Consider the following 72,089-nt stretch of genomic DNA (forward strand, 5'->3'; position numbering starts at 1 on the left):
TTTACATTCCTTGTAATAGGAATAAAAGTGATCAAAACATTTATTTTTGGGAAAAAACGTATCAAACTAAAATAAATAAAGTGAAATGAACAATAAAAATATTTTTTTTTAAAGCAGCCCCTGTTCCTGCGTGCTCGTATACAGAAGCGAACCGCACACGTAAGGCCCCGCCCACATATGAAAACGGTGTTCAAACCACACATGTGAGGTTATCGCTGGCGAACGTTGGAGCAAGAGCAATACTTTTGGCCCTAGAGCTCTTCTCCAACTAAAAAGATGTAACCAGTAAAATATTTAAAGCGTCGCCTAAGGGGATTTTTAAGTAGCGAAGTTTGCGCCATTCCACAAGCGTGTGCAATATTGAAGGGTGACATGTTGGGTATCTATTGACTCGGCGTTAATCTTCATCTTTCATATTATGCAAAAACATTGGGCTAACTTTAATGGGTTTTTTTTTTAAATGCACAAAACCGTTTTATTTCCAAAAAAAACCATTCGAACAATTGCTGCGAAAATAACGTGCACGATAAAAAGTTGCAACGACCGCCATTGTATTCTCTAGGGTTTTTTGCTAAAAAAGCATATATAATGTTTTGGGGTTCTATGCAATTTTCTAGCAAATAAATGATGATTTTTCCATGTAGGAGAGAAATGTCAGAATTGGTCTGGGTGCTCCAGAACGCCTGATGGTGCTGCCTGCATGTTGGGCCTCTGTATGTGGCCACGCTGTGTAAAAGTCTCACACATTTGGTATCGGCATACTCGGGAGGAATAGCAGAATGTGTTTTGGGGTGTAATTAGTGTTATGCATATGCTGTGTGTGAGAAATAACCGGCGAATATGAACATTTTGTGAAAAAAAAAAAAATTTTTGATTTTGCAAAGAATTGTGGGAAAAAATTACAACTTCTAAAAACTCACCATGCCTCTTTCTAAATACCTTGGAATGTCTTCTTTCCAAAAAGGGGTCATTTGGGGGGTATTTGTACTTTTCTGGCATGTTAGGGTCTCAAGAAATGAGAGAGGCTGTCAGTACATCGGGTGTGATCAATTGATCAATTTTCAGTAATTGGTACCATAGCTTGTAGACCCTATAACTTTCACCCAGACTAAATAATATCCAAATTTTTTTTTTTTTTTACCAAAGATATGTAGCAGTATACATTTTAGGCCAAATTTATGAAGAAAAATTCATTTTTGTGCAAAATTTTATAATAGAAATGAAAAAAAAATCATTTTTTTTACAAAATTTTCGTTCTTTTTTCATTATTAGCGGAAAAATAAAAACCGCAGAGGTGATCAAATACCACCAAAAGAAAGCTCTATTTGTGGGAAAAAAAGGACAAAAATTTCATTTGGTTACAGTGTTGTATGACTGAGTTATTGTCATTTCAAAATGTGAGAGCACCGAAAGCTGAAATTGGTCTGGTTATTAAGGGTGTTTAAGTGCCCAGTTGTCAAGTGGTTAAATTAGATTCATGCTCATTTGTCAAGGGGGAATCGGTAGTTTTTTTAAAAACGAAGCAGTACTTACCCGTTTTAGAGAGCGATCTTCTCCGCCGCTTCCGGGTATGGTCTTCGGGACTGGGCGTTCCTTCTTGATTGACAGTCTTCCGACAGGCTCTGACGGTCGCATCTATCGCGTCACGAGTAGCCGAAAGAAGCCGAACGTCGGTGCAGCTCTATACGGCGCCTGCGCACCGACGTTCGGCTACTTTCGGAAAATCGTGACTGCAATAGATGCGGGACGTCCGGAAGCCTGTCGGAAGAGTGTCATCAAACTAGGAACGCCCAGTCCCGCAGCCCATACCCGGAAGCGGCGGAGAAGATGTATCTCTAAAACGGTAAGTACGGCTTTGATTTTTAAAAAACTACCCGATTCCCCTTGACAAAATGAGCATGAATCTAAAAATTGTCATTTCCGGGTGAACCTCCACTTTAAATAGGCCCCTAAGTTCCAGCTAGAGGCCGAACAAATGTCTGTGGCCTGTGAAATGGCACTAGGTGTCGGTGTTAAACCGAGAGTCTGAAATCGAGCAAATGCTCTCTCACCCGACAGGCCGATCCGCCTGAGTTCTCCTCAGAAAGGGCGCGCTGACAGGCACTGCTCCACGGCACACAGGATCCCGGACGGAAGTACTCCACTGTTTCAGTGTCAGCTGGGCGGTCTCCTCAATCTTCAGGAACACGGGCCGGAGGCTGGAGTCTTGCTTCCATCTGGATGGCTGGTCTCTCAGTGGATAGGCCCAGGCTTCTGGCCTAACAACACGGCTGTGCTCTGTTAGCAGCTCCACAGAGGAGAGAAGTCCAGGTCCCGAGAGAGCAAAAAACAGCCACCCCCTTTCCTTAAGTAGCCTCCCCCATAAGTCTGTGCGGAGGTGTCACATGTTCCAATAGCACAGAGCATTGTGGGAAGTGTAGTTTGTTTCTCTACGAGTCAATGGAGTCCATATCTCCTGCTATTTGCATTCCCACAATGCATAATTTTCTTAAAGGTATCCTAAGTATTTACAAAAAATGGATAAAGTTCCAGCGGGGATGACCTGTCATAAGACTTTGACAGGATGACCCCGCTACACACTCCCCCCACTTCAAATCTTTGGTCCCCAAAGAGGACAAAGTATGGAGCCTAGTACATGCTTTCTGTTATACCTGAAGGGTTCCACATGTACTGCCACTTAAGGCTGGCTCCACCCAGCAGTGATGACAAGGGTCAAGGGGTATAGTAGCCATCTTAGAGAGAGCACATGTAGGAAGCAGAGATATGTACTGTCCTGAGATGCATGTTTCAGTGTACAGCCTGTACTGAAATAAACATCCATTGTTCCAGACCAGAGTCTTGTGTCTCTAACAACACACAGGACACAACAGTGGCAACGAGGATGGGATTTATAAAGTGTCTATCAGTCTGAGAGAGAGAGAGAGACAAAGACATTGTGGATTGTCACCTGGATAAAAACAATCACAGATCCCAGCAGGAAAATGTCATTAATTGGGACATTAAGTGAGTTTGATGGAGAACAAACATCCTGGAGTTCCTGGGTTGAGAGACTGGAACAGTATTTCAGTGCAAATGACATCACAGACAACAGGCAAGTAGCAGTATTTCTGACAGTGGTTTGGGCCAAAACATATGACACTCTTAGGGATCTACTTTCCCCTGTAAAACCAGCAGCTAAGACATTGGCAGAGCTGCTGACACTGCTAGAGGATAACTTCCAGCCGAAACCACTAGAAATTGCATAAAGATTTTGCTTCTATCAGAGGCAGCAGCAGACAGGTGAAGAGATTAAAGTTTATGTGCTCGCCCTTTCGCAGACTAGCCTCTATCTGTTCTTTTGGGGACTACCTACTAGGGATGAGCTGGTCGTTCTACTCGAACGTATGTTCGACTCGAATATCGTTTGTTCGTAAGTTCGACGAATTTCGAACAAAACGGATCGTTCGTTCCAAAGTCGAGTGACGCGCGTCGGCCCATAATTTACTGCGGCGTTGGGCGCTGATGATTGGTCAAGCATGCACCATGACCCTGCATGCTTGGCCAATCACAAGGCGCAAAAAACGAAGAACAATAATTGGCCAAAGCCAGGGTGGCTTTGGCCAATTATGGCTCAGGGGGTTTAGTACACGCCCCACACTATATAAGGCTGCCTGCAAGGCGGCCTCGTGTAGTGTGTTCCGGCTTTGTTAAAGACAAGTCAGACAGACAGTCAGTTAGAGAGAGAGAGATAGATAGAGACACAGGGCCAGATTCACGTAGAGCAGCACATATTTAGATCGGCGTAACGCATCTCTGTTACGTTACTCCGGCTCAATTTTGTGACGTAAGTACCATATCCACAGAGTATTTGCGCCCAAATTTGCGCCAGCGTAACGTAAATTCCAAGGCGTAAGGCAGGGTAATTGAAAGTGGGAAGGAAGTGGGCGTGCGTCATTGAAATGAGCCGTGACCCCATGCAAATGAAGGGCCGGCTGGCATGCGCAATGGTGCTGACTCTGTTCATAGCCTCTCTGCGCATGCGCAGAACTCGGCCCAGCGCAATCAGTGAGATAGGAACTAGGCCAAGCATACTTAGTGAGATACGCCCTGTGCTTAAATTGGCCCAGACAAACGCCCTTCCATTGCAAAAGTACATCCCTGTGTTTCCCTTCCTGAAGCGAGGTGCTTTTGTTCTGTTGTCTGTGGCTGTTTGTTGGTTTGTGTAGGAGTGTTGTAGCAAAGATTTTTTGGAGAGTGAGATAGGAGATTGTATTAGCTGTCTGCTTGTTCTGTTTGGTTTTGGTGTTTGTTTTTTCTTTTTTTTTTTTGGTGTCTGTATTAGCTGTCTGTTTGTTCTGTTTGATTTTGGTGTTTGTTTTTTGCTGTGTGTTTTTGTGTCTGTGTGTGCTGTGTGTTTTTGTGTCTGTGTGTGCTGTGTGTTTTTGTGTCTGTGTGTGCTGTTTGTTTTTGTGTCTGTTTGGTGCTGACTGTTTGGTGGTGATATGGGACCAAAAAAGAGAAAGCTAAACTTCTCTGTCCGGGAGAAGCAAACCCTTGCTAGGGCCATCACCCGACATGGGCAATATTTGCATGGCCCTGAGAGCCGGGACATCACCCCGGCCAGGAAGAAGCAGATCCTCCAGGAGATTACTGATGAGATCAATGCGTTGGGGGGGGGGGAGACGAGGACCGTCAGTGGGATCTCAAAAAAGATCAATGACCTCCGCCGCGTGGTCCGTGATAAGCTAGCCAAGCTTACAGGCCATTCCAGGGGCACTGGCGGGGGACCACCTTGCACCATCAGGCTGACTGAGGAGGAGTGGGCAGTGGCCCGGTGCTTCAACAGGCAGCAAGTGGTGGGCCTGCCTGGCTTTGACTCCGAGGAGGCCGTGAGGACAGGTACGTTTTTTTTTCCATCTGGCGAGTAGCATGTGTGGGTGGGGGAGGGAATATGTGCCAAGTGTGTGGATCCTCCAACCTGTGTATGTTTTGTGTCATCCACAGATGGCCAGGAGGGTGCTGGGCCATCAGGCCAGTCTGCACCAACCCCCGGACATCAGGCTGCTGAACTTCCCCAGGCAAGACTGGAATCCTCAGGGGAGGAGAGTGGCCACAACTCACCTCATGAGGAGGATGAGGGGGAGGAGTTTGAGGAGGATCAGGTTGACATAGCCAGTGAGATACTTCTCCTTTTGGAGGAGTCTCCCCCAGGGGCTGGCAGCAGTCAGGCCACCATCAGGGGTAGCCCCTCCCACTCCTCCCCCAACAGGGCTCCCCTCCTTGGGGGCTCCCCTCCTCCCAGGCCACAAGCCTCAACTGGAGGCAGTCAGGCCACCATCAGGGGTAGCCCCTCCCACTCCTCCCCCAACAGGGCTCCCCCCAGGGGCCTCCCCTCCTCCCAGGCCACAAGCCTCAACTGGAGGCAGGAAGGCCACCCAGAAGACCAGGGGGGTGGCCGACTTTCTGACGGCCAATCTGCGGAGGGACCAGGCCCTTCAGACCCGCCATCTGGGTGAGGTCAGCCAGACTTTGGCACAGATGGAGGACAGCCTGTCCTCTATTAAGGACTCAGTGACTGAAATGAGCTGCAACTCCTTGGCGTTCATCAACTGTTTTAATGAACTGCAGACTGCAACAGCAGGCGTGGGTCAGGAGGTGCATGCCCTGACCCAGGCTGTCCAGGACAATACCCAGGCTGTCCAGGCCAATACGGCAGCCCTCATTGTGGGCCTGAACAGGATAGCCATGGCCTTGGAGGGCAGGCCAGCAGGTGGGCCGAGCCCAGGGGAGGCTCCTCCTTCCCCTGATTCCCCCCCCATGAGTCTCCCCTGAGGGGCCGTGGCCGTGGCCGGCCCAGGTGTGGGTCACGCCGTCGTTAATTTTTTGTGTATTTTTTTTTCAGTGCTTTTTTTGGTTTTGTTTTTACTGTGTTTATGATTTGTTTTATGTTTGTGAATGATGTATGAATGTGGGGGTGACATTCCTGCTGAAAAAGGGGTGTCACCCTCATTTGTGGTGGAGTAGGGATCCCCAGGACCAGGGAGAAGTAATCCCAGGTCCATGTGAATGGTGTATGAACGTACAGTGACATAATTGGAGCCTTGGCTGGGCGTTGCTGTTCCCTAGTACCGTGCGGTGTACTTTGGTCTAATCCAATTCGATGTGGATGTGGGGTGTGTGTGCTAGGGACCACAGTGGTGTGCATGCATGCATTCTCATTGTGCCATGATTATTGTGTGTGTTTACTGTGCAAAGATGCCTTCTGCGAGGCGTCTCCTGGCTGCTCTTCCCTCAGAAGACGGGGTACCCTCGGTTAGGGGGGAATGTCTGGTTCGGGGGTCAGGTCATCACGTAGGTCAATCTCCAGGCGCCTTCTCATGTTGTGCAGAATGCAACATGCACCGATGATCTGGCACACAAAGTTTGGGGAATACAACAGGGTACCCCCAGACTTTTCCAGGCATCGGAAACGGGACTTCAGGAGGCCAAAGGTGCGTTCCACCACTCCATGGGTACGTATGTGTGCTTCATTGTATCTTTCCTCTCCTGGGGTTTGGGGGTTCCGGAATGGAGTCATGAGATGGGGTCCAAGTGCATATGCAGAGTCACCTGGAAGGGAAAAGACAGGAGGATGTTAGTCATGCATGTGCCCCTCGTGATGTCTGCATCATGGGGGGGGACAGTCATGCCTGACACCCATGTCACTCACCAACCAGCCAGCTGTCCCCATACACGTTCTGTTTAAATTCTCTTGGGATGTGGCTTTGACAGTATATGTAGCTGTCATGGCTGGACCCTGGGTGTTTGGCACGGACGTGCCATATGAGGTATTGGGCATCGGCTATCACCTGTACGTTGATGGAATGCCAATGCTTCCGATTGCGGTATATGTGCTCTGTCTCACGGGGGGGCTGTAGTGCCACATGTGTGCAATCAATGGCCCCCACGGTGCGTGGGAATCTGGCAATTCTGTACAAATCTGTCATTGTCTTCATCCGCAGGTCCTCCTGGGTGGGTTTGATGATTTGGTTGGCCATGCGTCTGAGGATTGCAGGGACAACCTGGTGCACACATCTGCTAATGGAGGATTGTGCCATCCCTGCCACCACTCCACTTGTGCGCTGAAAAGAGCCAGTGGCAAGGAAATGGAGTGTTGCTATGACATTGACCAGTGGCTCCAGTGCATGTGAGCGGTGTGTTGGGCTGGTGATGTCATCTTTCAGGGTTCTGGTTAATTCCATGATGGCTTCAGGGCTGAATCTGAAGGTGCGATACACCACAGAAGCAGGCATGCCAAAGACATCTAGGCGTGTGCGGTATATCCTCTCCTGTGCCCTCCTCTCCTGTGCCCTCCTCCGTTCCCTCCTCCTTCTGCGTGCCTCTAAAGTCACTAGTATAGCTATGAGCATGGATGCCCCTGGCATGTTGGCATACAGATTGTTGTCCTGCAAGTGTGTGTGCTCAGCTCGTCCCTAATGGTGTTGCTTTAGCTGACGTGCACACGTCTGGTGCAAAGTTAAGTCTTCTTTTATAAGGTGTAACTTTCCGCCGGCAAAACAGCTGATGCGCACAGGGCGTAGCCTGCGCCGCACAAACATACTTTTGTGGATCGCCGTAATTCCCTCATTTGCATATTTGAATAGCAAAACAATGGTGCGTCTAGCGTATTTTGCGCCCCAAGATGCGCCGGTGTAATCGTTTTACGTCGGTCGGAAAAAAATGGTTTTCAGGCGTATCTCGTTTTGAGGATACAACGCAGAGATACGCACGTCGCATTTTTACAAGCACGCCGCACATCTCTAGATACGCCGGCGTAAGTGCTTTGTGAATCCGGCCCACATTGTCTTTTCTACCAGATAGATAGATAGATAGATAGATAGATAGATAGATAGATAGATAGATAGAGCAGGAAGGCTAGTCAGTATAGTTAAATTTGCAGTGTGTAGAGAATATATATACATCCCTAGGAGTTGTACATATTTATACACTGTATAGCTTAGCTAAATCAGCTATTCCTATTGTTAGGCAATTTCTTTGTGCTAGCTGCAGTGCTCTAACGTGTTGAATTGCTTGCAAGCATTTTAGTTTTAAATGAAACATAGTACTCAGTGTTAGTGGACGTGTGCTATTTAAACGCTTCCATACCAGGCTGTTATACACACATCCCTACCAGGCCTATTCTGGCACTTCTCTCCTACATGTACAAATCATAATTTTTTTGCTAGAAAATTACGCAGAACCCCCAAACATTATATATGTTTTTTTAGCAGACACCCTAGGAAATAAAAAGACGGTCATTGAAACGTTTTATCTTGCACGGTATTTACACAATCATTTTTCAAACGCCTTTTTTTTGGAAAAAAATTGTTTCATGAATTAAAAAAATAACAAAAGAGTAAAGTTAGCCCAATTTTTTTGTAAAATATGAAAGATGATGTTACACCAAGTAAATAGATACCTAACATGTCACGCTTTAAAATTGCGCACACTCATGGAATGGCGCCAAACTTCAGTACTTAAAAATCTCCATAGGCAACGCTTTGAAATTTTTTACAGGTTACCAGTTTAGATTTACAGAGGAGATCTAGTGCTAGAATTGTTGCTGGCACTCTAACGCACGAGGCGATACCTCACATATGTGGTTTAAACAGCGTGTACATATGTCGGCGGGACTTGCGTGTGCGTTCGCTTCTGCGTGAGAGCTACTGGGGACAGGGGCGTTAAAAAATGTTTTTTATTTATTTATTTTTACATATTTATTTATTTTTTTACACTTTTTTTTTATTTTATTTTTTTTATTATCATTTTTATTCCTATTACAAGGAATGTAAACATCCCTTGTAATAGGAATGTGTGTGACAGGTACTCTTTATGGAGAGATGCAGGGTCAATAAGACCCCACATCTCTCCTCCAGGCTGGAAAGCATGAAATCAGTGAAAAAAAATTCACCGATCTCATGCTTACTGTTGCTTAGCAGCCGCAATTGCGGCTTTGTTTACTTACGGGGACCCGGGCGTGACGTCATCACATCGCGCCCGGGTCCTCCGACGGTCATAGAGATGACTGGTCACCATCTGGTCACCAGTCATCTCTATGCTTCCTGCCAGCGCCGGACGATTCGTTCTCCGGGCCCCCGATGGCACGGGAGAGCCCGGAGAAGCACCGGATGGCGGCGGGAGGGGGGGATGTCCCCTCCCGCCGCCTGTAAGAACGATCTAGCGGCGGAACCGCCGCTATGATCATTCTTACGTTGTGCAGAATCGCCGGCACAAGAGAAGGATATCTGAATGATGCCTCTAGTTGCAGGCATCATTCAGATATCCACCCGCAAAGCCCAAGACGTCATATGACGTCCACCCGGATCGTTAGAGGTCCGTTGTGGACGTCATTTTACAATGGGCCGGGCAGGAATTGGTTAATTGCACACATACACGCAGTTGCTGTTACTGCATGACATGTGTGCTATATAATTTCACATACACGCATTAGCTGTTACTGCACATGTGTTATTTATTTGCACATAAACGCAGTTGCTGTTAAAGCATGTGTGCTGTGTTTTTGGCCATAAACTCAGTCGATCGTACTATACGTTTGCTGTGTTTTTGCCCATAAACGCAGTCGATCATACTGCACGTTGCATGTTTGCTGTGTTTTTGCCCATAAACTCAGTCGATCATACTATACGTTTGCTGTGTTTTTGCCCATAAACGCAGTTGATCATACTGCACATTTGCTGTGTTTTTGCCCACAAACTCAGTCGATTTTACTAAAAGTTTGCTGTGTTTTTGCCCATAAACGCAGTCGATCATACTGCACGTTGCACGTTTGCTGTGTTTTTGCCCATAAACTTAGTCAATCATACTATACGTTTGCTGTGTTTTTGCCCATAAACTCAGTCGATCATACTGCAGGTGTGCTGTAATTTTGCCCATAAACTCAGTCGATATTACTATACGTTTGCTGTGTTTTTGCCCATAAACTCAGTCGATCATACGGCACGTGTGCTGTGTTTTTGCCCATAAACTCAGTCGATCATACTGCACGTGTGCTGTGATTTAGCCCATAAACTCAGTCGATATTACTATAAGTTTGCTGTGTTTTTGCCCATAAACTTAGTCGATCATACTATACGTTTGCTGTGTTTTTGCCCATAAACGCAGTCGATCATACTGCACATTTGCTGTGTTTTTGCCCACAAACTCAGTCGATATTACTAAAAGTTTGCTGTGTTTTTGCCCATAAACGCACTTGCTCTTACTGAACAGGTGCTGTTTATTTCTGTTTTTGTCCTGTGCAGGCTATTAAAATGTCTGGAAGGAAAACAAAGAAAGGCAGAGAGTCACGAGGGCAAGCAGGCTCTGCATCTAGAGGCAACGCTGGTGGTGGACACGGTGCATCCTCTTCAGGACGTGGCCGTCTGACACGCTCGTCATTGTTTTCGGCAGCTGGCCGTGTTGAGCCTCAACATGCAGAGAAATTAGTAGAGTGGATGACCAAGCCGTCCTCATTCTCCTCATCCTCTCTCACCCAGGCTGAGCTTAGTTTATCTGGCAAAGCAGCTGCCAAGGCGTCCTCTTCCTTATGCACAATGGCATCACACAATCCTTTCCTAGTCCCACCATGTCCTCCTGAGGAGTCCCCCCGAATTGTTTCAACACAGTGTTGGGTACATGCTACATGAAGATGCGCAGCATTTTGAAGGCTCCGATGACAGAACACAGATAGAGGAAGGCATTGATGTGAGCCCAGAGAGAGCGGGTGCCCGAGAGGGACAGCAATCTGGCAGTTATGTTCGCCCAGCTGCAGCATACTGCCAGGTTTTCGACAGTGATCAGGAGGGAGGGGATGATGAGGTCACTGACTCTATCTGGGTGCCTTATAGGAGAGAGAAGGAGGAATAGGAGAAGGAGGAGGAGGAGGAAGAGGCACAGGCACATCTCCAAAGAGGCAGGATGCTCTCCAGGGGACAGCTTAAGGGCAGCACACCAACTGCATTACATCGCAGAGCTACGCCTGTGCAGGGCGCTGCTGCGTCTCAACGGTACTGCAAAAGTTCTTTGGTGTGGGCCTTTTTTGAGACATGTGCATCAGATAACACGGTTGCTATTTGCAACATATGTCTCAAGCGTATCTCGCGTGGCCAAAACCTAACCCGCTTGGGTACCACATGCTTGACCAGACATATGTCGACCTGCCATTCAGTTCGTTGGCAAGCATACCAGAAAGACCCACACCAAAGAACAAAGCGGACCTCCCCTTGCCCCTCATCAGCTGGGAGCTCCAACCCCACAAGACCCTCAGTCCTCTCTGAAGCCTGCACTGATAGGACTGAAGGTGTAGAAATAGGTGTGTCACAACCTAGTAGTACATGCGGAAAATCTACTGATGGTAGCAGACAAATTTCCCTGCCCCAGCTGCTGCAGCGGCGAAAGAAGTACTCTCCCAGCCATCCACATGCCCAGCGGTTGAATGCTAGCTTAGTGAAATTGCTAGCACTTCAACTGCTACCTTTTCAGTTGGTAAATTTTCCCCCTTCCGTGAGGTTTGTGCAATGTGCGGTACCTCAGTGGCAAGTACCCAAACTCCACTTTTTCTCACGGAAGGCGATTCCCGCTCTCTACCGGCATGTGGAAGGCAATGGTCCATGCCTCGCTGGACAGGGCGGTCAGTGCAGGCATGGACAGGGATGTTACCTCTCTTTCAACAGCGCATTGGGTGACTTTGCTGGCAGCTGGAAAGACGCAGGGCAAGGTACAGTAGTGTTGGAGGTTGTTCCGCCACCACGCCTCCAAAACACTACTACTAGTTGTGACACACCTCTCTCCTCCACTCCCTCCTCTACTTATTCCTCTGTGGCCCCTTCCTGTGCTAATGGTTTCTCTGAACCAGCCGTGGTCCGTAGGGCGTACAAGGGGCTATGCAGGAATGCAGGCCAAGATGCCATGCGGTGCTAGAGCTGGTGTGCTTGGGAGACAGGAGCCACACTGGGGCAGAGGTTCTGTCAGCTCTACAGGGGCAGGCTCAGAGGTGGTTGACGCCATGCCAGCTTAAGCCAGGAATGGTGGTTAGCGACAATGGCACCAACCTCCTCTCTGCCCTGCGACAGGGAAAACTGACCCATGTGCCCTGTTTTGCTCATGTTCTCAATTTGGTGGTGCAGTGGTTCTTGGGCAGGCTTACAGGATGTCCTGAAGCAGGCCAGGAAAGTCTGTGTGCATTTCCGAAGGTCATACAATGCTACTGCTCGGATGACAGACCTCCAAAGGGAATACAACCTGCCCAAGAACCGCCTAATCTGTGACATGCCCACCAGATGGAACTCTACGTTTGCCATGCTGCAGCGGCTGCACATGCAGCAGAGGGCCATCAATGAGTACCTGTGCCAATATGGCAGCAGAACTGGGTCAGGGGAGCTTGATTTTTTTTCCCCACGCCAGTGGGCCATGATCAGGGATGCATGCACTGTCCTGTCACCATTTGAGGAGGCCACGAGGATGGTGAGCAGTGACAGTGCATGCATCAGTGAGACAGTCCTTCTTATTCACCTGTTGGAGCACACTCTACGTGGAATAATGGACAGGGCCCTTGAGGCAGAACAGAGGGAGGAAGAGGAGGACTTCCTTACCTCTCAAGGCCCCCTTTATCCAGACAGTGGACCTGCATGACCGCCTACCACACAGCAAGAGGATGAGAAGGATGAGGATGAGGTGGAGGAGGAGGAGGAGGATTGTATCAGCAGCATGGAGGTGGAGCCTAGCACTCAGCAGCAGCAGTCTTCAAGGGATCACTTACAGTCTCAAGGAACCCGTGGACTTTTACGTGGCTGGGATGAGGTGGCTGCAGATCCTGACGTGCTCAGTGACCCAGAGGACTGTGCCCCGAATGCCTCAGCAAACCTAAGCTGCATGGCCTCCCTGATCCTGCAAAGCCTGCGTAAGAATCCTTGTGTTCGTGGTATCAAGGAGAGGGATCATTACTGGCTGGCAACTCTCCTTGATCCACATTACAAGAGTAAGGTTGCGGATGAAACATCTTCGGGAGGCCTTGCAGAAGGCTCTGTGCAACGTGTTACCAGAACCTGGGGGATTACCAAATCCAGGTCCTGGACAACGTGTTGCTGAGGCTTCGGTGAGTCACAGAAGAAGGTGGCCGTCTGACCGATGCGTTCAGACAATTTTTTAGTCCGCAGCCCCAAGGTATGACCGGTTCCAGCAACCATCACCAGCGTTTGATTAACATGGTGCGTGAATACCTAGGTGCAAGATCAGATTTGGACACCTTCCCCACTGAAAATCCTCTGGCATACTGGGTCTTGAGGATGGATCACTGGCCAGAGCTTGCACAGTACGCTATTGAGCTACTGGCTTGCCCTGCATCCAGCGTTCTTTCAGAACGCACATTCAGTGCTGCTGGAGGCTTTGTGACCGATCACAGGGTGCGCCTCTCCACCGACTCCGTTGATCGACTGACCTTTATAAAAATTAATCAGGCTTGGATCAACACCAGCTACCAAGCACCTGATGCTGATGTAACAGAATATTTTTTTTTAAATGACAGATCCATTGAAGACTGCCTATGCTGATGCTGAGTGACTGTCCTGTTATGCTGCTGATTAAATATCCTTTTCCTCCTCACTGATCTTGCTGATAGCTATTAAGACAATTATTGGTTGGCCTGAGGCACAATGTTTCTGCCCCTGTTTAACAGGGGCGTCTAATAATTTTTTTTTAATGAAATACTTTGCATGTGTCTCTTTTCTGCGCTCCAATTACAGTATCTGAGGGCTTGCAGTGTTTTGATGTGCCTAAGGCCCAATGTTTCTGCCCCTGTTTAACAGGGGCGTCTAATAACAATTTATAATGCAATACTTTGCACGTGTCTCTTTGCTGAGCTCCAATTACAGTATCTGTGAGGGGTTGCAGTGTTGTGACACCGCCACCAGTGCCTAAGGCCCAATTTTTCTGCCCCTGTTCTAGTAATTTTCTTGGTTTGCTTCTTTTCTAATTTGAGTTCATTCTAGCTTTCTCCTACGTTCTCATAGTGTCATGTTTATTTTCCTTTACTAAATACTCATCATTGTCAATGGAAACACCACAAATCTAGATTTGTTCTTTTAGGCAGCATTGATATAATAAGAAGCCAGACATTGTTGAGTATCCAAAAATATTTATTATGCAGATAAGGAAATGGACGGACAGCCGCACTCCAAATAGGTCTTTAAAAGAAGACGTGCTCTTTATTTAAAAAGGAAAAATGCACAGCATACAATCAGCATACAGTGGGGAAAACAGCTGACGCATTTCGCATTAGGAACTAATGCTTAGTCATAGCTACAAATGAAATAAAAGATTTCCAGATATATATACATATAGTGGTGCACACCTTGTCAGTCCCGCCCAATATCTGATTGGCTCCAGTGATTAGCTGAAATGCCAAACACATGTGGGGGGGGGGGGGAGACCCAATAGAAAAAACACAAAACATGTGAAATAACGTGAAAAAGTGTGAAAGAATGTGAAAAAACATCCATAAGAATGCCGACAGTGTGTTAATGGACACACGATATATATATGCACATTAAAGAGAAAAAAATATATTTATAAAGGAGAATAGGAGCGTGTAACATGTGAAAAATTGGTCAAAAAGTGTGAATAGGTTCAATGCATGTCAATCTAAGAATAAAGATGATAATAATAAACATGAAAGTGATATGAAGATGGGGCATTGAAGTCTATCATAGTGAAAGGAAGAATATTTAAGTGCGATAACGGCAAGAATGGAAGAATAAAATATATATATATAAAAAAGAAAGTGTCTTAATGGCAGAAAGTAATGCCTCGTGCAGAAGATTCTCAGCACGAGACATACAAATAAGTGCTAGTAAAAAGATTTATATATATATATAATATAATGTATATGTGTGATATGTTTTGTTCAAAGGGCAAAAGCAAAGTTATTTAATGTAATAAACGAAGTCGCTTAATAAAAACTAGTGAATGAAGTAAATGCAAATATAATAGCATGGTAGTGAATGGAAAAATTAAAAGTAAAAATAGGCGTGAAGAGATTAACCAGTGGTGGTATATGTATATTATTGTGTATATAGTGGTAAAAAGAATGTAAAATGAGAAAAAGTAACAGGATTTCAAAAGGGGTACATCACTAAAGGGATATGACATCCTACATATATGTATATATAAATGCAAATAAGAATAAACATTTGACTCTGTGTGCTGTAAAAGAAAGCCGGTAAGGCAATGACAATACAGCACAGAGAATGTGTGGTATACATAAAAATTACCTGGAAACCCTGAAACTAATGGAATTGCCATAAGTATTCAAAATTTTAAAATCTTTTTTTCATCATTTTATATTTATAAGTAAAACAACGTAAAAGAGTAAAGTAGAGCCCTCAAACTCCAGGGGACAATGTTGAGTCTCAAAGACTGTCCATAGAAAAAACCAAAGGTCATGTACAATGAACTATGTAGACATATAGAGATCGATGTTAAATGATGAAAATATGCATGTAGACAGCATGCACATGGAAAACAGTGCATGCATGCGGTATAATGCAAAGCATGTCAGAAAATGGAGGAACTCAGTGAGCATATTTTGGGAATGTCAAACAATGTATATATAAAACCCAGTGCCTACAATAGTCACATGGTCACTGATGGGTGTCATGCATGAAATGTCATATGCATATACTGTAGATGTGTGCGTGCATGCACACAAAAGCATTTATATTTATGGTGTGTAAAAGACAGACATATATGTCATGCAAGATGAAAGTGTGTGTCTGCACACAGAGAGAGACCAAACCCCAAAAAAGCTGGTAAATGGATATCATGCATATAATGACATGTACCTACTTCATGCACACACACATGCACTTGTGATGCGTAAAGGAGACATGTATAGCATGCAAAACAAAAGTGTGTGTGTGCACATAGGGGGACGTCAAGCCAAAAAAGGCCGGTACATGAGTCGAAATAAGAGAAAGGGATACAGCCCACCCAGACCAAGGCATGGATCAATCATAATAGTGGGATACATCCCACTCAAAGTTAAGTCCCCTGGGAATCCTCGTGTGGAGCTAGAATATCCAGAATACCTCTCTTTTGCAAAGAATTTTGAACCTGTCTCCCCCTCTGATGGGCGTGATGATTTTCTATACACCCTGGACAGTGAGGGTAGACAGGTCCTTGAAGTGTACAGTATTCCAGTGCCTAGCCACATTAGTGTCATGATCTTTTGAGATGTCATATAGGTGGTCGCGCAGCCTATCCTTCAGCCTGCGGGTAGTTCGACCCACATACTGAAGTTTGCATGTGCTGCAAGCAAGCACATATATGACAAATTTGGTATTACAGTTAATAAAGTGTTTAATGGGAAAACTTTTTTCACTGGAATGGGAATGGACATGCTGTCCTGTTTTAATCAATTTACAATACCTGCACCCATTTACCCCACATTTAAAAGTGCCCTGAAACTGTAGCCAATTGGTGCCGGTATTCTGACTTAAAAAGAGGCTAGGGGACAATTTACTACCCAGGGTGGGAGCTCTGCGGGAGACTGTTTTGACACCCCTTTCAAAGATGTGTTGGTAGGCGGTGTCCCCGTACAGTATAGGTAAATATTTGTTTACAATGGATTTAATTTTATTAAACTCAGAGCTGTACGGTGTGGAAAAAAACAGGGGACATCATTATAGAGAGTACCTGGCGCTTTCATGGTGTGGACGTTACCTAAAAGGGAATCCCTTGGTATAGCACTGGCTCTAGCCAGAGCCCTTGTTACAGTCTTGATGGGATATCCCCTATCTAAAAATCCCATATGGGGCCGCATTAATGGTGTGACCAGGATGTGCAGAATCAGCCCGTAACAGGGCGTTTCCTGCGTTTTTTTTTACGATACAGGTTGGTGGTGATCCTACCGTCAGTACCTGAGAGTCTCACATCCAAGTATTCAATGGAGGTGACCAGTAGATCTCCCGTGAATTTTAAATTCAAACAGTTATCATTTAAATAGGTCAACCAGCCATGTAGATCGACACTGCTGTCATTAATAATGAACAGCAGGTCGTCTATATAGCGACAGTAAAAAGTGGTGTCCAAACAACGGGGACTACCACATCCAAAGATGCGGGATGTTTCAAGAGGTATTCCAACGGTTGACATATGAATTCCTGTAGGACCAAGGAGAACTTACCTGAGTCCCTTAGGAAAGTCTAGACCGCTTTAATGCCCAAATGATGGGGAATGCATGAATAAAGACTTGTGACATCACAGCTGATCCACCTGTGATTGGCTGTCCATGTGAAATTGTGGAGTTTGTTGAGAAGGTCCTTGGTATCTCGAAGGATACCCTGGAAAGACCCAAGACCAGGGCTTGCAATTGGCTGTCAACCCAATCACCAAGCCGTTCGTTTAATGAGCCAATACCTGCCACAATGGGTCTGCCAACAAGTGGATAGAGACCCTTGTGGATCTTCGGTAGATGGTGAAAAATGGGCATGATTGGGTTGGCAGGAATAAACAAATCCTGTTCTTTAGTGGTAAAAATACCTGCCTGTACAGCACGATCTAAAAGTGTGTTAAGCTCTTTGCTGAAAGGAATAGTGGGGTCTGACTTTAAGGAGGAGTATGTATCAACGTCGGATAGTTGTCTCAATGCCTCATTGCTGTAAGTGCAGGAGTCTAAAATGACCACAGTACCTCCTTTATCAGAATTACGTATGGTAATGTTTCTATCATCACTAAGGATCTTCAAAGCATCAATATTTCTTCAAAGTGAGAGCTCGAGACAACCTATTCACATCCAATATAGTCCCGAAGAGATTAAAATGAGTAGTAGGACAAAAGTTACATAGTTACATAGTTAGTCAGGTTGAAAAAAGACACAAGTCCATCCAGTTCAACCACAAAAAACAAAAAAACAAAATAAAAAACACAAAATCCTATACACCCAACTCCATACCCACAGTTGATCCAGAGGAAGGCAAAAAACCCCAGCGGAGCATGATCCAATTTGCTACAGCAGGGGAAAAAATTCCTTCCTGATCCCCCGAGAGGCATCGGATTTACCCTGGATCAACTATACCTACAAATCTTAGTACTCAGTTATATTCTGTACATTTAGGAAAGAATCCAGACCTTTCTTAAAGCAATCTACTGAGCTGGCCAGAACCACCTCTGGAGGGAGTCTGTTCCACATTTTCACAGCTCTTACTGTGAAAAAACCTTTCCGTATTTGGAGGTGAAATCTCTTTTCCTCTAGACGTAAAGAGTGCCCCCTTGTCCTCAGTGATGACCGCAAAGTGAATAACTCAACACCAAGTTCACTGTATGGACCTCTTATAGAATTTGTACATGTTGATCATATCCCCCCTTATTCTCCTCTTCTCAAGAGTGAATAAATGTAGTTCCTCTAATCTTTCCTCATAGCTGAGCTCCTCCATGCCTATTATCAGTTTGGTTGCTCTTCTCTGCACTTTCTCCAGTTCTCCTATATCCTTTTTGAGAACTGGTGCCCAAAACTGAACTGCATATTCCAGATGAGGTCTTACTAATGATTTGTACAGGGGCAAAATTATATCTCTGTCTCTGGAGTCCATACCTCTCTTAATACAAGAAAGGACTTTGCTCGCTTTGGAAACCGCAGCTTGGCATTGCATGCCATTATTGAGCTTATGATCAACTAAAACCCCCAGATCCTTCTCCACTACAGATCCCCCCAGTTGTACTCCCCCTAGTATGTATGATGCATGCATATTCTTAGCCCCCAAGTGCATAACTTTACATTTATCTACATTAAACCTCATCTGCCACTTAGTCGCCCAATCAGACAGAGCATTGAGGTCGGCTTGTAAATTGGAGACATCCTGTAAGGACGTTATTCCACTGCATAGCTTGGTGTCATCTGCAAAGACAGAAATGTTACTTTTGATCTCAGACCCAATATCATTTATAAATATATTGAAAAGTAAGGGTCCCAGCACTGAACCTTGGGGTACACCACCAGAAGTACCTTGGACCATTCAGAGTAAGAATCATTAACCACGACTCTCTGAATTCTGTCTTTCAGCCAGTTTTCTATCCATTTACAAACTGATATATCCAATCCTGTAGACCTTACCTTACACATGAGCCGTGTGTGCGGAACTGTATCGAACGCTTTTGCAAAATCCAAATATATCACGACCACAGCCACTCCTCTGTCCAGGGTTTTACTTACCTCTTCATAAAAGGAAATCAGGTTTGTCTGACAACTTCTGTCTTTCATGAATCCATGTTGTCTGCTGCTTAAATAGTTTTTTTCCTGCAAGAACTCATCCATGTGGTCTTTTATTAAACGTTCCAGTATCTTCCCAACTATAGAAGTTAAACTAACAGGTCTATAGTTACTTGGTAAAGACTTTGTTCCCTTTTTAAATATGGGCACCACATTGGCCCTGCGCCAATCCAGTGGTACTATTCCTGTCTTTAATGAGTCCCTAAATATTAGATACAGTGGCTTTGAAATGACAGAGCTCAACTCACCTAGGATCCGTGGATGGATGCCATCAGGTCCAGGTGCTTTATCCACCTTTATTCTGTCTAAATATTTCTGGACCATATCACTTTTGAGCCATTGTGGATTTGGGGGCTGTGTCACTCCCACCCCCATTTTGGACATGAGCTCCCCCATGCTCCATTGTATACACAGAGCTGAAGAAAACATTAATAAATTTGCCTTCTCTTTGTCCCCAGTCACCCACTCTAGATTATTTTGTAAGGGGCATACATGCTCAGACTTCACCTTTTTACTATTAATATATTTAAAGAATTTTTTGGGGTTTGTCCTACTATCTTTTGCAATCTGTCGTTCGTTTTGAATTTTTGCATCCTTGATTTCCTTTTTGCATATCCTGTTATATTCTTTGTAACATTTAAAACAACACTAGTGTTCCTTCATTTTTATATTTTTTAAAAGCTACTTTCTTATTGTTTATAGCTTTTTTAACTTTGACCGTGAGCCACATAGGTTTTATTTTTAGCCTTTTAAACTTATTGCCCATGGGAACATACTTTGCAGTGAGGTTCCACACAGTCTTTTTGAAGAATTCCCATTTTTGTTCTGTGTTCATCTGTGCCAATAGTCCCTCCCAGTCCAAGTCCTGGAGAGCAGCCCTCATCCTTGGAAAATTTGCTCTCTTAAAATTTAGTGTTTTAATATTCCCTGTATGTATTTCTTGCTTATAGTTAACATTAAATGAAATCATGTTATGATCACTGCTACCCAGGTGTCCCTTTATCTGAACATTAGTAATAAGCTCTGCATGGTTTGAGATTATCAGGTCCAACAGGGCATCATTCCTAGTTGGGGCCTCAATAAACTGCACCATAAAATTGTCCTGCAATAGGTTTTTACATTTTTGTCCTTTAACTGTCCCAGAAGTGCCATTAATCCAGTCAATTTCTGGGTAGTTAAAATCCCCCATTATTATCACCGTCCCAGACCTTGCAGCCCTTTCCATCTGTGCAAGGAGCTGAGTCTCCACCTCCTCAGTCCCTTTGAAAGTAGAGTAGTTTCTGCAGGAGTAAAAGTTCTGCTAGATATATTCAGGACATTAGAGACTATTGCTTCAGTCGACCTCGAAGGGTGTAGTGGGGTTTTGGTGCTTTTGTTTCGCTTCCCCCCCTTAAAGACCTATTTGGAGTGTGGCTGTCCATCCATTTCCTTATCTGCATAATCCTATGCATTGCCAGCACCCGTGTGGTTCCTGAGTGGACATTGATCACCTGTATGTGCTCACCTGGAGCGGCGGTCTTTTTACCTGTTCGTTGTTTTTTGGACTTTGCATCCACTTGACTGCCAGCTCGGTTTGCACTCATCGGTTTGTTCCCCTTCTTCTCCGGTCACCCTCCGGATTTACATCTTGGAACCACAGCTCATTCATGGAAGACAACATGCCTGCAACAACAGCAACAGAACCGGGCTACAGTAGAACCCTCAAATCCCCTTTGGACAACCCATTGAGATTACAGCCACCGATATCCACTTCCACTATCGGTGAGGATAATAATATTCCCCTGTTATCCATTTTTATGAAGTTGGAATCCCTTATGGCTAAAGAGATCAAATCCTATTGGGACACTCATTTTCTGTCTGAATACATCACTTTGGCTCAAATCCCTCGGGGGTTTAAGAATTAAAAAATTCCCCTCATCTGAATTATTTGATGACATCCTGAAAAAGGAATGGACCGACACGTTAAGTACCTGTTCCTTGAAGTTAATGGACATTCTTATGAGATCCAACCAGAAACTAATTGATAAACTTCAGATGGATATGGCCTCTTTACAGAAGGAGCTTACACCACTCCAAACCCACACAGACTTCTCCTCACTTGATGGACACCTCAACAAAAGGCTTGACAGGTTGGAAAAATCAGTGATTGATACAAAGAGAGACAAAATGAACAGAGACAACAGAGATTATGAGAGCGGCAGAATATATGTGTGGAAGAAACCACTATTTCAGACCAATCGTCCCCGAAGGAATCGCACAAAAACGGTTGGTTTTTCTGATCCTGAATCTGAGTTTGCCTATGACACCATGGGCACTACAGGATCAGACTCATCACCTGAGCGTACCACCGTGTCGGCCATACGATCTTCCCAGACAGACACTCACAACCATCCACACCCTCACGCATCCGACAAATCGGCAAAGAAGAAAACGTTCCTTTCAAGAAAACGCGAAGGGGGGGGAAGCGACACAAAAGCACCAAAACCCCACTACACCCTTCGAGGTCGACTGAAGCAATAGTCTCTAATGTCCTGAATATATCTAGCAGAACTTTTACTCCTGCAGAAACTACTCTACTTTCAAAGGGACTGAACTTTTTTCCTACTACTCATTTTAATCTCTTCGGGACTATATTGGATGTGAATAGGTTGTCTCGAGCTCTCACTTTGAAGAAATATTTTCACACATCCGCATCAGAGGACTTCCCTGTTTCCGTTTCCCCTGGCAACCCGATCATTGGTGAGTCTGTATCTCTCCCTGTTTTATTTCCAGAGGTCTGTGCTTTACAGGACCCAACGGACTTGGCCTCTGAGTCTGATCCTTTCTCCATCGATCCCACCGATGATGTTAGTTATATTCCGTTTAAATTACGTTCTGAGTTTTATCCGGTGGGGTCGAGGGGAAAGGATCTAGATCTCTTTCAAAAGCTTGTGGAAAGAGATCTTACTCACCTTTCCCGGACGTGTCATAGGAAACATGTTGATTGTAACCTGTCTAGAGAGGAATTTGATGCTTTGAAGATCCTTAGTGATGATAGAAACATTACCATATGTCAGGGCTCAAAATTTCAAGTCCTGAGCTACTAGCCAGGCCTCAAGAGTTACTCGCCACCAGTTGCCCCACCTAATTCATACACTGCCCTGCGCCTAATTGCACCTGTAAACACGCCCTCATAGATTATCTCATAGAATGACACTGTTAAATGTTTTATGCAGAATCAAGTTACACAATTAAATATTACCAGCAACAAATTTAACAAAATGGAACAGGGCACTGGGGGCAGACCAGAGGGACAGGGCACTAGAACTGGGTCTCTTCCCCATTCTCTTGCTGTCTCCTCTGCAACTCCCATCCATTCTCTCTCTCTCTCTCTCTCTCTCTCTCTCTCTCTCTCTCTCCCTCTCCTATTCATCTCATCATCAGAGCCTGTGTCTGCGGCTCCACACTTGCATGTCCCCACTTCCCCCTTTTATTCAGGCTGGCAGTGAGGAGAGGAGCTGCAGCACAGCGGGAGGGAGTACAATCCAGTGCTGAGATCCACACAACTGCACAGCCATTAACACCATAGCACAGCGCACACTGACACTGCACAGCACACATTGAGACCAGTCTGTTCACAGTGCTCAGGCTTAACTGGTGGACACTTACATGGAGCACAAGGAGAAGAAAACTGCACAAACTGGAAGGCTGCCGCTCTCATGTCAGGGCAACTTTCAGTGAGCGCTGCACCGGAGTGGTAATTTTTGCAATCCTCCACCTCACTCATTACTTCCTGCTCTCTGCTGTCCAGCTACATTGGTCGGGGGGAGGGGGCAGGCTCAGAGAGGTCATACTGTTAGGTCCCATGGCTTAATGAGGATTGTAAGGAGAGCACCTGTGTACTGCTCTGCCTGTGCGCGACTCACCAGACTACTTTTCCCGAGCACGCACCTTTCCTCTTTGGCCGCCAATCTCATCGGGACTCTAAGTGTAGGCACAGATTGGAGGGAGATTGGTCATGCATCCCTGTCATCACTCGCCCCCAGCTTAAATCCACTCGCCAAATGCTAGTAGGCGAGTGGAAATTTTGAGGGCTGCCATACATAATTCTGATAAAGGAGGTACTGTGGTCATTTTAGACTCCTGCACTTACAGCAATGAGGCATTGAGACAACTATCCGACGTTGATACATACTCCTCCTTAAAGTCAGACCCCACTATTCCTTTCAGCAAAGAGCTTAACACACTTTTAGATCGTGCTGTACAGGCAGGTATTTTTACCACTAAAGAACGGGATTTGTTTATTCCTGCCAACCCAATCATGCCCATTTTTCACCATCTACCGAAGATCCACAAGGGTCTTTGTCCACTTGTTGGCAGACCCATTGTGGCAGGTATTGGCTCATTAAACGTACGGCTTGGTGATTGGGTTGACAGCCAATTGCAAGCCCTGGTCTTGGGTCTTCCAGGGTATCTTCGAGATACCAAGGACCTTCTCAACAAACTCCACAATTTCACATGGACAGCCAATCACAGGTGGATCAGCTGTGATGTCACAAGTCTTTATTCATGCATTCCCCATCATTTGGGCATTAAAGCGGTACAGACTTTCCTAAGGGACTCAGGTAAGTTCTCCTTGGTCCTACAGGAATTCATATGTCAAGCGTTGGAATACCTCTTGAAACATAATTTCTTCATGTTAGATGGGGGCTACTACCTCCAAAGATGCGGGGCCTCTATGGGGGCTAAATTTTCCCCCTCACTCGCCAACCTATATATGGGTTGGTGGGAAAGGTCCCGCATCTTTGGATGTGGTAGTCCCCGTCGTTTGGACACCGCTTTTTACTGTCGCTATATAGACGACCTGCTGTTCATTATTAATGACAGCAGTGTCGATCTACATGGCTGGTTGACCTATTTAAATGATAACTGTTTGAATTTAAAATTCACGGGAGATCTACAGGTCACCTCCATTGAATACTTGGATGTGAGACTCTCAGGTACTGACGGTAGGATCACCACCAACCTGTATCGTAAAAAAAAACGCAGGAAACGCCCTGTTACTGGCTGATTCTGCACATCCTGGTCACACCATTAATGCGGTCCCATATGGCCAATTTCTTAGGCTCAGGCGCCTGTGTAGTTCCCCTGAGAATTTTTCTTTGGAAGCTATTGCCATGTCAAATAGATTTTTAGATAGGGGATATCCCATCAAGACTGTAACAAGGGCTCTGGCTAGAGCCAGTGCTATACCAAGGGATTCCCTTTTAGGTAACGTCCACACCAAGAAAGCACCAGGTACTCTCTATAATGATGTCCCAGTTTTTTCCACACCGTACAGCTCTGAGTTTAATAAAATTAAATCCATTGTAAACAAATATTTACCTATACTGTACGGGGACACCGCCTACCAACACATCTTGGAAAGGTGTGTCAAAACAGTCTCCCGCAGAGCTCCCACCCTGGGTAGTAAATTGTCCCCTAGCCTCTTTTTAAGTCAGAATACCGGCACCAATTTGCTCCAGTTTCAGGGCACTTTTAAATGTGGGGTAAATGGGTGCAGGTATTGTAAATTGATTAAAACAGGACAGCATGTCCATTCCCATTCCAATGAAAAAAGTTTTCCCATTAAACACTTTATTAACTGTAATACCAAATTTGTCATATATGTGCTTGCTTGCAGCACATGCAAACTTCAGTATGTGGGTCGCACTACCCGCAGGCTGAAGGATAGGCTGCGCGACCACCTATATGACATCTCAAAAGATCATGACACTAATGTGGCTAGGCACTGGAATACTGTACACTTCAAGGACCTGTCTACCCTCACTGTCCAGGGTGTAGAGAAAATCATCACGCCCATCAGAGGGGGAGACAGGTTCAAAATTCTTTGCAAAAGAGAGGTATTCTGGATATTCTCGCTCCACACAAGGATTCCCAGGGGACTTAACTTTGAGTGGGATGTATCCCACTATTATGATTGATCCATGCCTTGGTCTGGGTGGGCTGTATCCCTTTCTCTTATTTCGACTCATGTACCGGCCTTTTTTGGCTTGACGTCCCCCTATGTGCACACACACACTTTTGTTTTGCATGCTATACATGTCTCCTTTACGCATCACAAGTGCATGTGTGTGTGCATGAAGTAGGTACCTGTCATTATATGCATGATATCCATTTACCAGCTTTTTTTGGGGTTTGGTCTCTCTCAGTGGCGTCTCCAGCTTTCATATTTAGGGGGGGCACATGGGGGGACAGGGACAAAAGTAGGGGGGCCAACTATAAAATGCAATTATATATATATATATATATATATATATATCTCCTGGGGCCCTTTACTACGATCCCACAACGGGCCCTTTCACATGTTCTGCAGTGAGCTCCATTCCTACTATACTGGGGCCCCCCAGGGTGGCAGAAAACAAGAGATATATGTCACCAGCACACCAAGAAAATATAAGGGTCCAAAGCAGTGGGAGAACTTTCAGGGTTGCAAAGGTTGTTTTGCCACCGGGGCCTAGTGTTCTGCCACTGTGGGGTTCCCCAGCTGTCCTGTCCCTGCTATTGACAGCGCTGGTCTCCTTGGCAGCGGCGGCAGTCTATTAGGACCTAGTGCTGGTGACATTATGGGTGCATGCAGGGGAAGGCTGGCACTATTGGTTATAGAGAGCTGAGCCCCCAGCTGGTCACCTAGCAGCAGTAATGCTGTATAACCTTCTCTGTTGACATGCTGATCGGCATGTGATCCAGGTGATGCTCCCAGTCAGATCTAATAAACACAGTATTTATTAGCATCAAGAGTACAACCACATATATATATATATATATATATATATATATATATATAATCAAACGTATGTTCCGCAGCCATGTGGGCTCTATGCCTGTAAAGTGTGGGCTTTGATCAATAAAATCTCTGATATTTAACACTAGGATTTGACTGGGAGCATCACCTGGATTGCATCCCGATCAGCATGTCAGAGAAGATCCACTGCTGCTAAGCAACCTGCAGGGAGCTCAACTGTCTACAACCAATAGAGATGGGCTCGGGTGTGTTTGAAATCCCACATGCCCAATCCCGCCAGGAAGCCGACACTCCACAGTGCTAATCACAGGCAGTGAGACATTTCCTGATCTGTGCAGCAGCGGACCGGGAAATGTCTCACTGCCTGTGATTGGCGCTGTGCAGTGTGGGCTTCCTGGCAGGCTCTGGCATGTGGAATTTTGAACATGCCCAGCCCATCTCTAACAACAAATTGTGTTGGCCCTCCTGTACATCAGCCCCATAAAGTAATCAGCTCTGGGTTCCAATGTCCTGCCGCTGCTGCCAAGGAGACAGAGACCAGCGCTGTGAATAGCCGGGACAGGACAGCAACTCTGGTTGTTCCAGCACTGGTCCACACTGGGACGATTCCCCCATCCACCTATAATGTGTAGATGGGGGAATTGGATCATTTCTTTTTTTTTTATTCAACCTAATAGTTGAATGAAAAAAAGTGATTAATGTATGGGCTGCCTAAGAGCTAAGACCAGCCATAGACAGTTTAAATCTCGGCTGGTTCAGCAGGAACTGGCTGAGATTTGAACCATTAATGAGCAGATTCTCTTATGATTATCACTAGTGGTTGCTGTATAGAATACAATTGCTGGGCAGGAGGGATATTCCCATCAGCACTGTTTGTGTTGATGGGGGAATCATGCAAGTTTCTTTCCTGCAATCTGTGGATGTAGGAAAACAATTTGCATTGTATATTACCTGCCTAACTGAAAGTGAAAGTGTAACAGAATGGCCCGTGACACCCAGAGACTTTTGAAGGATGGGGTTTACTCCTGTGCCAGCGTCACTATGCCCTTTTGGGCATAGGGTGACTGAGAAATGATAATTATAAATTACATGAGATGGGACATTACTGATAATTCATGTATTGCAGGATATCTTGAAATATTACAAGTTGTTAAAGTCTGATTCTGACAGGTCAATAGAGTGTTTTCATTCAATTTTGAGGTGTTAATTGAGTCTGCTCCTAGACATTCCTTTGTGTGATGCTAATACTGTTTTGTGTCCATTGTGCTAATTAGGTCTGCTCCTAAGACCTGTTCATTGTGTATGCTAATGACACTGTTAAGATGTGGAATGTAGCTGTAGTAATTAACCCCTCTAAATGCGGAGCCAGACCGTCTGGGTAATAAGTAGTAATTAACTCATCGGAATGTCATTATCTAAAAGAATGTGTATGAAGCCCCCCATTGTGTGATGTGTGGGTGGAGTGTGTCTTTGTCCCTGTGATTAACTTTAACATGCTTGTACTGTATATAACAAAGCTAAGTTACCATTAAAGGATTCATTCATTCATTTTGGAACCAGTACCAGAGCTTGTTTTGTCTCGGTTATTCTGGGAAATGAAATGGGTCGTGTCTGATGTCTGTCGGACTGTCGGATAACCTGTCGTGGGGCGATGGATTGGAATATCGTAAACGGTGGTGACCGTTACAGAAAGTAAATTGTGAATGTCTTGAAAGAACAGGAGAGGGGGAGGGAGACAGATGGGGGAGAGAAGGGATAGAGATAATGCAGTTCAATGATTACAGTGTACTGCAGTCTGCAGTGCACACACATACCCACGGTCCAGGCTAGAATCTCAGGCATCATTCACACACATGCTGCTGATTTTCATATTTCCTGAACACACATCCCCTCTCTTCAGATACAGCACACCGAGATAGTGTGGGTGGGACTGAAAGGAGAAGGAGCTGTATTCCTCCCTGCTCGTATGTGAGGAGAGTGGGGGGGGGGAGGTGGCTGGACTCACTGGGCTGTAAAAGAGTGTCATAGACTGACACTTGGCTCAGCTTGCAGTCACCACTCTCGGAATTTACAGGCTGGTTCTCCTGTCCTAAGGACGGGAGAAATCAGTCTGTTTTTTCAGTAACTGAGATGAAGGCTTGGGCCCCCTCCCCCACAGTGCTCATGGAGTCCTTTCTGCAACTCGCTCTTCTCCGTGCCAATGAGGATGCAGGGGAAGGAGCAGATCGGGCAGCTGTGGTTGTGTGAACGCTCGCATTATGCAGTGTCAGCGAGCAGAGGGAGGGGGGAGGAATGCCCCACAGAGCTGACTGGGGACGCTCTCCCTCTCAGGAGAGACTGTTACTCCAGCGGCGGCCCAGAAAAAATAAATAAATTTTTTTTTTTTTTTTTTTTTGGGGGGGCACATGGTGGGGCACAGCATAATGTTGGGGGGGTCAGGGCCCCCTCTGGCCCCCCCCTAGAGACGCCTCTGGTCTCTCTCTGTGTGCAGACACACACTTTCATCTTGCATGACATATATGTCTGTCTTTTACACACCATAAATATAAATGCTTTTGTGTGCATGCACGCACGCACACATCTATATGCATATGACATTTCATGCATGACACCCATCAGTGACCATGTGACTATTGTAGGCACTGGGTTTTATATATACATTGTTTGACATTCCCAAAATATGCTCACTGAGTTCCCCCATTTTCTGACATGCTTTGCATTATACCGCATGCATGCACTGTTTTCCATGTGCATGCTGTCTACATGCATATTTTCATCATTTAACATCGATCTCTATATGTCTACATAGTTCATTGTACATGACCTTTGTTTTTTTCTATGGACAGTCTTTGAGACTCAACATTGTCCCCTGGAGTTTGAGGGCTCTACTTTACTCTTTTACGTTGTTTTACTTATAAATATAAAATGATGAAAAAAAGATTTTAAAATTTTGAATACTTATGGCAATTCCATTAGTTTCAGGGTTTCCAGGTATCTTGTTCCCTTCAATTTTTATGTATACCACACATTCTCTGTGCTGTATTGTCATTGCCTTACCGGCTTTCTTTTACAGCACACAGAGTCAAATGTTTATTCTTATTTGCATTTATATATACATATATGTAGGATGTCATATCCCTTTAGTGATGTACCCCTTTTGAAATCCTGTTACTTTTTCTCATTTTACATTCTTTTTACCACTATATACACAATAATAAACATATACCACCACTGGTTAATCTCTTCACGACTATTTTTACTTTTAATTTTTCCATTCACTACCATGCTATTATATTTGCATTTACTTCATTCACTAGTTTTTATTAAGCGACTTCGTTTATTACATTAAATAACTTTGCTTTTGCCCTTTGGACAAAACATAATCACACATATACATTATATTATATATATAAAAATCTTTTTACTAGCACTTATTTGTATGTCTCGTGCTGAGAATCTTCTGTACGAGGCATTACTTTCTGCCATTGAGACACTTTCTTTTTTATATATATATATATATATTTTATTCTTCCATTCTTGCCGTTATCGCACTTAAATATTCTTCCTTTCACTATGATAGACTTCAATGCCCATCTTCATATTCACTTTCTTGTTTATTATTATCATCTTTATTCTTAGATTGACATGCATTGAACCTATTCACACTTTTTGACCTATTTTTCACATATTACACGCTCCTATTCTCCTTTATAAATATAATTTTTTCTCTTTATATATCGTGTGTCCATTAACACACTGTCAGCAATCTTATGGATGTTTTTTCACATTCTTTCACACTTTTTCACGTTATTTCACATGTTTTGTGTTTTTTCTATTGGGTCCCCCCCCCCACATGTGTTTGGCATTTCAGCTAATCACTGGAGCCAATCAGATATTGGGCGGGACTGACAAGGTGTGCACCAATATATGTATATATATCTGGAAATCTTTTATTTCATTTGTAGCTATGACTAAGCATTAGTTCCTAATGCGAAACGCGTCAGCTGTTTTCCCCACTGTATGCTGATTGTATGCTGTGCATTTTTCCTTTTTAAATAAAGAGCACGTCTTCTTTTAACCACTAGCCGACCAGCCACCGTCATTAAACGGCGGCAGGTCGGCTCTCTTCGAGCGGCCCCCCGCTCGCCCCCGACTCCCGTGCGTGTGCCCGGCGGGCGCGATCGCCGCCGGGCACACGCGATCGCTCGTTACAGAGCGGGGACCGGGAGCTGTGTGTGTAAACACACAGCTCTCGGTCCTGTCAGCGGGGGAAATGCTGATTTTCTGTTCATACAATGTATGAACAGAAGATCAGTGTTTCCCCTAGTGAGGCCACCCCCCCCCCCACAGTAAGAACACACCCAGGCATACTTAACCCCTTCCCCGCCCCCTAGTGTTAACCCCTTCACTGCCAGTGGCATTTTTATAGTAATCCAATGCATTTTTATAGCACTGATCGCTATAAAAATGCCAATGGTCCCAAAAATTTGTCAAAAGTGTCCGAAGTGTCCGCCATAATGTCGCAGTAACGAAAAAAAATCGCTGATCACCGCCATTACTAGTAAAAAAAATATATTAATAAAAATGCCATAAAAATACCCCCTATTTTGTAAACGCTATAACTTTTGCGCAAAACCAATCAATAAACGCTTATTGCGATTTTTTTACGAAAAATATGTAGAAGAATACGTATCGGCCTAAACTAAGGAAAAAAAATTTTTTTTATATATTTTTTGGGGGATATTTATTACAGCAAAATGTAAAAAATATTATTTTTTTTCAAAATTGTCGCTCTATTTTTGTTTATGGCGCAAAAAATAAAAACCGCAGAGGTGATCAAATACCACCAAAAGAAAGCTCTATTTGTGGGAAAAAAAGGACGCCAATTTTGTTTGGGAGCCACGTCGCACGACCGCGCAATTGTCAGTTAAAGCGTCACAGTCCCGAATCGCAAAAAGTGCTCTGGTCTTTGACCAGCAATATGGTCCGGGGGTTAAGTAGTTAAAGACCTATTTGGAGTGCGGCTGTCCATCCATTTCCTTATCTGCATAATCCTATGCATTGCCAGCACCCGTGTGGTTCCTGAGTGGACATTGATCACCTGTATGTGCTCACCTGGAGCGGCGGTCTTTCTACCCAAAAATATTTATTGTATCACACTTAAAAGCTGTCATTTTCTTTTCTTTTTTAAATATCTTAATATAATTTTTTTTTATATTATTCTACATCTATTTTTTTTTTTAAACCCTCCCCAGAACATCAATAATATTCTTGAGGCTTTGGTCCACCTTTCTGTTGTTCCTTATGATCTTCTCCAGGGCGATGTTTGTGTCCTCTATTTGTGCCCTGCAGGACATTATCTCCCCAATTAGCACCTGGGCACTGTAAGTGTCTAAGCCGCCACCAACAGCTCGTACACCTGAAATTTGTGAAAAAACATGTATTAAAATTATGCAGGCCTACATGTATTACCTGAAGCTGTGCGGTATGACACTGACCTGATGTGGTGGCATTTTGCACTTCCTGTACATCCGGTGAGGGTGGGGCTTGGCACTGTGTGGGGTTGGTCAGCTCCATTTCTGCAGCTTGATTGCAGCCTATGAGATTGTAAAAAAAGGGATAGATGAATCAAAAAGATTAGAGGCCTGAAAAAGGAATATCAATCATTTTTTTAAAAAAATTTAGTACAATTGTCTGCTTTTACAATCCTTCTAAGCTTAACACTGGATTTTATCCATTACCGAAGCTGCTGCATTTCTCTATCTTTGGACAAGTTTCCTACATGGAAAAACAACAAGTATACACTGGATCACCTCTGTGTGACACGCTAACTAGGTTGTTCTTGTAACCAACACTCAGTGCCGATCCTTACCTCCCTGGGGCTCAAAGCAAAATGACATGGCACATTAAAAATGAGAAGCGGGGGGCACCGACGACAGTGACATGTTACATTAAAGAAAGTTGAGAACTGGGGGGAGGGGGTGTTGTGCTGTCGGAAATGACATCTTACATTAAATTGAGAAGCAAGGGGTGCTGACTTCTTGCCTCTTCTCCCATGCAGTCAGTGAGTTGAGAAGCAGGGTAAGGGGGCGAAAATTACTTCTTACTAGGCAGGGCCTCTAGTTATTTGGGGGGCCCTTCGCAGCTTTGCGGGGCCCTAAGAGGCTTGCATAGCGAGCCTAATGGGGCGGATCGGCCATGCCAACCAGTGTGCTACTGAGTCCATATGTGTAATCAACTGCTGTGCTGAGCATATTCTCCTTTTACTGTATAATGACTTAAGTCGGATTATTTAAATCTAGTTAATAACACATCTACATTCAATAAAAAATTGGTCTCACATAAAAAGATCTTAAATACAATGAGCAACCAAGTATTGGGGAGCTGCGGTGGCTCAACGCGATTGGCACTGCGCTGACAAGCCATTAGCCTCTGCAGCTAGGGGTTCGGATCCTGGTCTCAGCTACATGTGAATTGAGTTTGGTGGTCTCAGCCCGGCTCCCGGTGGGTGTGCTATGCGAGGTAAGCCTGCGCTTAGTACGCCCACCCCCTCCCACAAAAACCACCACACTTACACGCACTCGAAATTGGGTTAACATGCACGCACTTTGACCACGCGGTCTCTAAAAAGAGAGGCGAAGGACTAATGGGGCTGGTTGAGCGGGCTAGATCCTCTCACTCCCTTATAGGGAGTCCCTCTGCCCCGTTGGGCTTCAAAGCCGAGCAGGTAGGGCGGGCTGTGTGGGAGGACCCCCTCACAGACCCACCATTGAGAGAAAGGTGGCAGATTGCCTCTGGGGGAGGCCTGCCTACTCCCAACTCCTGCAGTCCTTGAAACATCTATTCTTGGACTGTCTATATACACAACCTGAAAGAAAACCAAATGACGCAAAAGAATTAAAACAAATATTCAGAATACACATGAAATTTACTTACGTCTTCTGAGAACTCTTCTAATTCTCCCCATCTGGTCCGGCTCTCTGATTTTCAAATCAGACCATCGCTTCCGCATCTGCTCCCTGGACCTCTGCACCCCGAATTTTGCATGGAGAGTCCTCCGCACCTTCTCCATTATCTGTGCCTTCAGTTTAAACGGGTTCTTGTAAGGCCCTTTTTTGCCGTCGTAGTCCTCCTTTTTAAGTACAGCCACCATCTCTACCATCTCTTCGAAGCTCATGTTGGTGGCTTTGTAACTCCTGCTCCTCCTGGTGTGTGCCTGGCCTCTCTCCTGCCTGGCTGCAGCTTGCTGTCTTCCCTCCATCATTTCTTCTGACTCTTGCATTGAACGACTGAAAAGGGGCTTGTCAATCACTAGAACGATCGTCATGGGCGTGGCAATGTGCGGAGCTTCTCACATGCACAGTGTATAAAAGGGATATTGCGTGAATGAGAACGTCGTTCACAGTCGGTAGAAAACGTCGGAAAAACGATCGTGCAATACGACGATACGAAACTTGATTTTTGGACTTTATGATCAGTGGATGAGTCTGTGGGTTAGATATGGGGAGAAAGCTAGGGCTTGACTGACATTAGTTTTTTTTGCTAAATTTTGACTTGCAGAAATAATGGAGGCCTTCAGAGAACAGGAGTTCTTCACAGAATGTGTTCAAAGGGGGCCCCGGATGGCAACCCCCCTTTTTTTCTGGAATTTTACTTTCCCCAAAAAATAATTTATTGAGCCAAGATCTGGCATTGTAATGGCCCCCCCACCCCTAAAATAATCGACATATTGTTGCCACACAGCACATGCACTTTGGGGGGCCAAGCCTGTATGGACAGTCTCACGGGCCACCACCACTGGAACATCAGTGGCCTCATCAGGCACAAGTGTCATGTAGTTTGTTGAGGGTCTCTTTAGGAAATTGTGCAATATGCAGGAGCAAAGTATGACATGGTTCTGATTCTACTTAAGAAACCTACAGTCCTTATCTTGTTTGCAACGCCTGTATATGGCTGTTCAAAGTATATAGGGCCAAAAGGTCTTGTCAGGGGCGATCCTCGCTATAGGCTCACTATGCAAGCCGCTTAGGGCCCAGCTAAGGTGCAAAGGGCCCCCGAAATTACTAGAGGCCCCGCCTGGTGAGAAGTCATTTTCGCCCCCTCACCCCGCTTCTAAACTCGCTGGCTGAGTCATTTCCGACAGCAGAACACCCCCTCCTCCCGCTTCTCAACTTTCTTTAATGTGACATGTCACTGTCGTCAGCGCCCCCCCGATTCTCATTTTTAATGTGCCATGTCATTTTGCTTAGGGCCCCAGGGAGGTCAGGATCTGCACTGGGTCTTGTAATGACCTGGGGGGAGTGGTGGCGTGGAAACTCATGCTATTTTTTCAATGATTTTTATCCATATTGCAGGGACCAAACATTACATTAAAGCCGCAAGCAGTATTAAATTACTTTTTTCTGAGAGTAATCTCATGTTGTGCAGGGACATTTCTAAACACGTGCCACTACTATAGACACCCAGCAGGTACCATATTTAAAGGAATTTTTTTTTCACTTTAAGCATCATTAAAATCACTGCTCAAGAAAAAACTACAGTTTTTAAAACTTTTTTTTCCATTGATACATGTTCCCTGGGACAAGACCCGGGTTCTCAAAGACGTTTTCCATCAATAACTTGCATATTGGGCTTTAAAATTAGCACTTTTGAATTTGAACGTTCGAGTCCCATAGACTTCAATGGGGTTCTAAATGTTCGAGCGAACGGACGGTCTGTTCGAACGTTCTGGTGCGAACCAAACTCGGGTATGTTCAGCTCATCCCTACTACCTACCTACTGCACTGAGAGATAAGTTTGTTATGGGACTGAATTGTGAGTCGACCCAAAAGAGACTGTTAACAGAGAAAGACCTTACCCTTACAAAGGCAATTGAGATAGCTTCAGTGATGGAAATGGCTGTGAAAGATACAGAGGAATTGAACCCCCAGAACAGAAGGGAAGAGGTGAAGCAGGAAGTTTTCAGAACAGCAGTCAAGCCAACTGCTGCCAACTGGAAATACAGACCCCCACCAAGTCGGGAGTCAGCTTGCTACCATTGTGGGAATACAGACCATGATCACAAAGTCTGCCGGTTTAAGGATCAGACCTGTCATAATTGCGGTAGGACCAGCCACCTGAAACGAGTTTGCCGTAGTAAGAAGGTGCGATATAAACAACCTCTGAACCCCAAGACAAAGACATATATGGTGGGAAGATATACATCATGATTTGAGTCAGAGGATGAGGAAGTGCTCCACAGATTAGACATACATCATATGCATTCAGCACCCTCCGCAATGACTGTAGATGTAACCGTTGAGGGAAAGAAACTCAAGATGGATGTAGACACAGGAGCAGCAGTTTCAGTTATCACCCAGAAACAATGGAGACAACCTCAGACCGGAAAAACTGTCCGCCCAACACCAATCAAACTGCAGACATACTCAAAGCAGATACTCCACCCACTGGGTTAGTTACGCAAAAGTACAGGTATTTTACAAGGGTCAGAAAAGAGACTGCCATTATATATCCTAGAAAATGGGGGACCCCCTCTCTTTGGGAGAGACTGGATTGCTCACTTTGGTATGCCAGACATCGCCATAAATCCCTGTAACCAGTGCTTTAAGTGGGCCAAAAGAGGTGCCGGTACTCTATTAGGCGCCGGTGCTCCCCCCCCCCCAATACTGAACATGAAAATACCCTTGGCTGCGTGTGATGGGCACAGTGGCTGCATTTGATGGGCACAGTGGCTGCATTAGATGGGCACAGTGGCGACAATTGATGGTGGCACAGTGGCTGCGTGTGGTGGCACAGTGGCTACGTGTGATGGCACAGTGGCTGCGTGTGATGGCACAGTGGCTGCGTTTGATGGGCACAGTGGCTGCATGTGATGGCACAGTGGCGACAATTGATGGCACAGTGGCAGTGTGAGTTGGCACAGTGGCTGCATGTGATGGCACAGTGGCGACAATTGATGGCACTGTGGCTGCGTGTGTTCGCACAGTGGCTGCATGTGATGGCACAGTGGCTGCGTTTGGTGGCACAGTGGCTGCGTGTGATGGGCAGAGTGGCGACAATTGATGGCACAGTGGCTGCGTTTGATGGGCACAGTGGCTGCGTTCGATGGGCACAGAGGCTGCGTTTGGTGGTACAATGAGGCTGCAATTAATGGGGTTTTTTTTAGTTAGAGAAGGCAAGCTCAAAATAACTCAAAAATATTTTTATTAAAAAACTGATGGTCACCTCAGTCCAACCCCCCCTCCCTCCAATACAGTCAATTATTTTCTTACTTTCTTCTGTTGCAGTCCTGAGTCCAGGATCCAGACAGTAGCAGCACTAGGAACTGTAGACGCAGGCTGAGCTGAGGCTCCTCGTGACTTGGGCTTCTTTCCTTGCCGCCGACACAGCTCCCTGCGCGAGTCCTCCTCTCACCTCACCTCCGGCGTGACATCACGCGGCGCACGACGGGGAATGAACCAACTCTCCTCCATGGGGGGGGTCGAGGAAACGCACAGGACAGGAGTGACAGGACAGAGGAAAGGGAGCTTGGAGCGCACTCGGCAGCAGTGAGTCGGCTCCGGCGGGGCGGCATACAGTTTCTATTGTGACTGCGCTGCCTGTCTGACACACATTACCGGCCCGCAACTCGACAAGCCCACCGGCTGCGTTCCGGTACTGTAAACCCACGTACTGGGCGCACGGAGAGGTGCTGGTACTCTCCAGGGCCATTTTTGGAAGTGGCGGTACTGAGTACCGCCGCGTTCCGGCCCAGTTAAAGCACTGCCTGTAACACTGTTACAATTCCATTAGGAGATAATGAGGGATGGGTGGTGTCCCTGAAGCAGCGGTTCCCAAAGATTTTTGATGACCAGTTGGGAAAAATAAAGCAGGACTGTTTGAGACTTAAGCTGAAACCCAACACTCAGCCTAAGTTCTTCAAAGCTCGGACAGTACCTTTCGCACTCTGAGCAGGTGTGGAAGCAGAACTAAGTCAGGTGGAGGAACAAGGTGTCATCTCAAAGGTAGAGCACAGCGAGTGGGCATCACCAGTTGTACCGGTAAAGAAAGCGAATGGGAACTTGCGCATTTGTGGCGATTTCCGCATGACACTGAACTCCCAACTAGAAATAGACCAGTATCCCTTACCCAGAGTAGATGACATTTTTGCCTCTCTTGCAGGGGGTCAAAAGTTCACCAAGCTTGATCTCAAACAAGCATATTTACAGTTTGAGGTCCATCCTTCTTCCCGCAAGTTTCTGACCATCAACATCCACAAGGGACTGTATGAATACAATCGGATGGTGTTTGGGGTAGCCTCCGCCCCAGCTATTTGGCAACGAAAAATGGACGAGATTTTGGTGGACATTCCTTTCACTCAGTGCCTGCTAGATGACATGCTCATCACGGGACGGACCGACCAGGAACACAAGCAAAATGTGGAGCTTGTGTTGGCGAGACTCCAAGAACAGGGTCTGAAAGTGTACTTAGCAAAATGCCAATTCATGGTGCCTAAATTGGAGTTTTGTGGCCACCTTGTGGAAGCCAAGTTTGATGCTTTAGTCAAAGCTCCAGCCCCAACCAACGTCCAGCAGCTGCGATCATACCTTGGCTTGCTGAACTATTACCACAAAATCCTGCCAGATCTGGCACACACCTTGTTTCCATTGAACAAGCTTTTGGAGAAACACTCCAGATGGGACTGGTCGGCTCCATGCCAACGTGCTTTTGAAGTTTCTAAGCGGAAGCTGTTGGCGTCACGCATGCTCGTGCACTATGACCTCCAGAAGCCTCTCACCTTGGCTTGTGATGCCTCACCCTATGGTCTGGGGGCGGTACTATCCCACATCTTACCAGATGGGTCAGAAAAACCAGTGGCATTTGCCTCCAGGTCTTTGACAAAAGCAGAAAGCAATTACTCACACATTGACAAAGAGTCTCTTGCGCTGATATGGGCAAATAAGAAGTTTCATCTTTACCTGTATGGTAGGGAATTCACCATACTGACGGACCATAAACCACTCCTTCAGATCTTTAGCCCTGACAAAGGCATCTCCCAGACTACTGCGGCCCGCCTCCAACGCTAGGCCCTATTCTTGGGGGCATACAGCTACAAAATTCAGTATCGTGGCCATGATGCCAATGCTAATGCGGACGCTATGTCCCGACTGACAGGGAGGTCCATGGACTCTTCTCCACCAGTCAAGAGTTGTCGTTACACCAGCCTGTCCTTCTTGTCTTCTGGGGAGGTAGCAGCCCATACAACCAAGGATACCTTTCTGAAAACAATACTCTCATGGGTACGGTCCGGTTGGCCTGCAACTGTCACACAGGAGTATGAACCTTATTTCCGTAGGCTTATGGAATTAACTGTGGCTGGCAACTGTGTTTTATGGGGAGACCGAGTGATCATTCCACAGACCCTCCGGAGACACATTCTGGACTTGCTACATACTGGTCATCCCGGGGGCACACATATGAAACAAAAGGCCAGAGGCTATGTGTTGTGGCCAAACCTAGACTCAGATATCACAACATATGTGAATGCTTGTGCTGGATGTGCACAAACGGCAAGAGACCCTCCTCGAGGGTGCGTCCAGCCCTGGACTTGGCCCACGGTTCTTTGGTTTCGCCTACACTTGGACTTTGCAGGCCCGATCAGAAGACCTTCTTGATCATAGTGGACGCCCATTCAAAGTGGCCTGAAGTAATTCCTGTTACTCAGCCAACGACGAAGGCAACGGCTTCCATACTGTTACATCTCGCTGCTACGTTTGGATACCCCAGAGAAATCGTCACAGACAATGGTGCACAATTCACCAGTCAGGAGTTTCAGCATTTCCTGACTGCCCACAACATCAAGCACAAGTTGACCGCACCTTACCACCCAGCTACAAATGGTCAAGCAAAGAGGTTTGTGCAGACTTTCAAACGCTATTTCAAAGCTACAGTGGCTGCAAGTAAACAACAGTCCTTGTCACCCCAACAGCTGGACTTCCTTTCTGCTTACAGAAACACACCACATGCAACCACTGGGAAAACTCCAGCAGAACTCCTTCGGGGTCGGCAGCCATGGACTGTTTTGGATATTCTCCGTCCTCAAACAGTCCAGGAACATGTACTACAGTCCCAAGACAAGATGGTCAAACACAATGAGCTCCCCCGATTCACACCCCAAAAAAAGGTATGGGCCCGATCTTATGGGGCTTCCAACACCCGTTGGCTTCCTGTTGTCATTGCAGAGAATTTGGGACCCAAGATGTACAAGGTCCGCCTGGAAGATGGGTCCATTTGCAGACGTCATGCGGACCAACTGCGTCCTCATTCTCAACTGCCCGAATCCCTAATGCCGGCTGAGCCACCAGTGTCTCAAGGATCTGCTCCCAGCGAATCAGGATGCACGGAGACTGATGATTGGGGGGACTCTGAACTTTTGAACTCAGCTCCAACAGAGCCCTCCAGCTCTGGTCCACAGGTCTGTTTACCCTCTGATCTTGGGATCCCTTCTTGGCCCCGCCGGTACCCATTCCGGCCAGCCCTGTTTCCTCCGGTCCCAAATCGCTGGATGCCCGGCCTCAACGACACTGTCGCCCTCCTGACCGGTTTCAGTTGCAAGAGGGGTTACAAGACTTTCGACGGGGCCGACGGAAGTGATTCAATGACATATTAACCCCGCAACTGTCCCTGGAAGCTTGAAGTCCTGTAATTCTCCTGTGTTTGGAGGACTGTTACTGGACAGTTATCAGTTAATGTTTTGTACCTGTTATTGTTTTGTTGTGTTTTTTTTTTTTTTTTTTAGGGATGGATGGAAGGTGTTATACCTGAAGGGTTCCACATGTACTGCCACTTTAAGGCTGGCTCCACCCAGTCTGAAATCGAGCAAATGCTCTCTCACCCGACAGGCCGATCCGCCTGAGTTCTCCTCAGAAAGGGCGCGCTGACAGGCACTGCTCCACGGCACACAGGATCCCGGACGGAAGTACTCCACTGTTTCAGTGTCAGCTGGGCGGTCTCCTCAATCTTCAGGAACACGGGCCGGAGGCTGGAGTCTTGCTTCCATCTGGATGGCTGGTCTCTCAGTGGATAGGCCCAGGCTTCTGGCCTAACAACACGGCGGTGCTCTGTTAGCAGCTCCGCAGAGGAGAGAAGTCCAGGTCCCGAGAGAGCAAAAAAACAGCCACCCCCTTTCCTTAAGTAACCTCCCCCATAAGTCTGTGCGGAGGTGTCACATGTTCCAATAGCACAGATCATTGTGGGAAGTGTAGTTTGTTTCTCTACGAGTCAATGGAGTCCATATCTCCTGCTACTTGCATTCCCACAATGCATAATTTTCTTAAAGGTATCCTAAGTATTTACAAAAAATGGATAAAGTTCCAGCGGGGATGACCTGTCGTAAGACTTTGACAGGATGACCCCGCTACACACTCCCCCCACTTCAAATCTTTGGTCCCCAAAGAGGACAAAGTATGGAGCCTAGTACATGCTTTCTGTTATACCTGAAGGGTTCCACATGTACTGCCACTTTAAGGCTGGCTCCACCCAGCAGTGATGACAAGGGTCAAGGGGTATAGTAGCCATCTTAGAGAGAGCACATGTAGGAAGCAGAGATATGTACTGTCCTGAGATGCATGTTGCAGTGTACAGCCTACCAGAGTCTTGTGTCTCTAACAACACACAGGACACAACACTTTCCAAGATACAAGCGGAGAAAAAAGTGTGTTAAAACATGCAAGGTACTAATTTTGGTGCATTATTTCTTACTCTGTTCAAAGCTAAACAGCTCATAGACTGGCATAAGCTAGACAGGGGAAACTCCCACCAATCATTGGGTAAGAGCAAGCTGTCCTGTCTACTATTTTCCCACACCAAAGTGCTAGGTTCAGACTTGTCAGGGGGTGAGCAGGGGCCGACCTCCGCGAAATTGGCAGCGGGAGGATCATTTAAGACGTTAGATCTTTTTGAGGTGAGGATGGTTTCCTCAGAGCACTCTCCTAGTTGGCTATAGGTCATTCTCTTTGGAGGGTGGATGGCTCTCTGTAACGGCTACCCATGTAGTGAGAGGGTATCAGCCGTTGGAGACGTCCTTTTTTTTCCCTGGCAAGTTGCGATATGCAAGTACCGCCGGTATATCCCCATCCACGAGATCCAGAGAGAGAGAGAGTCAGGGTCAGCTGTAAAATTAGCAGAATCATAATCCCATCGAATGCCCTTTCAAGAACGAGACAGGGCTACGTTTTGAAGGGTCAAGTAGACTCTTTATTTTCAAGTACACAGCACACTTTTATACAGAATTTGGAACATCCCACCCTCTTGCCATCAGAATAATTAACATGAGCCAATTATCTATCATTTAGCCTGACGAGGTGACTAGGCGTCTCGTCTGCAATTCCCCACACATATACTGTAATGAACTTCAATCACATTCTAAAAGTCATTTAGTGGAGGTAATTATCTCCTAGAAACGTCCCGTCTCTGACAACAGCTATTAACCTGCAGAACACAATAACAAGGTATTTTACAAGCCGGCTCCACTTAGCATTTCAATAGCTTGAGCTAAGCATTGAAGGGTCATTGTCCTATTGACCTAGTCAGGACAAAATAAACCACTTGTAATGTGTCCAGTATCTTCTGCAATGAACTGTCAGTAATGTCCCACTGTAGGATTATTATAGATGCCCAGGCAGAATACATAGTTCCGTTACACTCTCCTCTCCTTTGGTTCTCCTGGAAACACAGAGGTAGAAGGGACCTCGTCTATTTCAATGTCTTGAGTGGCAGCACCATACTGGGTTGCTGATAGAACAGGTTCCCCATCTCCTGAGTCATCTGAAACTGTATGCGGTGAGCTTGGGACCTCCATGAAATCTTCATCTCAGTACAAATCAATATCATCTCTTAGTCCTTCATTAGACACGTTTTGAGGTATGAACTCAGGGGCCTCTGGTCGAAGTATCCCACTATCGGTGACCTCAGATGAGGGCAGGAATGAGGCATTAGGCTCTGATTGTTGAGAAGACCATAACCACTCTGACCCTATACATTCATCTGCGGACTCCTCATCCTCCGAGTCAGGATGTGAGGCTTGAGATCTGGTGATTGGCCTTGAGGGCTTGGGTGTGGGAGATGAGTCCGGGGAGTCAGAGATCAAAGGAAACCGAACAGCCTTAGTGAGAGGCAATAAATGATTCCTGTGCCAGGTCTTAAGAGGGCCCACACTTCCTTCAGGTCAGACCTGGTACACGGGAAGGCCAGGCAGTTTCTGACATACGACGTAAGGTTGGGACTTCCAGCGGTCAGCCAATTTGTGTTTCACTGGAATGCCAAGGTTTCTTAGCAGAACTCGGTCTCCTGGCTGCAGATCCTGGATCCGGACTCTCAGATCAAAGTTCCTTTTGTTCCTAAGTTCCCGTTTTTCAGAGCTGGAGCGTGCCTGCTCATAGGCTGTCTTTAGGCTTCTCCTCAAGCGGTCCACATAGCCTTTGTGGGAGGCTGCAGAAGTGTGATCTAGGGATATTCCGAATGCCAAGTCTATCGGTAATCAAGCTTCTCGCCCAAACATCAACCGGTATGGTGAGTATCCAGTTGTGTCACTCGTGGTGCAATTGTACGCGTGCACAATGGCTGCTATGTGCTTGCTCCAGTGTTGCTTCTCTTCAGAATTTAATGTTCCCATCATATTTAAAGGGTCCGGTTAAAACGTTCAGGTTGGGCATCCCCCTGGGGATGATAGGGAGTAGTCCGGGTTTTGTCTATGTTCAGAAGGCCCAACAATTTCTGTATTAATTTACTTTCAAAATCTCTCCCTTGGTCGGCGTGGATTTGTTGGGGTAATCCATAGTGATCAAAGAACTTCTCCAATAGGGCTTTGGCCACCGTGGATGCTTTATGGTCCTTGGGCATACCTGGTGAAATGATCGGTTACCACCAGGACATTTCCTACTCCACTTAGGTCAGGCTCCACGCAAAGAAAATCTATGCACACTAGTTCCAACGGGCCTTGACTTTGAAGATGGTCAATTTTGGTCCAGCTTGTCGGGGTAAAGTTTTCTGTATAATGCACCGGATACAAGAACGGAAATATCCCTCAACCTTAGCCCTCATTCCGGGCCAGTAGAATCTATCTTTAACCAGCTGAAAAGTTCTTTCCGGACCCAAATGACCATGTTGGTCGTGGAGAGCGGCCAGTACAGTCTCTGTGTTTACTTTGCAGGAACATCTGCCACTTCTCTTCGGGACCATCAGAGGGGCCCCTTCGGTAGACCACCCCTTGATGAAGCTGCAGCTTGTCCCACTCTTTGTGTAGCAACTGTGCTTCTTTCGAAAAGCTAGTCAGGAGCATCTTCGGGTCTCGATTTCCCAAAGCCTCCAAAACGAATCTACCCAAAGGATCTCTTTTCTGATCTTGCCTTAGCTCCTTCTTGGTTAACTGAGGTAAGTCGCTCTTCTTTATTTGGGTCATGTCGCAATAACTCTTAGCCACCCCCGCTGCCAGAATCCCTATCTCTTCAGCTCGGGATCCTCCTTTTGTCTGTAACTCAGTCCCTTGGCACAGTGCCCCGCACCCCTTCAGAGGATATTTGAGTCCATTGCCTCTCTGAGGCATTTGAACCATGAGGTCTCCTGGAAAGGGCATCAGCATCCATATTTCCCACCCCAGGTCGGTATTTTAAACCGAAATTGAAACCTGAGAGTGCGGCCAACCACCTATGCCCTGTTGCATCCAATTTGGCGGTGGTAAACAGGTAGGTGAGAGGATTGTTGTCGGTCCTCACCTCGAACTCAGCTCCATACAGGTAATCTCTCAGTTTGTCGACTACAGCCCACTTTAATGCTAGGAACTCAAGTTTATGAGTGGGATAGTTCTTCTCAGATGGGGTTAAGCTTCTGCTCACATAGGCCACTGGGCGTAGGGCACCGCTGTGTTCTTGGTACAATACTCCCCCTAACCCCTCTCTGCTGGCGTCCACATGTAACTCGTAAGGCTTTGAAGTATCAGCATAGGCCAGAACAGGGGCTGTGGTGATATTTTTCTTGAGTTGTACAAAGGCCTCCTCACATTCCAGAGTCCACTGGCGACAAATAGACTCTTTGGGTTTCCGGGGCCCTGAGTGAGGCTTCACTGGCCTGGCAGATCCCGAAGCGTCATCCTCGTCCTCAGTTTTCAGTAGTTCATTCAGAGGCTTTGCGATTCTTACAAACCCCTCAACGAATCCACTATAATAGGAACAGAATCCCAGGAATGACCGCAGCTCAGTCACATTGGTGGGCCTAGGCCAGGAGGTGACTGCTTCCAGTTTTTCTGGGTCTGTTGATATCCAGTCCGCGGAGACTATGTGTCCCAGGTAGTGTACCGACGGCTGGTAGAACTGGCTTCTTTTGAGCCCTACCCGGTCATGTGGGCTTTGCTTTTTGTCCTTTTTCCTTGCGCCTCACATCAGAGCCAGCTGTGGCAGGTGGATCCCCCGTTGGCTCCTTCACCAGGGCCCTCTGAAGTTTTCCGCCGGTTGGAAGACTGGCTGGTAAGCATTGACCGGACTGGGGCAAACTTTTTTGAAGTGTCCTATCCCTCCACAGTTGAAACAGGCATTAGGTTTTTTTTGTTTGTTTTGTGGGTGGTAAGGACCGTAGGCGGGCTTCTCTACCCTATCTCTTCTAGATTGGTACGGGGGAAACTTCGCTTGCCCGGACAAGACAGTGATTGCTTCTGTCAGCTGGGACACTTCCGCCTCCAGAAGTTCGACTCGAGGATCACCATCCTCGGCAGCCACTACACGCACCCGTGCGGAGGTCTCCGTGGCCTGGTATTTGCTCTTTTGTTCTAAAAGGTCCTCCTCTTGTCGAATGACCCGAATTAGGTCCTGACCTAATTCGGGTCATTCGATCCAGTTCACAAGCCACGGACACACGTTGGCCCACAGTTGAAACTTTGAGCCCTAGTTAAATTGTTCCAGTACTTCACAGGAGTGATCGGTGCATTCACAGGATGTTACTGAAGAAGGGGATACAGCCTGTTACGTACCTGGTTTCCAGAGTCTGATGCAGGGTAGCCTCTCTTACGACTCTGGTTCGCGAGCCACTGGATATGGGACAGCGGGCTCGGAGCACAGAGGGGTAGGAGTGCCGGGTGGTGATGTGTAGAAGCAGGTGGACGAATACCTCTGGCAAGTAGATGCTGAACGTACAGCGGAGGATGGGTCAGCGACCCGCACAGAAGCTGCGACTACAGCGGCACAAGTTAGTAACAGTTCAGGTAGGATGGGTCAGCGACCCGCACAGAAGCTGCGACTACAGCGGCACAAGTTAGTAACAGTTCAGGTATACCGGGAAAGCAGGGTCAAACAAGCCGGGTCATAACAGGTGATCGTGCAGAAAGATGACTGAAGAATAGTTGGTAAACAAGCAGGTGGATCTGGCAGCAGTGAAGTCAAGCAGGCGGATGGTCAAACGGAGCCGGGTCAGGATAGGAGAGATGAGAGGAGTCAGACAAGCCGGGTTCTGTGTTCAAATCAGGTTTCAGGTAGAGTAGTCAAAACAAGCCAAGTTTAGTGTTCAAATCAGGTTTCAGATAGCAAACAGGTCTCAGATAGGATCCACGTCAGAACTGCAGATCAGGCAGCAAAGACAATGTGCTGCTGAGGTGTTTAAATAGGGCAGCCTGCTGTTAATCACTGAAATCAGTCTGCACCATTAACCCTTAAGTGGCAGATCCATGACACAGCCCCAAGATGTAGATGAAACATGGCTGGGCCCCCCTGACCACCTGTTGGAAGCGTGTTTCATCTACATCTTGGGGCTGTATCCCCTTCTTCAGTAACATCCTGTGCAAGATCTTGTCCAGGCGGCTGACAAAGTCAGATAGTTTTTCGCCCTTTTTCTGGAAGCAGTGCTCCAGTTGGCAGCAGAGTTCACTGATATCCTCGACTCTCCCGAACACATTCTGTAGGACATCCAGGTAATCCTGAGCATTGCAATCAGATTTGCTAAGCTTAAAGGGTCACAAAAAGATTTTTTTTTTAGCTAAATAGCTTCCTTTACCTTACTGCAGTCCTGGTTTTTATGTCCTCATTGTTTGTTTTTGCTTTGATGTTGCTGTAATTACTCTCTGTTCTGGACACTTCCTGGTTGTCTGTTTCCTGATCACCACAGTACTGGGAGTTTCTCACTGTGGTGACTAATCAAGGAGGTGTGATTACTGTGTGTCAGCACCAATCCAGTTTCGTTTTACAAAGCATCACTGCCCTCTAATGGCTCTTTGTCTCTGTAAATCAGAGAACCAGGAAACAACAGCAAAAATTAAACTAAACTGCAGGTACATTATATGATTGTTTTTTATCTATTTTTAATCATTTTTAAAAGGAATCAGTTAACTATTATGTCTCTATACCCTGTAAACAGTCATTTCAGCAAAAAAAAAAAACTCCTTTAGTGACCCTTCAAGGTTGCGTATGGCCTCTAAGGCCGGGCCCCTGAGACTCTCCATGATCCTCTGTTTCTTGTTTTTTTCTGGGATGCTCCATTCTTCCAGAGCTTGGGTGGCCTGGTCCATCCATTCCTCAAAACCATCTTTGGAATATGGAACAGGATGTATTCCTGAGAAGGCTCAGAGTTTTCTATATCCTGTAATCAAACAGTCCGTAGAATCTTTCTTGCATTGGGCTACGATCTCTCCTAAGACAGCGCATAAATCCGGGTTGAGATCTTTAAAGGGAGTCTTGGCCGCCCCTTTGTATAGTTTTCACTGGAGGTCTATTGGGTGCCGGGGCGCCAGAAGAGGTGGAAGGAGTCGCCCCAGGATAAGACTGACTCTTGCCCAGGGTGTATCAGGAAAAGTTATTTGCCGTTTGTGGTCTTTACACTAGATACTTTCAAGAAGTCTGGAACTTTAAGTTGCCACTCACATAAGGCATAGGTGCGTGGGTTGGTCTTGTCCACCTCCAGTTTAATCACCCAGAACCTCCAGCCCTGGGATAGGGTTTCTAGGACTGCTTCTGTTCCCTTCTCATCCCAGATTTCTCTCCACACTTCAACCACTAAGCCTTGCTCTATCCGGATGTGTTCGGCTTTACACCACTTGGCTGCAATTGCTGTATCCATGGCAAGTATTTATAGGGGCAATATTCAGTCTTAGGGAATAACAGGTGACTTGAGGAGTAGAATCCCGGACGAGCCTCCACGTGTAGCACTCACCCCCAAAGGAGACGCTTTTTAGTTTGGGATCTACTCTCTCTGCTCACCCCTGTTTAATTACCTTGAACCCGCCCTTGACACATCCGAAAAGAGAAAATACCCTGGTGGTGGGATATTGTGACCCCTGCTGAGCCGAAGTCACCATAGCAGGCACACCATATGCAATGACCATATAACAATAGATTACCTGCTATGCGGAACGGCTCCTTCAGGCAAGAAAATATACTCCACACAGTGAATAAAATTGAATGTAGAGGTGTGTTTACTTATATAGAAAACTCAGAAGCAGCAGGCATAGGGTTTCAATGCAAACACAATCAATCAATAACAACTCAGTCTGATTAGCAAGGGCCCTTGCAAGAATAAGACTTCAGTGTGGATAAATAGAATATTCTAAACCTAAGAATGATACCATTCGTCTAAACTTAAATTCAGCTCTATGCTCGCTAGCGCCCCTAGTGTGCAGTCCTGTAAATTAATCGATAATCACGCAGCGGCCGGTTGGTGCACGTAAAAATTTGTAATCCACGGGTAATAGTTAGAGGAAAGAATCACACAACAGAATGTCTATGGTGGTAGAATATGATGTAATGGATAGCCCGCCAGCACCGATCACTCCTGTGAAGTACTGGAACAATTTAACTAGGCCTCAAAGTTTCAACTGTGGGCCAACGTGTGTCCGTGGCCTGTGAACTGGACTGGATGTCCATGATAACCAAAGAATCAGAAAACCGAGCAGGTGCTCTCTCACCCAACAGGCCGACCCGCCTGATTTCTACTCAGAAGAAGGGCGTGCTGGCAAGATGTCGCTCCACGACACTCCGGTTCCCGGACGAGGGTGATCCACCGCTATGGTTGTCAGCTGGGCTGCCTCTTCAACCTCCGAAAGCACCGGATAGGGCTAGGGGTCTCGCTTCCATCTGGATAGCTGGTCTCCCAGTCGATCTAGGCCTAGGCTTCCGGCCTAGCAGCACGGCTGTCCCTGTACACAGCTCTGCACAGGAGAGAAGGCTGGTCCCGAGAGAGCCAAAAGGCGCCACTCCCCTCCCTTAAGTAACCTCCTCCACCGGTCCGAGTGAAAACGTCACATCCTTCTGGAGGGCAAAGCATTGCGGGAAATGTAGTCCATTTCTCCGAAGAGTCCATGGAGTCCGTGTCTCCTGCTACTAGTAGTCCCGCAATGCATAACTTCCTAACAATGTCCAACATTTTTACAAATCTGAAATATAAATCCAGCGGGGGTGACCTGTCATGAAACTCTGACAGGGAGGGGCCCGCTACACTGACAAAAAGTATATGAATGTATTAAAAACTATCATGTACTGCCGAGCAAGTAGCACACCTATACCAGTGCTTGAAAGGACTTTTGTGGACCTGTTAGGTAGCGATTTGTGTCGCTAAACTCTGTCCCTGCTGGAAACGCCAACCTCGCCCTACACTGACAAAAAGTATATGAATGTATTACACACTATCTTGTACTGCAGAGCAAGTAGCACACCTATACCAGTGCTTGAAAGGACTTTTGTGGACCTGTTAGGCAGAGGCATTGCTAGGGGGGTGCGGGGGGTGCGGCCCGCACCGGGGTGACACCATTTATTTATTTATTTTTTACATTTTTTTTTAGCTGACATGCCCAGCACTGCTGGGCATGTCAGCAAAAAAAATAAAAAAATTTAGAGAAAAAAAAAACGGGACGCACCCACCAGAGGGTGACACCAAGAGCAGGACAGGAGGGGCGTGAAGAGATGAGAGTGTGCGGGCAGTGCCAGCTTATGTCTGCCCGATGGCAGTTTAACATCATGTACATCGGTACACAAATCACTGCCGAAGTCAGACCCTGAAGAGCACTTGCAGAGCAGCAGCGGGGTGCCGAGTGCAGGAACGGCACTAATATACATCTATTACAAACACTTCTCTATCAGGAGTGAACTCCACTGGACAGATCATTTCTAGTCCCCGCCTCTGTCATGATGTCATTCAGAGGCTGGGACAGGAAGAGAGAGGCACCGCGAGGGAGCGTGCATGTTGCTGTTATTAGGTAAGTGAGCAGTGACATACTGAGCAGAATGTATGTTGTATGTGTAATGTTGCAGTGACGCAGCACTTTCTCAGTGCACTCACTGGACTGGTTACTGTCTTGAGAACTGTGGTGGGTTTTGTCAGTGGGTTTCAATTAACTAACACTGCCATTAGCTAGTAATGTGTAGCATGAAGGGGTTAATGTACTGACACTGGCCTCTAATTTAGTATGAGGTGTTAATGAACACTACCATTGATCTCAAATGCATTAGTAACCAGTAGCAGTTAATTAACCCCTTTGTGCTGCATTAGTGGCCAGTGTTAATTAACCCATTCATGCTCTAATACAAAGTGGTAAAATAACACTGACCACAAAAAAAAAAAAAAAAAAAAAAAGGGTAAATTAACACTGGTCACCACTGCATTAATGATCAATGGCAGTGTTAATTAACCCCCTTGTGCTGAATTAGTGTCCAGGGTTAATAAGCCCCTTCATGCTGCAGGATTTAAAATAGCCTAATGCCACTGACCATCTATGCTGGGGGCTATTATTGTAGCTACTGCACCAACCCCTTGTGCAGCCAGAGTCAGACCAGTGACACTAATGTTATGCCAGGGAGCTGCTGTAAGAAGCAGCAGAGCACCTCCAAGATCAAGAAGGTACTTGGCATCATACATGGACACAGACCGTCAGATACCGTCTCTCTCTCTCTGCCGTTCTCTCTCTCTGCCGTTCTCTCTCTCAGCCGTTCTCTCTCTCTCTCTCAGCCGTTCTCTCTCTCAGCCGTCCTCTCTCTCCCTCTCTCATCCACCCTCTCTTTCATCTGTTCTCTCTCTCTGCCGTCCTCTCTCTCTCTCAGCCGTCCTCTCTCTCAGCCGTCCTCTCTCTCTCAGCCGTCCCCTCTCTCAGCCGTCCTCTCTCTCTCTCAGCCGTCCTCTCTCTCTCTCTCTCAGCCGTCCTCTCTCTCTTAGCCCCCACCTCTCTCTCTCTCAGCCCCACATCTCTCTCAGCCCCACATCTCTCTCAGATCCACTTTCTGACCACTACCCTTTCTCCCAGCCCCACATCCATCTCAGCCCCCCTCTCTCTCAGCCCCCTCTCTCTCAGATCCACCTCCCTGTCCACTACCCTCTCTCTGAGCCCCCCCTCTCTCTCTCTCAGCCCCACTCTCTGTCCACCACCCTCTCTCTCAGCCCCACATCTTTCTCAGCCCCCTCTCTCTCAGATCCACCTTCTGACCACTACCCTTTCTCTCAGCCCCCCTCTCTCTCAGCCCAACCTCTCTCACTCAGCCCCCCTCTCTGTCCACTATCCTCTCTCTCTGAGCCCCTATCACTCAGCCCCCTCTCTGTCCACTACCCTCTCTCCGAGCCCCTCTCTCTCTCTCAGCCCTCTCTCTATCCACTACTCTCTCTCTCTCTCAGCCTCACCTCTCTCTCTCTTTCTCTCTCTGCCTTATCTCTCTCTCTCTCTGCCTCATCTCTCACTCTGCCTCACCTCACCTCTCTCCCTCACCTCTCTCTCTCATCCCCACCCCCTCTCTCTCATCCCCACCCCCTCTCTCTCTTTCATCCCCACCCTCTCTCTCTCATCCCCACCCCCTCTCTCTCATCCCCACCCCCTCTCTCTCCCCCGACCGCTCTCTCTCTCATCCCCACCCCCTCTCTCTCATTATCTCAGCCCCACCACTCTCTCTCTCAGCCCCACCTCTCTCTCTCTCAGCCCCACCGCTCTCTCCCTCTCTCTCTCAGCCCCACCTCTGAAGGACCTGGCTTCAGAGGTTGGGCTGAAGCCAGGTCTCTGAGCTCCTCTCTCTCTCAGCCCCTCTCTCTGTCCACTACCCTCTCTCTCTCTCTCAGCCCCCTCTCTGTCCACTACCCTCTCTCTCAGCCCCACCTCTCTCTCTCTCAGCCTCTCTCTCTGTCCACAACCCTCTCTCTCTCTGAGCTCCTCTCTCTCTCAGCCCCCTCTCTGTCCACTACCCTCTCTCTGTCACGTACCTGGTACAGAGCAGAGCCTGGCGTGCAGGGAATGGCAACTCTTGCTATACTGACTCCGGAACCCCTGGTAGAGCAGACAGGGAGCGCTAGAGTTCAGAGTCGCACAAGCGCCAGGTATGGTGCTGTGCAGGTCTGCGGTGGTCTCCTGAAGACTCCGAAGATGCTGTGCAGGAACTGCGGAGATGCTGGAGGGTAAGACAGCAGACAACAGAAGCTTGGTGCAGATGGCTGGAACAGGCAATAGGTGGGAGGTGTACTGTAGTTCAGATGCTGGCAGAGTCAGGCAGGCCGGGTCAAACACAGGCGGGCGGATCAGGTACAGAGGGGAAGCCAAAGCAGAGTCGTAGTTCAAGCCGGATCAGTAACAGGCGGGCAGCAGACCGTTTGGAAGGAGGAGACGGAAGCGAAGTCAGACAAGCCGGAGGTCAGGGCAGGCGGAGAACAGCAGGGTCAATGGTAAGCCAAGGTCACAGGAAACAGGAGCCAATCAGGTAACAGGTATCAGGTAGGGTAAACAGGAACGCTGTTGACTGAGCAGCAAGAGGCTATGGGATGAGCCCCATTAAATAGCCTAACTGGCGCCAAAATGGCGTCAGCACGTGCCCGCGCGCCGCTATTGCGCGTGCCCGTGCGCGCCGCTGATGCTTTTGCGCGCACCCGTGCGCGCCGATGTGCCGCGAACGCACGCTCCCGTGCGCGCTAATGCGCTATTGCCGCTATTGCGCGCCGGTGCGCGATTAGCGCCACCTAGCGGCCTACAAAGTCCATGACATTGCCCCCCTCCAATGGGCAGCCTCCGGATGCCCAACCGAGACATCTTGAGTGGGTGAGCCTTCTTGAAGGACCGAATAAATCTCTTAGCGTGGATGTTACGTTCAGGTTCCCAGGAGTTTTCCTCAGGGCCGTAGCCCTTCCATTCCACCAGGAACTGAACCTGATTGAGTCTATCCTTGATTGCAGAAAAAGGCGCAATCTCGAATTCTTCCTCGCCGTTAACCAAGACCGGTTTGGGTGGATCAGTGCTTCGCCCAGGAAAGGGGTTGGCGACGTCAGGCTTCAGGAGGGTGACATGAAAGACCGGATGGATGCGGAAAGAATCTGGTAATTCGAGTTCATAGGCCACACTATTGATCTTCCTCCTGATTGGAAATGGCCCCATAAACTTAGGCCCCAGTTTCTTAGACGGACAGGCAAGTCTCAGTTTCACAGTAGACAACCATACCAGATCCCCAGGTTCCAGGTTGAGTTCTCCTCTCCGCCTTTTATCAAATACCTCCTTATTATGCTCCTGAGTCTTTGCCATAGTTTCTTGGAGTAGCCTGTTAGTGCTGAAGAAGTCTAATGTCTCTTGGACGGCGGGCACCGTACATTCCGGGACACGGTTAGACAAAAATAGCGGGTGGTAGCCGTAATTTGCAAAGAAAGGGGATTGTTTGGTAGCAGAGTGAATTGAATTATTATATGCGAATTCAGACAGTGGTAGTAGAGAGACCCAATCTTCCTGGGAGAATGAAGAGAAACAGCGTAGGTATTGTTCTAATGTTTGGTTTGTCCTCTCAGTTTGGCCATTTGATTGTGGGTGATAAGCAGATGAGAACGACAGCTCAATCTTGAGGGACTCGCAGAGCGCTTTCCAGAACCTGGAAGTAAATTGTACTCCACGATCTGACACGATATTTGCGGGGATGCCGTGTAACCGCACAATTTCCTTAATGAAGACTTTGGCAGTTTCGGGAGCAGAAGGTGTACCCCTCATGGGCAGAAAGTGTGCCATCTTGGATAGTCTGTCCACTGTCACAAAAATGGTGGTGAAACCCTCAGAAGGAGGGAGCTCAACAATAAAATCCATGGAGATCATTCTCCATGGTCTCTCTGGTACGGGCAAAGGCTTCAACAGTCCCCAGGCTCTGGATTTGCTCCCTTTTCTTCGGATGCACGTGATGCACGACTCCACATAACTCTTACAGTCTTTCATAAGCTGGGGCCACCAAAACGTGCGCTGCAAGAGTTCCGAGGTCTTCTGTACCCCAAAATGACCAGCCAGCTCATGATCATGACAGACTCAGGACACTGACCCGTAAGTCTTCCGGCACAAAAATCCTGTCTTCATGCCACAACAAGCCATCTCTGAGTTGCAAATTTGTATCCGAAGAGGAGGCCATTCCTGCAGAGGCCTGTTTGATCCGTGACAATAGGTCATCCTGAAGCAACAGAAAATTTCCCGAAGATAAGATGGTGTCCAGAGGAGCAGGGGTTTCAGAATTGCAGTACATCGGACTTGGTATTCTTCGACCCTGGCCTGTACGTTATATGGAAGGTGAACCTGGTAAAAAAAAAGCGCCCATCTGGCTTGACGTGGTCTTAGTCTCTTGGCTACTCTCAGGTATTCCAAGTTCTTGTGATCTGTATAGATCAAAATTGGGTGAGCTGCACCTTCCAATAAGTACCGCCACTCCTCCAGCGCTGCCTTGATCGCTAAAAGTTCTCGGTCACCCACGTCATAGTTCCTTTCCGCATCAGATAGTTTGCGGGAAAAAAAAACAACCGGGTGCAGAAGGGCCTTTGGCCCCTGTCTTTGGGAAAGCACTGCCCCAACTGCCGTCTCCGAAGCGTCCACCTCCAGGATGTAGGGCAGGCTGGCATCTGGGTGTCTAAGGACCGGTGCAGACGTAAACAGCTTCTTTAACGCCTCAAAAGCTCCTTGGGCTTCAGGGGACCAACGGAACCGGACAGTTTGTTTGGTTAGGCCAGTTATGGGGGCGATGATGTTGGAAAACCCCCTAATGAACTTTCTGTAGAAATTGGCAAACCCGATAAAGCGTTGGATGCCCTTTTTATCTGTGGGCGCAGGCCAATCAAGGATTGCCGTAACCTTCTGCGGGTCCATCTCAATGCCGTTGACCGAAATAACTAGTCCCAGGAACTGTATGCTTTCACATTCAAACTCACATTTTTCAGGCTTGGCGTATAATCCGTGTATTCGGAGTCGCTTAAGCACGCTTTTGACGTGTTCCCGGTGTTTGACAATAGAAGGGGAAAAAATGAGGATGTCATCAAGGTAGACTATGACAAAGAGGTCAAGGTAGTCCTTAAAGATGTCATTCACGAAGTGCTGGAATGTGGCAGGCGCGTTGCAGAGCCCGAAGGGCATCACCAAGTACTCAAAGTGGCTGAAGCGGGTGCGGAAGGCAGTCTTCCATTCGTCGCCGTCCCGTATTCGTACCAAGTTATAGGCCCCCCGCAAGTCCAGTTTCGTGAAGATGACCGCTGCTCCCAGTCTTTGGAACAGTTCCGGCACCAGCGGAAGGGGGTATCGATTCTTTATTGTTACCTTATTAAGCTTGCGGTAATCCACGCAGGGGCGGAGAGAATGGTCCTTTTTCTCGACCAAAAAAATTCCTGCCCCTGCTGGTGAGGTAGAAGGGCGGATAAACCCCTTCTTGAGGTTATCGTCAACATAAGTCTTTAGATTTTCAAGTTCTAGTTCAGTTAGGGGGAAAATTCTTCCGAAAGGGATTTCGGCCCCAGGGAGGAGCTCAATCGGGCAGTCGTACGGCCGGTGAGGGGGAAGGGTGTCAGCCCCCTTTTTGCTGAAGACGTCCAGGAACTCATGGTACACCTCAGGGACGGATTGGCGGATTTCAATGTCGGAGTCCATGCAAAGCAAAGAAGGGGGAGATGAGATCGCCTGCAAGCAGTGTTGTTGGCAGTAGGTAGAACAGAAGCAAATCTCACCGGTAGTCCAATTTATCTGAGGGTTGTGAGCCTGGAGCCAGGGTATGCCCAGGATTATAGGGAACAGAGGGGATTCAATAACATCCAGGCATAAAAGTTCTCGATGACTGTCCGAGATGGTAGTGGCGATGGGCAAGGTTTCTTGGGTGACTGGCCCGGATTTCAAGATAGACCCATCAGACAAGTGTACAGACAGCCCAACAGCCCTTGGGCGCAACGGAATATGGTGATGAGTGGCAAAGGCAGAGTCCAGAAAACAGCTGCAGGCCCCGGAATCAAGTATGGCGCTGGTCCGTATATCCCTTCCTGGAAGCTGCAACAAAACGGGAACAGCCAGATGAGCAGATTTGTTGAAAACAACGGGTGAGGGGACAGATGACATGAAGGTACACTTACGGAATTTTGCTGGACAGGTCCTTACATAGTGGCCGGACTCTCCGCAGTAGAGGCAAAGGTTGTTTGTCCAGCGTCGAAGTCGTTCCTCAGCAGTGAGGGAAGGGCGGATCAAACCCAGCTGCATGGGTTCTGGAATGTCTCTAGAGGCAGTGATCGGGGTTGGAGGAATCGGGTTAGGGTACGCGGGTACCCGAGGCAACATCCATGCTGGACGATTCAGACCGGTGGCACGTTCAGTCCTGCGTTCCCTCAAGCGTCTGTCAATCTGGATGGTTAGGTTGATAAGAGCCTCCAAGGTGTCAGGGACCCCTACACGTGCAAGTTCATCCTTGAGTGTTTCTGAGAGGCCCAAGCGGAACTGATAACAAAGGGCCGCATTGTTCCAGTTAGTGTCCGCACTCCACCTTCTGAACTCGGCTACATAATCCTCAGCGGGTCTGCGACCTTGCAGGAGGGCATGCAAAGCGGCTTCCGCAGTAGCGGCCTGATGAGGGTCTTCATACAACAAGGACATAGCCTGAAAGAACGTGTCCAACCGATCAAGAGATAAGTCCTTTTGCTCCATCAGACGGTGGGCCCATGCCTGCGGTTCACCCGATAGGAGGGCAATAACAAAACCAACTTTGGTAGCTTCTAGTGAGAAAGTTCGTATCTGAAGCGCAAAGTAGAGCTCACAAGCATTCCGGAACGCTCTAAACTTGCTTCGTTCTCCTGCAAATCTTTCAGGCATGGGCACCTTAGGTTCAGGAGGCAGCATAATAACTGAAGGTGAAGCGGATGCGCCAGAAGAAGAGGAAGTGGATGGAGTAGACAGTTCCTGGACACGATTTTCAAGTCGGGTATAGCCTTCCTGCAGGGCCCTGACTGCTTGGGTAAGGCCATCCAGATGGCGACAAAGTTCCGTCATAGGGTCCATTCCCTGCGCAGGCTCAGACATGGCTGCTCAGTACTGTCACGTACCTGGTACAGAGCAGAGCCTGGCGTGCAGGGAATGGCAACTCTTGCTCCACTGACTCTGGAACCCCTGGTAGAGCAGACAGGGAGCGCTAGAGTTCAGAGTCGCACAAGCGCCAGGTATGGTGCTGTGCAGGTCTGGGGTGGTCTCCTGAAGACTCCGAAGATGCTGTGCAGGAACTGCGGAGATGCTGGAGGGTAAGACAGCAGACAACAGAAGCTTGGTGCAGATGGCTGGAACAGGCAATAGGTGGGAGGTGTACTGTAGTTCAGATGCTGGCAGAGTCAGGCAGGCCGGGTCAAACACAGGCGGGCGGATCAGGTACAGAGGGGAAGCCAAAGCAGAGTCGTAGTTCAAGCCGGATCAGTAACAGGCGGGCAGCAGACCGTTTGGAAGGAGGAGACGGAAGCGAAGTCAGACAAGCCGGAGGTCAGGGCAGGCGGAGAACAGCAGGGTCAATGGTAAGCCAAGGTCACAGGAAACAGGAGCCAATCAGGTAACAGGTATCAGGTAGGGTAAACAGGAACGCTGTTGACTGAGCAGCAAGAGGCTATGGGATGAGCCCCATTAAATAGCCTAACTGGCGCCAAAATGGCGTCAGCACGTGCCCGCGCGCCGCTACCGCTATTGCGCGTGCCCGTGTGCGCCGCTGATGCTATTGCGCACACCCGTGCGCACCGACGTGCCGCGAATGCGCGCTCCCGTGCGCGCTAATGCGCTATTGCCGCTATTGCGCGCCGGTGCGCGATTAGCGCCACCTAGTGGCCTACAAAGTCCATGACACTCTCTGAGCTCATCTCTCTCTCAGCCCCTTTCTCTGTCCGCTACCCTCTCTCTCTCTGAGCTCCTCTTTCTCTCAGCCCCCTCTCTGTCCACTACCCTCTCTCTCTGAGCTCCTCTCTCTCTCAGCCCCTCTCTCTGTCCACTACCCTCTCTCTCTCAGCCCCCTCTCTGTCCACTACCCTCTCTCTCTGAGCTTCTCTCTCTCTCAGCCCCTCTCTCTGTCCACTACCCTCTCTCTCTCAGCCCCCTCTCTGTCCACTACCCTCTCTCTCAGCCCCACCTCTCTCTCAGCCTCTCTCTCCGTCCACTACCCTCTCTCTCTGAGCTCCTCTTTCTCTCAGCCCCCTCTCTGTCCACTACCCTCTCTCTCAGCCCCACCTCTCTCTCTAAGCCCCCTCTCTCTCTCTCTCATCCACACCTCTCTCTCTCAGCCCTCTCTCTGAACCCCTCTCTCTCTCAGCCCCCTCTGTCCACTACCCTCTCTCTCAGCCTCACCTCTCTCCCCCAGCCTCACCTCTCTCAGCCTCATATCTCTCTCTCTCTCAGCCTCATCTCTCTCTCAGCCTCACCCTTCTCTCTCTCAGCCCCACCTCTCTCTCTCAGCCCTACCTCTCTCTCTCCCAGCCCCACCTCTCTCTCAGCCCCACCACTCTCTCAGCCCCACCTCTCTCTCTGTCTCTCTCTCTCTCTCAGCCCCACCTCTCTCTCTCAGCTCCACCTCTCTCTCTCAGCCCCATCTCTCTCTCTCTCTCTCAGCCCCATCTCTCTCACCCCAGCCTGTCCTGTATCACCCAGCCTGCCCTGTACCACCCCAGCCTGCTCTGTGCCACCCAGCCTGCCTTGTACCACCCCAAACAGCCCTATACCACCCCAGCCAGCCCTGTACCCCCCCAAACAGCCCTGTACCACCCCAGCCTGCCCTGTACCACCCAGCCTGCCCTGTGCCACCACAGCCTGCCCTGTACAACCCCAGCCTGCCCTGTACCACCCCGAACTTTCTCATGCCACCCCAACTTGCCCTGTACCACCCCAATCTGCCCTATGCCACCATAACTTGCCCTATACCACCCCAACCTGCCCAATGCCACCCTAACTTGCCCTGTACCACCCCAACCTTTCCCATGTCATCCCAACTTGCCCTATGCCACCCTAACTTGCACAATACCACCCCAACCTGCCCTGTGCCACCCTTACTTGCCCTATACCACCCCAACCTGCCCTATGCAACCCTAACTTGCCCTATACCACCCAAAACTACCCTATATCACCCCAACATGCCCTATACCACCTTAACCTGTCCTATACCACCCCACTACACCAACCTGCCACTATACCACTCTATACTACCCTAACCTGCCACTATACTGCCCTATACTATCATTTACAGGGGCTGGTTTGGGGTGCGCCCCGTGACCGTGCGCTGCCTGCTTGGTGCTGGGCAGCCTAGACAGAGGGGGGGTGACACCATGTTTTACCGCACCGGGTGACCTAGTGACTCCACTGCTGTTAGGTAACGATTTGTGTCGCTAAACTCTGTCCATGCTGGAAACGCCAACCGCGCCCTACACTGACAAAAAGTATATGAATGTATTACACACTATCTTGTACTGCAGAGCAAGAAGCACACCTATACCAGTGCTTGAAAGGACTTGTGTGGACCTAAGTAAAGTAGCGATTTGTGTCGATAAACTCTGTCCCTGCTGGAAACGCCAACCGCGCCCTACACTGACAAAAAGTATATGAATGTATTACACACTATCTTGTACTGCAGAGCAAGAAGCACACCTATACCAGTGCTTGAAAGGACTTGTGTGGACCTAAGTAAAGTAGCGATTTGTGTCGATAAACTCTGTCCCTGCTGGAAACGCCAACCGCGCCCTACACTGACAAAAAGTATATGAATGTATTACACACTATCTTGTACTGCAGAGCAAGTAGCACACCTATACCAGTGCTTGAAAGGAATTTTGTGAACCTGTTAGGTAGCTGTAACAGGAGTCACTTTTGGGCACAGATTGAGCCAGGAAATAAATAGACATATATTGGATTGTTTTAACATGGACAGTAATCTACCATACATTCTTTAAATGTCTGTAAAGAATATTGTGACCCAACCAGTCAATAGTGACTCATTTCTGATTAGCCCTGGCTAGTGACATGTTAAATGAGCCTGGCTCTTGAAAGGCCTTCCATTGTGTGAGGCTGTTGAGATGCTAACTAAGACTGCTTCTGTGGATTGAAACTGAGAGTCAGCCTGGCCCCCAGACCTTTCATTATGTATACTGTTTATGTGTGGAATGTACTTGTCGGAGACGCAACGTCTGGGGGATAATTAACTCTGAATATCATTATGTAAAAGATTGTGATTGGAGCCCCCCATGGTGTGATGAGGGGGGGACAGTTTCATTGTTCCTGTGATTTCTGTAACCTGTGTACTGCATATAAGCAAGCTAAGACCCCATTAAAGTGGTCATGACATTTGAAACCAGAGAACACGGAGCAAGTCTCGTTATTCTGGGAAATGGGAGGCCTGCTGGTTTGTCTGTGTGTCAGATGAGCTGTCTTAGATGATGGAAGGTCGTAAACGGTGGTGACCATTACAATTGGTGGCTAGCAGCAGGATAATTCCATCGCTTAAAGGACAGCTACAAGGACTACTGGAGAACCGTGGCAGACCAGCCAGCAACCATAAGAAGATGGACGTGATCACAGAACTTGTCCAAATGGATGGAGCGGAAAGACCCAACTTAACGGAAAGGCCCAGCGTAACAGACAGGAAGGAGGAGGCAAGTTTTGATCGGGCTGTCAAACTAAGACTGGCACACTATGGCCCTAACCCTCCACCAGAGATCATAGACCGGGTTATAGCTGCTGTGGACGCAAATTGGCTACGGCAAAGACGTTCTGCAGCAGCAGAAGTCACAGCAGCACCAACTGAAAGGAGAAAGATACATTTTGCTGCTTTTAAGAACTTCATTGAAACTGAAGGGGAGATTGATGGGTACCTTGCTGATTTTGAACGGCAATGTGCCCACAGAGGAATGGGTTACCATTTTGTCTGGGAAATTGTCCGGCCGGGCCAGTGAAGCGTTCAGGGCCATCCCAGACAAGGATATTATGAACTATGGACTGGTAAAAGAAGCACTTTTGGCCAGGTATGCCATCACACCGGAGGCGGTTCCGAGAGACGAGCAAGCAGACTGGAGACTCATATACCGAGTGGGCATGCCGCCTACACCACACAGCATCCCACTGGGTCGATGGATGCCAAGCAGAATCCGGGGAAGAGGTGCTGCAGGTGTTCCTGCTGGAGCACTTCTTTGACAAACTGTCCCGGGAAGTCAGAGAGTGGGTCCGGGACAGAAACCCTTTCTCCTTGTCTGAAGCAGCTCGCCTGGCGGATGAATACACAGACGCCCGCAAACTGGACAACTCTGTGGTCAAGACCACAGCTCGGGTGGATTATCGATCAGCGGCACCCCTGCCGGCTATTGCCTACAAACCCCAGTCGGACCGTCCTACAACACCACCTCCAGCGGCCACTTATCCTCAGCAGCCTAGGTTCAACTCCCAGGACTACTCACAGCCCATCAGGTGTTTTGGGTGTAAACAGCTAGGACACAGAAAGCTAGACTGTCCATTGAATCCACCCAGGCAGTCACAGTCATGGAGACAGCCAGAAAGGGGGAACCCCTGCACACCCATGCCTGCGGCCCACTGCGTTGAGGAGGAAGAACATTGGGGCGTTCTGCACGAGGCAGATCCGATACAAGCAGCTAACCAGGACAACAGGCAGCAACACAGGCAGACTGTCCGGGTCAATGGAAAGGTAGCCAATGTGCTACTAGATACTGGGGCCACGATGACCCTGCTACAGAAGAAACTCATCCCAGAGAGCCAGCACACCGGAGACACCGTAGCCGTAAGAGTAGCGGGAGGCACCGTCTTCCGGTTACCCGTTGCCCGAGTTCACCTGGATTGGGGGGTTGGTTCGGGACATGTGAATGTGGGAGTGATGAAGGATTTGCCAGCAGATGTACTACTGGGGAATTATTTGGCCCCCCTTGTTTCTGCGTATGCCCCGATGTGCCCCGCTGAAGCCCACACAGTGACTACCTGTGCCCCAACCCGCGTTGCTGGAACCAACTCGCTTGCTGCTGAGACCCGGGTAAGACTACCTTCCCCGACATGTACTGTAGATCCGGCACAATATCACAGTCTAAAACGGGAATGTGACAAGTTGGCCAGTGAGAAATCAGAGATGCAACGACACTACGCCATGTATTATGAGATGTCCCGTGGCTTGAACATTGAAATGCACAAACAGGCTGAAATTGTCAAAAGATTAAATGGGATTTGCACTCAGATTGTGCCTTATCTCTCCCAAGAGCATCAGCAAAAGGTTTTGGGAGCCATTGAGAGAGCAAAGCAAGTGACTGTTCCAGAACTGAATTCCATTATTCACCTTCGCCATCAACTACCGACCTGGTAAGCCAAATGGCAATGCTGATGGTTTATCCTGGCAAACAGACGTCATTCCGGCCTCCTATTTCCGGACATCCCCAAGTTGACCCAAAAAGGATCAAGCCGGGTCTGCCGGAGTGTTCCACAAGGAGGGAGCCATGTAACAGGAGTCACTTTTGGGCACAGATTGAGCCAGGAAATAAAGAGACATATATTGGATTGTTTTAACATGGACAGTAATCTACCATATATTCTTTAAATGTCTGTAAAGAATATTGTGACCCAACCAGTCAATAGTGACTCATTTCTATGATTAGCCCTGGCTAGTGACATGTAGGGGTGAGCTTCGAGTTTGAGTCGAACTCATGTTCGACTCGAACATTGCCTGTTCGCCGCACAACGAACAATTAGGGGTGTTCGCGGAAAAGCCGCGGAACACCCTGTTAAAGTCTATGGGAGAAATCTAAAGTGTTAATTTTAAAGGCTAATATTCAAGTTATTGTCCTAAAAAGTGTTTTTGGGACCTGGGTCCTGTCCCAGGAAACATGTATCAATGCAAAAAAAGTTTTAAAAACAGCAGTTTTTTCAGGAGCAGTGAATTTAATAATGCTAAAAGTGAAACAATAAAAGTGTAATATTACTTTAAATTTCGTACCTAGGAGGGTGTAAAGTCAGCATGTGAAAAAGCGAATGTTTTCCGTACATAGAACTGTCCCTGCACAAAGTGTAATTTCTGAAAGAAAAAAAGGCATTTAAAACCGGCCTTGCGGCTCTAATGAATTGTCGGCTCTGGCAATTCAGAGATGATTCATTCATAAAAAAAAAAAAAAAGTGTGGGGTCCCCCCAAATTCCATTAACAGGCCCTTCAGGTCTGATATGGATATTAAGGGGAACCCCGCCGTCAATTTAAAAAAAAATGACTTGGGGTTCCCCCCAAATATCCATACCAGACCCTTCAGGTCTGGTGTGGATTTTAAGGGTAACTCCGCCCCAAATTTAAAAAAAAAATGGCGTGGAGTTCCCCCAAAAATCCACACCAGACCCTTATCCGAGCACGTTAACCTGGCCGGCCGCAGAAAAAAGGGGGGGACAGAGTGGAGCTTTGACATTTCTTATATAGGGGAAGCGGCCACCCGTCACAAGACCCCGCCCCCCGCCCCCTCTGGTCTTTCCCGGTATTTCCCAGTGATGTACGAGGGTGCGTCAGAGGGGGCGGGGTCACGTGACGGGTGGCTGCTTCCCCTATATAAGAAAATGTCAAAGCTACAGCGTGTAATTCCGCTGGGCTGTGTCCAGCGGAGAGGGGAGCTTGCCTGCTGCACTCTGGACGGATGGATCTTCTCATCGCTGGACCGGACTGCTGATCACCCGTCGCTGGAGAGATCATTCGTCGCTGGATAGAAGACAACGCTGGAGTAGGGAGCCGCATCGAGAGTGAATCATCACCGCTTGATTTTTTTTTTTTTTTATTAATAAAGGATTTTTTCTACGGTGTCTGTGTGTTTTTTTAACTATTTACACTTCCTTCGTGAAATGGTAGAGGTACAGTGTACCCCATTACCAATTCACATAGGGGGGGGCCAGGATCTGGGGGTCCCCTTTGTTAAAGGGGTCTTCCAGATTCTGATAAGCCCCCCGCCCGCAGACCCCCACAACCACCGGGCAAGGGTTGTGGGGATGAGGCCCTTGTGCCCATCAACATGGGGACATCCTCCCCATGTTGAGGGCATGTGGCCTGGTGCGGTTCAGGAGAGGGGGGGGCCGCACTCTGTCCCCCCCTCTTTTCTGCGGCCGGCCAGGTTAACGTGCTCGGATAAGGGTCTGGTGTGGATTTTTGGGGGAACTCCACGCCATTTTTTTTTGAAATTTGGGGTGGAGTTCCCCTAAAATCCACACCAAACCTGAAGGGCCTGTTAATGGAATTTGGGGGGACCCCACGCTTTTTTTAATTTTAATTTTTTATGAATGAATCATCTTTGAATTGCCAGAGCCGACAATTCATTAGAGCCGCTAAGCCGGTTTTAAATGCCTTTTTTTCTTTCAGAAATGACACTTTGTGCAGGGACAGTTCTATGTACGGGAAACATGCGCTTTTTCACATGCTGACTTTACACCCCCCCTAGGTACAAAATTTAAATATTACACTTTTATTGTTTCACTTTTAGCATTATTAAATTCACTGCTCCTGAAAAAAACGTCCGTTTTTAAAACTTTGTTTGCATTGATACATGTTTCCTGGGACAGGACCCAGGTCCCCAAACACTTTTTAGGACAATAACTTGCATATTAGCTTTTAAAATTAACACTTTAGATTTCAAATGTTCGAGTCCCATAGACTTTAACGGGGTTCTAAAGTACACACGAACATTTGGTGTGTTCGCAAGTTCTGATGCGAGCCGAACAGGGGGGTGTTCGGCTCATCCTTAGGCCTCGTACAGACGACCGAACATGTCTGCTGAAACTGGTCCGCTGACCAGTTTCAGCAGACATGTTCGGTCGTGTGTACGGCCGACCGGACAGGTTTCCAGCGGACATTTGTCCACCCGACCGTTTTCGAGCGGACACATGTTTCTTAGTGGTCCGGAAAAGTCAGGGTGGTGGACAGATATCGGCCAGCCCATCGACTGCTGCGAAGCTTAGTACGAAAACTGTGAGTACCAAAGGGGCAGAGGGAGGAAAAATCAATACTGTAACTGCTGTTATTGCTGTTTTAACCCCTGTGAAGACAACTCAAATCAATATGGAGGGAGCACCCATAGAAAGGGAGGAGGAGCCTACGTTGAGGGATTTGTTACACGCCATTAATGCCTGCAGAGACTCAATAACTGGCCTGGATGCAGAGCTTAAAGGCATTAAGGGTGAGCTCCTTTCAATAGGGGGATAGGGTGAGTAAGACAAGACTGTGGAAAAAATGACTGTGCTGGAGGAGAGACTTAGTACAGTGGAAGATGATCTTTATCCCCTGAAACAAGTAATTACTGATATGAAGAAACAGATGGATATACACTCTGCAAAAATTGACGATTTAGAAAATAGAAATCGCAGAAACGTTAGAATAATAGGAATGCCCGAACAGAGTGAGGGAGCTAATGCAATAGCATTTTTGGAGGGGTGGTTTAGGGAGGTCTTTGGGGCTACATAATTTTCGCCATTTTTCGGTATTGAGAGAGCCCATCGTATCCCCTTTAAGCCTCAACCGGCAAACAAATATCCCAGGCCATTACTCATTAAAATGTTTAATTACACTGATAAAGTGATTTTGCTCCGAAAGGCCAGAGAGAAGGGAGATATTTTTTTTAATGGGACGAGAATTTCATTCTATCAGGATTTTTCCCCAGACTTGCAGAAACGAAGAGGAGAATTTGTACCGGTCAAACGAATGCTTCAACAACATAAATTAGACTATGCGTTACTTTACCCAGCACGCCTGCGAGTAATGGCGAAAGATGGTACCAAATTTTTTGATACCCCAAAAAGCGTGGAAAAGTGGCTTGAAGAAAACAAAGGGGACGTTTAAAACCATATATTTTTTTTGGGGGGACATAAGCTAGGAGTAAAACAGGACTGGCTTTTAGAACTTTGTGAGGAGAATTTTTTTTCATTTATTTTTTTCTTGCATGGAATGCACAAAACTGCACAATCTAGTAGTAGCACAAGAGTATGGTTTTCTTTGAATGTTTTAGCTACAACGAAAAATGCACAAAATCCATAGAAAGTATAGATTTGTATAATAAAGCAGTATGGTGAGAGTATGGAGGGTCTAAGAAAATAGCTGCTAATACAAAGGGGTGTGGGAGTTTAGGGGAAGTAGGATATAACTAGAAGTAAAAATTCTGAGTATACACTTTCAATTAACTGAACAAAACATGGAAGAGGCACGGAAACACTAATGTTAATTAAAATGGGGGGGGGGGGAGTGGGAGGAAAGGTATAAAAGGAGTTAGATGTATGGTAGAAGGAAAGAGCGAATGGGTATGAGTAAGGGTGATGTAGGGAGGCATGTGAGAGAAGAGTGGAGAAGTAGGAGTGGTAGTGAGGCCATAGGTACAACCCAGGGGGTAGGCCTAGATGGGCCGGGGGGGCGGGGGGGGGGGGGCTGGGGTAGGAAGGGGGGGGAAAGAAATCACCAAACACTAATCTACAAATACAAGCACAAATAGTAAGGTGGCGAGATATGAGTTATGCATACACGAGACGGTATAAGAGTATCAATAGAGAAACACGACCACAGTCAGACTTATTGTTTTACACATTATAATAGAGGGAAATCCTGTAAGTTTTTTTTCCTTTGTTGTCTTAGTAATTTTAAGTATAATTTGGTTTTGTGAGTCTCAATGAATAAGGTAACAAAGAAGGGAGTACTACTTATGACATGGAATATCAGGGGTTTAGGGAATAGAGATAAAAGGAACGCAATGTTTAGATACTTTGATAGGTTACAGCCTCAGATAATATGTTTACAGGAAACGCATCTGCAATCTGATTCTATCCACCGGCTGAGTTCACGTAAATATCCGAGGCAGTACCATTCCACATACTCCTCCTATTCTAGGGGGGTTAGTGTAATGGTGTCTGCAAATGTTGCGTTTGAATGTATTCAACAACAAGTGGACAAAGAGGGTAGATACGTTTTCCTGTTATGCAAACTTAATAAGTTAATATGTATTGTTGCTGCTATATACATCCCCCCCCCCCCGTTTTCTGCGGTACCCCTGAGAAGGCTGGCACAATTCATGGCTCTATACCCAGACACTCCTGTGCTAGCACTGGGGGATTTTAATAATATTTTGGATCGGGGACTAGATAGAATGTCTTTGATACCCAAGGCGACAGGACAGAAGGTTGGAAAAACCACGTTCGCTCTTTTGCCTTCAGAAGTGGGACTCCGTGATGTGTGGAGGGAGAGACATAGCGACGAGAGATGTTACTCGTGTCACTCAGCTTCGCATGGCGGACTCTCTCGAATAGATCTGGGCCTGGGAAACGAAACATTAATGCAAAGGGTAAGGGACTCGGCCTATGAGCCAAGATTATTATCGGATCATTCTCCATTCTGGGTTAGACTGGATGATATGGTTGTAATGGGTCGCCCATTGTGGAAAGTAAACCCATTTTGGCTGACCCTTCTCCCATCCCCAGACAGGACGGTAGGCTTGTTGCAGGAGTATTGGCAACATAATAGGGGTACTGCAAATGCAGGATTGGTTTGGGATACATTAAAAGCATTTTTGAGGGGGTGCCTGATTAGGGAAATATCGGGCATCAAGACCCGTTCGGGGGAATGGGAGGACAAAGTTCGGGATGAAATGAAAACCAGAGAACAAGCGCTGGTAGTAGATCCCTCTCAAAGTAATCAGGATTCCTGGGTTGAGGCACAATCTTTGTACAACTCGGTACTGCTGACGGCAGCGGAGAAGAGGAGATACTTCCACCAACAGAGTCACTTTGAGGAAGGGGAAAATACGGGACATATCCTAGCACTGGTAGCCAGGGAGCAAAGGGTGTCCTCGAACATTATGGCTATAAGAGTGGAGTACGGGGAGATACATACTCTTAGTTCCGATATTTTAGACGACTTCTATGAGTTTTATAGGGAGTTATATTCCACTATTATATTCCACTTTGTTTTTACGGGGCTGCCCCATCCCCCAATTGGCTGAGGAGGACAGGGAGATGTTAAATCTCCCTATCACACTGGTAGAACTGAAGGAAGCGCTGGAAGGGGCTGCGCAACATAAATCCCCAGGTCCGGATGGACTGCCAGTGGAGGTATACTCTCAATATGGAGACGTCATATTGCAGCCCTTGCTGGAAGCATTGTCTGAAGCAGTGGAAAAGGGAACTCTACCTGATAGTATGCAGGAGGCTATAATTATATTACTTCCTAAACCTGGCAAAGATAAATTGTCTCGAGATTCATATCGTCCAATTTCTTTATTAAATACGGACGTTAAACTTCTGGCTAAAATTCTGGCCAAAAGGTTATCGCATGTTATAGATAGGTTGGTGCATCGAGATCAGTCCGGGTTTATACCTAATCGTTCAAAGGCCGATAACATAAGAAGATTATATATGAATATTCAGGTGCCGGTGGATAATCCAGGGGGTAGAGCTATTCTGTCACTGGATGCTACTAAAGCGTTCGATAGTGTGGAGTGGTCCTACCTCATGGAAATATTAACTAGGTTTGGACTGGGAGACAGGTTTATAAAATGGGTAAAGGTGCTTTACTCCAAACCTAGAGCTAGACTCCGAGTTAATAACAATCTTTCCCCCCCATTTGAGTTACATAGAGGCACCCGACAGGGATGCCTTCTATCCCCATTGCTGTTCGCCCTGGCAGTTAAGCCATTGGCGATACTGCTTAGAAATACATCGGAGGTAATTGGGTTTCGCAGGGGCCAGAGGGAGGAAAAAATTTCCTTATATGCAGATGATATACTTATGTATTTAGGTGATACGGCAGCTTCGCAGCGAACAGCAATGGGGATAATAGGAGAATTTGGAAGCTTCTCTGGGTTTAATATAAACTGGCCTAAATCAATATTAATGCCTATGGATCCAATGAGGGAGCAGCTACCTGTAGGAGCAGAGCAGATTACTATATCAAGTTGTTTTTGCTATCTGGGTGTGGTGGTTTCCCCAGATACGACTGAATATCTTCAGCTGAACCTGGGTCCACTACTGGCAAAGCAAAGAGAGAAATGTGACAACTGGTGCAAACTCCCCCTATCAGTGGTAGGGAGAGCTAACTTAATTAAAATGGTATGGGCTCCACAACTCCTATATATCTTCCATAATTCACCGATATGGATATCGAACAAATGGTTTAAAAAAATTGATACCCAGATGCGGGAATTGATATGGAAGAAAAAGGTAGCCAGGATTGGTTTAACCACCCTACAATATGGAAAAGATAGGGGGGGATTGGCGGTACCTCACCCCAAAATGTACTTTTTAGCCTCTCAGATACAACAGCTGGCAGGATGGGGAAGGGAAGAAAGAGAGGACCCGAATAGGAACATGGTAATTGGTACTGCCCCCATATTGAAGGCAGCCTCCCATCTCGAGATGGGCTTGCCCAGTTTGCCACAGGCAGCACCCACAGGAATCCTCCTCAGAAAGGTATGGGGGGAGCTACGGAAGACTGTGAGGACAGAGGGGGTGTTACCATTCACGCCAATATGGAATAATCCTAGATATGTAGAGTTACAGGATTTTGCAGGTTTTACCACCTGGAAAAAGAAGGGAATTTGGTTCTTTTCACAGCTGTATGAGGATGGGGTACTGAAAACATACGAGCAGCTGTGTAGAGAATACCAATTAGCCCCACGGGGCTTCTATCAGTATCTCCAGCTCCGGCATGCTTTGCAGAAACAACAACAAACCCGATCACTGGTGGTGACCTCACCGTCATCTTTGATGACGGCGGTTTTGCAAGCAGAAGCTTGGAGAGGACTGATAACAAAAATATACGAGGGACTGTTAGCAACAATTCAGAGCCATGCCTCCCTGAGAAGTCGTAGCAAGTGGGTGGAAGACATTGGGGAGATAGACGGAGATCAGTGGGAGAGGGCGCTTGAATCTGTTCCGGCGGTATCTGTCTCTGCGTCGCACAAATTGTCGCAACTCTTTATCCTACACAGGGCTTATAGAACAGCGCCGCAACTACATAGATGGGGAAGAAGGGATACCCCTATGTGCCCAAAGTGTAAAGTTCAGCAGGGGGATTTCATACACCTGATTTGGAGATGCCCAAAGCTTCACAGGTACTGGGAGGAAGTATCACAGTGTATCACTAGAGTGGCACAGGTACCAGTCCCATTGGACCCTTTAGTATACCTGTTAGGGGCCATCGACCCTGGAGAGTTTATAAAAGGAAAGTACTATATTGTAACAAGACTGTTGTATTTGGCAAGAAAACTCATTGCACATTATTGGATGGCTCCGGGGGTTCCCACGGGGAAGCAATGGATTGCATATGTTAACTCCCTGTTGGGAAGAGAACACCTGGCTTATAAACGAAGGAAAGCAGAGGGTAAATTTGAGGAGATTTGGTATCCCTGGCTGAGAGATGCGAGTGTCGCTCCACCAAAACTGGTGACGGACAGATTTTCTATGTAGAGTGCAGAGGACAGGGGGAGGGAGGGGGATATAAAAAGATAGAGACGTACATTGGAATATTATAGGAATATAAAAATGTGGTATAATGTATGTCAAATGAAATGTAATGGATGCCAAATAGGCATATCTATGTATGAAATAAGAAAAGAAAATAATAAAAATAAAGTGGATTAAAAAAAAAAAGAAATATGTCCGCTGGAATCCTGTCCGTCGGACATGTTCGGTCGTCTGTACAGACTCACCGTACATGTCCGAGCAGCCGCCATCCCTCGCATGCGTCAAATCACTTCAACGCATGCGTGGAAGCATTGACCTTCCAGCGTCGTGCACGTTGCCGCGTCATCGTCGCGGCGACGGCGCGGACACGTCACCGCGCTGTCTGTCCACGCGGATTTCTGTCTGACCTTCCAGCGTCGTGCACGTTGCCGCGTCATCGTCGCGGCGACGGCGCGGACACGTCACCGCGCTGTCTGTCCACGCGGATTTCTGTTCCTTTTTTTGATACACAGGCAGACCAAAGCCAGGAAGAGACAGGGCCCACAGTGAGCCAGGAAGAGCCAGGGCCCACAGGGAGCCAGGAGGAGCCAGGGCCAACTGCAAGGCAGGAGGTGGCAGAGCCCACTGGGAGCCAGGAGGTGGCAGGCCCCAGTGGGACCCAGGAGGCACGCCGGCGGGATACCATCTCCCGGATCCCTCCATTCCGCAATCCCGCTAAACGGCTCAGGAGTCTGCGCCAAATGGAGGAGGAGACCCAGGGCCTGCTTCGCCAAGCTACTGCGGCCATCCGAGAGCAACCCAGTGAAGTTGAGGGGTTCGCAGCGCTCATTGCAGCCAAGCTCTACAATCTGGAGCAGAGCCAGCGTGTGTGCTGCGAACAACTCATCTTCAAAGCCATAAGCATGGCATCCCTGGGGCAGCTCGATGACGACACCGACATTGTGCGGATTGCTCCTCCTGTCCTTGCTGCTCCTCCTGCTCCTGCTCCTCCTCTTCATGAGGCTGCTCTGGCTCCTGGCACTTCATCTCCTCCAGGAACCCAGCCCCCAAGGACTCGGGCTACAGGGAAGGCTGCAGGGAAGACTGCAGAGAAGACTGCAGGGAAGGCTGCTGGGAAGAAAAAGCCAAAAAAATAAAACGGTGCCCCTGATGGAATTTTAATGTTGACTCACAGGCTGAATTGGTGGCTTAGGGGACCCTTGTTTTCAGCAAAGTTCAAGCATGCTCTAAAGTGCTGCCTTCCTTGGCATCTTTGTTTTTATTATGTTGTGTTTTTGGGTTGTCACCATTTTTTTTGTGAATTTTTGGGCAGAATAAATGCAATTTTAATTTTTCAGCCAAATTTGACCATGTTTCTTTTTTGGAGATTTGAGAGATCATTAGTGAGTGGGCAGACCCATTCCCGAAAAGTTCTTGGAAACATTAACAAGGTCAAAAAACATGCTTGTGGGTGAGTTCAACAAAAAATTATGTTGTTGCAGCCACTTCACACACTCCCAAATCAACACAAAATAGAGATTTCAAATCAAATTTGTGACAAAATAAAAATCCAAAAAAAAAAGGTTGACCAATATATATATTTAAAATTTTAAAGATGGAAGATACAACTAAATAACAGAACACAAACATAAACATTATCAAACAAGAAAGAAACTAATTAAAAGCTTGTCATAACTATGTAACAAGATCAGCCGCAACAAACGTCCATTTCTGGGTAGCAGTTAAAAGCAGGGGTTAAAGAAGCGCTTTCTTTTCTTGTATATAAGCTGAAAAAGACCTTAACGAATGTGCTTATTCCATTCTGAACAGTCGTTTTACATGAATGAGCGCTGCTGTCTCCTAACTTGCTTCTGAGCATGCGCGTGCTTAAAACAACGTTTTTACGTACACACGGTCAATGTTTAGAACACAGAAAGCGACGTCGGCCAAAAACGACACATAAAATTGAAGCATGCTTCAATTTTTTTTGGTCGTTTTTTAGAAGACATAAAACGACGTTTTTGCCCACACACGATCAATTAAATTGACGTTTTTCAAAACGTCGTTTTTCTTCATCGCAGAAAGTGATGGTGTGTACGCGGCATAAGTCCAAAGGCGTATCAATTCTGTTGCATAAACATGCAAACTTTAAAGTGTCCCAGCAATGCAAGGACCCTAAGGGGCGATTTCTGTTCCTCAAGGGAATGTGGCATAATAGAGAGATCACCCTGGCTAATGTTTATTTCCCTAATTCAGGCCATCTTGCATTCTGTCGTCATTTAATAGACAAATTAAAGGGCTTTGCCACAGGCTGTATCATTTTGGGTGGGGATTTTAATATCCTCTTGTTACCCCTACTGGATACCTCTAATGCAGTGGTTCTCAACCTTTTAATGCCGTGACCCCTTGA

The sequence above is a fragment of the Rana temporaria genome, chromosome 10, assembly GCF_905171775.1.
Source record: "Rana temporaria chromosome 10, aRanTem1.1, whole genome shotgun sequence".
Classification (NCBI taxonomy): Eukaryota; Metazoa; Chordata; class Amphibia; order Anura; family Ranidae; genus Rana; species Rana temporaria.